This window comes from Thalia democratica, chromosome 5, assembly GCF_965202585.1.
Source record: "Thalia democratica chromosome 5, ktThaDemo2.hap1.1, whole genome shotgun sequence".
Lineage (NCBI taxonomy): Eukaryota > Metazoa > Chordata > Thaliacea > Salpida > Salpidae > Thalia > Thalia democratica.
Genome location: NC_139169.1, coordinates 53,348,541 through 53,415,414, shown reverse-complemented (window position 1 = coordinate 53,415,414; position 66,874 = coordinate 53,348,541). Strand labels below are relative to the sequence as shown.

General features: G+C 25.8%; 2 protein-coding genes across 2 annotated transcripts; one reads left to right on the top strand and one right to left on the bottom strand.

The window, feature by feature from the left end:
* The first annotated feature begins 12,832 nt into the window (after positions 1-12,832).
* Positions 12,833-14,946, top strand: LOC145835693 (CCA tRNA nucleotidyltransferase 1, mitochondrial-like). The gene has a single exon (XM_082943389.1). It carries the CDS (start codon positions 12,903-12,905, stop codon positions 14,187-14,189), a length of 1,287 nt encoding a protein of 428 aa, XP_082799515.1. The 5' UTR covers positions 12,833-12,902; the 3' UTR covers positions 14,190-14,946.
* A 5,640-nt stretch (positions 14,947-20,586) lies between these two features.
* Positions 20,587-61,829, bottom strand: LOC145835348 (nuclear pore complex protein Nup155-like). Its single transcript, XM_082942904.1, has 30 exons — positions 61,656-61,829; positions 60,384-60,497; positions 58,226-58,396; positions 55,373-55,459; positions 54,831-54,979; positions 53,555-53,663; positions 53,300-53,373; positions 52,823-53,015; positions 47,591-47,746; positions 44,404-44,543; positions 44,067-44,207; positions 43,798-43,908; positions 43,329-43,536; positions 43,044-43,106; positions 42,673-42,818; positions 40,411-40,591; positions 39,912-40,045; positions 34,882-34,941; positions 34,507-34,644; positions 34,049-34,184; positions 33,340-33,490; positions 33,102-33,255; positions 32,907-33,011; positions 32,089-32,243; positions 26,025-26,253; positions 25,796-25,916; positions 25,510-25,617; positions 22,785-22,924; positions 22,329-22,441; positions 20,587-21,500 (listed from the first exon to the last, which is right to left on the bottom strand). Exons 1-30 carry the CDS (start codon positions 61,816-61,818, stop codon positions 21,371-21,373), a joined length of 4,080 nt encoding a protein of 1,359 aa, XP_082799030.1. The 5' UTR covers positions 61,819-61,829; the 3' UTR covers positions 20,587-21,370.
* Between the last annotated feature and the right edge of the window lie 5,045 nt (positions 61,830-66,874).

Sequence of the window (66,874 nt, the reverse complement as noted above, 5' to 3'; positions counted from 1 at the left end):
GTGATTTCAATCCAAATTTAATCATTCTATCATTATATGACGTGTAAGATATGTTGCAACGATTACAAATATGACGGGTAAAACTCCTTTGCACAGATTCAATTTTGTTAATATCCTTTTTTAAATGGGGTGACCAAATTTGGGTACTAAACTCAAGTTTAGGGCGAACGTATGTTTTAAATAGTTTTGTCAGAATTGAAGCAGAATTAGTTTTAAAACTTTTCAATATTTGATAACATGTAGTTTTTGCAATCTTATATAAATAGTTGATATGTTCATTCCATTTCAAATCTTTGGAAATATAAATTCCTAAATCTTTAAAAACTTTAATTTCTGGTAACTTGATGTTATTGATTAAGAGGTCAGTTGGAGAAGATTCTTTTTTGTTAATGGTTAGAATTTTACATTTGCTAGGATTTAAGTTTAGTTTTCTTGTTTTTAACCATATGTAAATATTATCTAAAGATAGTTGTAATGAAGTATTTGACTGACTAAAGATTTTGGCATCATCTGCAAATAAGCTTAACTCACTTTCAATATCAATGTTTGAACAAATATCATTAATATAAATTAAAAAGAGAAGGGGACCAACTACACCACCTTGTGGTACTCCACTGTAGATTGTTAAAGAGTCAGAAAGCGTATTATTGATGAGTACTCTTTGTGATCTATTATTTAAAAAGTTATCAAACCAATCAATTAAGCTTTCATGTAGCCCATACTGATTTAAAATTTTTAATAATCTTTTGTGTGATACTGAATCAAAGGCTTTTTGAATATCCGTATAAACTACTTTAGTAAATTCATTTTTCAGATAAGGAACTAACCAAGAATGTAAGCATGTTAACAGTTGAATGGTTGATGAGCGGTTTGGAACAAAACCAAACTGTTTGTTAGTTAATAATTTGTTATCTAAGAGGTGATTGAGAATTTTTACAGATACAATATGTTCATAAATTCTTGAAAAGCCACTTGTTAGAGATATTGGTCTGTAATTTAATGCATCGTGTATATTACCTTTCTTGTGCACAGGAATAATAAAAGATGTTTTCCATTGTTTAGGAACATCAGATAGTTCTAGAGAGCAATTAAATATTAATGAAAGTGGAAATATTATTGATTGGATAACATGCTTGATATAATAGGGTGGAATGTTTTCTGGCGTTCTTATGATTTTATCTTTTAAGTGGTTAATTGAACTTATAATGTCTTCATAGGTTATGAAAAAATTTTGCATCTTACTACAATTCTTTTGGGGTAGCTTAAAAGACTGGTAACTCTCGTCTTTAAGTCTTTAAGTTGTTTAATTTAAAAAAAAAAAAAGATGCACGCACAGTATTTATCCTTAATAAAACAGTAAAACTATGTCTAAGCTTTTTCAATTTGTCTAGATTACATAAACGCACAGCATTTATGCTTAATAAAACAGTTAAACTATGATTGGCTTGTTTTGTTGTTTCTACAAATAAATTCACGCACAATATTTATGCTTAATAAAACAGTTTAACTTTGATCAAGTTGATTTTTCTACTACAGTCTTTGACTAACTTGTTTTATTTTGTCAACAAATAGACGAACGCACTTTTTTTTCTTTTTTAAAAGTGAAACTTTAGTTTACTTTTATTATTTTGTGTACAAAAAAAAAAACTCAACTGTCCTGGACAAGACGTTAAAAGGTATCCGTGGTATGCGACTCGATAACTGAAAGGTTCTTCGTGCACCAGGTCCTAGGACCAATATTTTTGAGCACTTTTTTTTTTGTCGACGTTTGTCTTTTATTTAACAGCGAATCTTTGATTAATTTGTTATTTATTACATTTACATATGCTGGTGTATGTAGTTGCACATACGCTATTTGTTGTTTATTAAGTATGAAAACTTTTATTACTTTTTTTTAACGTTTACCTTAATAAATAATGCTTTTCGGAAACATAAATATAACACAAATAACATTAATGTAAACAAACATATTCGCTTTTTAAGCTGGGTAGTTTTATTTATTTAATAAGTTTTAATAAGATAAGGATAATTGTATTTGTTTAACTTGCCAAAATTTCTTTAGAATATATCTTGTTGACGGAGTAAGTTAATAAATTGATAAGAATTTCAGTTTCTAGCTTTTAATTTAGTCTTGAATCAAGACTCTTGATTCTTTTTTGAGTGTAATTACAGTAAAATTAAAGTGAAGTTTGATACTGGCTGGTTATTTATCTGGAAAATCTTACAAAACCAAATAGTTGTTAAAGTAAAATAGTGAAGTTTAGATGAGATAATATTATAATGTTAAAAATATGATATAATAGCATTTAAATGAAATTTTTATTGTTTTAGAACACAATTATAATATATATATGTATTTCTTATTGAACAACCAAAATAATGGACTTAAAATAACTAGTTCTAGGACCTAAAATTATTTATATATAGTTACATTTAAATAAGCTTGTATTTATTTTAACTAAATTTTTACCATAAGTTCAATTGTCTTCTAAAAATAGTAAAACTATGACTAACTTTGTTAGTTATTTCTACAAGTTGGGCACAGTATTTATACTTAATAAAGTTTCGGTTACTTTTATTTTTTCTTGTATATGCACATCCAAAATTTGTTTTTTTTTACACAAAAAAATTTGATTAACTTGTTTTTTATGACTATAAGTTTAACTTATAAGACGCACAAAACTTGTGCTTAAGTTAACAAAAAAGTATGATGCACAACATTTTTACTTTTTAATAATTTTTTAGGAAGATTGAAAACTCGGTGTTTTTTATTTTGATCTTTTCAAACTAACTTTAAAGTAACGTTTTTCAAATAAAAATTCATAATATATTTAACACCAGTTCCAAACATCTACATATATAGGGTACACGACTACTCAAATTCGGACAAAAAATTTTCATTTTTTTAAAATAAATTTTATTAGTTTATTTTTTATTATTATCACTTTTACCGTCGATCGGTAGCTTTATATTTTTGTTTTTATTAACTTACTTTTTGTTTTTATTTTTTAATAATAACTTTTGATATTTTTATTTTTTTAATTTTTACTATCACTGTTACCCTTAACTCTTACCCTCGATCGGTACCTTTTTTTAAGTAATTAAATTTTTAGTTTTTTTTCTTTTTCGTTTTCTTTTTTACTTCAATTTTTTTCTTTTTATTTTTTTGTGCAAAAATGACCCTCGGTGCAAAACTGTCACTCGTGCATAACTTTCTCTCGTGCATGTTTGTCTTCGTGCAGTTTTGACCCGTTACTATTTTTGTTATGTTTGTTTTAATTTTAAGTGTAGCTTATTTCGTTTGTAGTATTTATATCAATTTAATATCAAAACAGAGGCAAAAATTTGTTCATTTGCTAGAAATTCAGACCTGGTAGTAAATAAAAGTAGAATATCAATTTAAAAATTTTAAAGTTTCTTATGTTGAATATGGTCTGCCTGAGTATAATTAACTTTTTAAGAGTGTGAAGTTAGCTTGAATAAATTTTTAGAAAATGTCCAAACTTTAGATCTAATTATTTTCCTTATCTTAATAGCTAATAAAAGACTTTTTTTTTATTCTAGAGAACGGTCCTTGGTTTTGCACACGAATCGGGGCACACGCTTTTCAACATTATTTGAAGGAACTTTTTCCTAATTTTAAAGATATTCAACGTACTTTTGCTAACAGGTCCAAATTTCAAAAAGTAAATAAAAAACGCAAAATAAAAATTATCTTTTTATAGTTGGTTTGAGATACTTATTTAAAACTAAACATTTGAAAAATTTTTACAGGTATTATCAGAGACGAAGACAAGCTCTTTAAAGCAAAGTTAGAAAACTGTAACAGTAACTACCAGTGACATTTCAACTACGTTTGACATTTTTACTATATCAAAACTTTATCGTCAAATAAATGAAAATTTTAATTTTGTGAAACATTTATTTTATTAAAACCAAATAAGTTCAAAAAAAATTAATAATTAGTTTATATTAGTTTAAGATAAGATATTTATTATATTTATCAGTAGATAAAAATGCAAATTTTTAAAGAAGTGAAACTCTAAAATTTATCAAACTTAAATTATTATTAAGTTTATTGTCCAACGAAGGACCTAGGCATTAAAACCTAAGCCACTTAAACTGAAAGACACTAAAATAAAAATAAAAAAACAAATTACAGTGATTAAATAAACATAAAACTTATACAAGGCACACACTGAATAAACTAAAACTTTCACAAACAAATATTCAACGATTTCAAAATCACCAATCTCCAATTATACGTTCAAAAGCAACAAATCCCTGTAACAAGCAACTCCTGTCAAAATTCTTCAGAACCTGTCTTCATCTTGCAGAACATTGATCTCATCTACTATTTGCCACTCGTTATGTTTTAAAGTTTCACCACGGCAAATTCAGTCAAAAATCTTTTCAAAAATGTGGCAGCAACAGTTCACAAATCTAGCTTAGGAATCAACTGAGTATCCAATAATTTTAAAATCTAAAGCTTAAAGCACATTAACAATAGCCCTTCCAAAATATCAAAGTTGAAAAGTACCTAAAATCTATAAGGGGAAGGTGTAACTTACAGATTAAACTACCAATAAACTAGATACCACACACCAAATCAATGGCTAAAGAGATGAACAAAACTAATCACTTATAAATTTTACTGGTAAATATTTTATTTAAATCAATTTTTTTTAAGTTTAATCGAAAATGTTTAAGATTTTTGCACGATACTAGTTCATTTGGAAGTTTGCTCTGCATTTTTACCGAACGATAGAAAAAAGATTTGTGCCAACCAACATAGTAGAAATGATATTTGCATGTATATTTTCTACTATTACCTCTGAGTGAGTAATTATTTTCATAAGGTTTAAAGAAAGTTTGAGAATCAATAGTAGTTTCATTGTTAATCAGTTTAAAAAAGTAATGAGATCAAATTCAAGTCTTCTGTACTCTAAAGTTTTTATATTAAGCTTTGTTAGTCTGTCTATGTATGACGTATATAAAATGTTGCACCGACTCGTAAACTTTCTTTGTATAGATTCTATTTGGTTGATGTCTTTTATAGAATATGGAGACCATAAAGGTGTGTTGTATTCCATCTTAGGACGGATGTAAACTAGGTACAGTTTTTTAAGAATTACCAAATCCGTAGATATAAAGCTTTTTAGGACTTAAGAGATAAAATTGATGCAGTACGGTAAATATAGTTAATGTGATGGGTTCATTTTAAATTATCTGAAATAAAAATTCCAAGGTCTTTAAATTTTTCAGTTTTAGGTAAGATTGCATTGTTTATTTTAAAATCAAACGTTGGAATAGGTGTACTTTTCCGAATATTCAAAACATGACATTGCTGGGATTTAGGTTTAATCTCCTTTCTTTTAATCAATGGTAGATTTTATCTAAAGATTTTTGTAAAACTAAGTTAGATTGGCTAAATATTTTTGTGTCGTCTGCAAAAAGCTTAATGTTGCTATTAGAATCAACTAAGTATATAACCTAGCGATATAACCTCTAAGGCTATATCGTTTATATAAATAATAAAATCTAATAACTTTTTAAGTTTAAACTACAGACCATTTTATTAAATAAATAATCAACTTGAATTTAATTTTCAAATTTGATTCAAAATTTTTGTCAGAAAAAACCTTGATTAAAGCGGTACAAGTTTAACTAAATAACTATAATACAACAACTAATCTAATATATAAACACAAGTTTATTTAACATAAGTATTTAAAAAATTAACATAAAATGAGTTTTGTTGTTGTTATTTGTTTTTACACCTACTATATTAGGGACTATATCAGTATCAGTATAAGTATACGACTTATGAGCAAAGTGACAGGCCCGAAAAGGGACAATATAACATTTTTTTTTATAAAAATATGTATCATATTTTTTTAAAACAAAACTATAAGAATCTGATATTAAAAACATGCTAAAAAATTACTTTATAAATTAATGTGTACTAATAATTACACCACTGTGTCTAATGTATTTTGTTGCTCTAACTTAGTTTGAATATCTTTTTGTTAAACTACCCCAAGCAAAGTTTTTTTTTTAGGACAATATTTTACATACGTACCTTTGTCAATTACAATGTCAGTTCTATTTTGTAGACACTATTTAAACATCTGACATGTCTCAATCTACATCTAAAATTCTCAGACTTGATAAATTTTGTGAAGTTGAAGGATTAAAAAAAGCGATCAACTGTTTCCATAAAATTAGATTTCGGCCGGTTTCAAAACTTTTATTTAAATTACAACCCGAGCCATTATTCGGCTGGATACGGATACTGGATCCGGTAAACCACTAGTTTGAAATGCTCCGGTCCGCAAAAAGCTGTTTTTTTTTTCGGATCCGGCACGTTGATTGAAAAACGTAAGCATGTTGTGTACGACTCGATAACCAAAAAGTTTGATCTTACACCAGGTATTAAGACCAAGTTTTTTAAGCGTTTTATATCGTTAGGTAAACAATATTAAAAGTATAAGCTTTAGCCGAACTTCTAAGCTAAATAAAAAACTAACAAACAATATTAAATATAAATCTTTATTTATTTCAAAAATAACTATTATTTGTATCGGAAACTTAGCCTCAAAAATACTTTAACTTCAACCTGTTTTGTTTAAAAACAACTTCTACCCATAAATACTTGTTTTGGAAACTTAAGAATATCTTTTAAGCGTAAGTACTACATTGAACGCTTTCATTAAATATTTTTTACAACTTTATCTAAGGCTTGCATCGTTATAGTTATGCGTGCAACAGTTTATAGTTTAAATAATACTATTATAACAAATTTTTATTGTTGAATAAAGAAAATTTTTCATATTGTGCAGATACTTATTAAAAAAATAAAAAAGTATTGAAAGTTTTATCGTTTTATCAAGCACATACATAGTGTGTGCAATAGTTTTATAATATAATTAAACTATTTAACGAAGTTTTAGTTTAAATAAACAAGAAAATTTACGCATGCATACCATTTTAGTGAAAATAAAACAAGTTAATCTAATTTTATTCTTACATTAAGCAAAAAATAGCAATGTCTTTTTTGGTTTTTTTAATATACGTTTTTAATATTGTTAACATCAATGTTTTACTTTTGTTTCTAATATTAAAAAAAATTAAAAAGAGCGTAGCAGTCGCCTCTTAATTGCCATGAAACTTATTTTTATAGAATTATTTTAGTTAAATAATCATATTTAAGAAAATTATTTCGAAATTTCCAGGTTCAGCTTTTGACAAATGTTCAAATATTTTAGAACTAATTTGACTTGATACTATTTTAATACTTCTGCTGTGCTGTCAACTTAGATGATGTTCAGATCATGCTGTATAAAAACGATCGAATATTTTTTTAATTTAATTTTCAGCAAACAAAGCAAACGAAAAAAGAAACGAAATTAAACAAAATTTTTGAGTAGTATCTTTACTTTAAAAATACAATATATTTGTTATACTTAATTAGTTTTGAAAACTATGTTTAAGTTGTTTTTATATTTATTTAAAAAAATGGTCTGTAGTTTAAACTTAAAAAGTTATTTAAACTTAGTTAGTTAAAACTTAAAAATATTGATAAATCTTAGAGTTTAATTTCTTTTGAATAGTTGCATTCTTTATTCTATCTACTGATAATAATAATTAATTTTCTTTTTAAAACAGTTCTAGTACAAGTTTGACTAAACTTTAGTTTAACTAAATATATTACTAAACTTTTTTTTAAATTTTATTTCGTTTTAGTCAAATACAGGTTTCACAAAATTAAAATTTTCATTTATTTGACGATAAAGTTTTGATATAGTAAAAATGCCAAACGTAGTTGAAATGTCACTGGTAGTTACTGTTACAGTTTTCCAACTTTGCTTTAAAGAGCTTGTCTTCGTCTCTTATAATACCTGTAAAAATTTTCTAAATGTTTAGTTTTAAATAAGTATCTCAAACCAACTATAAAAAGATAATTTCTAATTTGCGTACCTTACGCGGGTGCGTACCTTACGCGGGTGTGTACCTCTCAAAGTTCTTACCTTACGACGTCTTTACTTTTTGAAATTTGGACCTGTTAGCAAAAGTATGTTGAATATCTTTAAAATTAGGAAAAAGTTCCTTCAAATAATGTTGAAAAGCGTGTGCCCCGATTCGTGTGCAAAACCCAGTCCTTTGTCTAAAAGCAAAAAAAAATCTTTTGGATTGGGGTTTTGTTTTTTGAGTGGGGCCCCTTAAAAAAATGTTTTTTTTTAAAATTTTTAAATTTTATGAGTTTGAGTAAAAATGAATTTTTTTTCTAAACCTTCTTAATAATATGTGTATAAACAGCTAAAATTTTTTTTTTACTAATTGTCAATATTTTGCACAATTTGGCCTTAATAGAGTTTTTTTATAACTTTTTTTTATTTTATGAGTTTGATGCGCATCTTATCAAGGGATAGTTAGAGGATAAATAAAGTTTGAGTTTGAGTTCATAATTCATAAAATTCATAAAAAAACCTAATTAAGGCCAAGTTGTACAAAATACTGACAGTTATAAAAAAAATTATAGCTGTTTATACACATATTATTAAGAAGGTTAAAAAATAATAATATTGATTTTTTTTTTAAATTCAAACTCAAAAAAAAAAAAAAAGTTGAAAAAAAACTTAAATTTTTTTAAGGGGCCCCACTCAAAAAGCAAAACCCCAATCCAAAGGATTTTTTTTGTCTGGAAAATTAATTTGACTATTTTAGAAAATTGCATAAATCCAGGGAACTTAGAGGAACTGGGAAAACTGTATATACCTATTTTTAAGAAATCTTCTTTAAAATTTCGTATTATTTTTTGTTACACATTTTTGAATAATGTACAGAAGCTTTTGCAATCTTAGAAAAAAAGTTTCTTTGTTGTTCTTAAAGCTATTTTGAAACCATAGTCTAAAAAATTATATTTTTTAAACTATAAAAGAGCTAAAATTTGAACTTTCTAAACATAGACAAATAAAATTTCATCTATCTATTTGTATCAGAAGTTATTTATATTTTAGTTAATCTAAAGTTTAAGATTATATTTAAATTATCTATAAAAGTTAACCTATAGTTTAAGCTTAAGGCATAAACAAGAGCTTATGTCAGTTTTTGTACAAAATAGTTAAGCATACACCTTTCTCTATGCCCTTAAATTGAATTTTTCAATTTAAATATGTCAAACAATAAAGTATAAAAAACCAACTATAAAAATCATTAAGTTGTTACAAAAATCATTACCTGTATGGTATTTAAATGCACATAAACAAGTTTTAAGTTAATACAAAAGTTTTAAACTTCAAAATAACTTATTAATTTTATTATTATTATTTTAGTTTTGCTTAGACAGAATTTTCTAAATATTGCAAGGAACATACCCTAAAGTCTGAGATATTTACCTCAAAAAACATAGAAAGTAGGTTTTTAGTAATTTCTAGATATTTGCTGATTTAGTTTGTGCCTCTTATAAAAAACCTATTGTAGTCTTTGACTTAGACCGGTTGTATCTCAAAAATTATTTTTAATTTTAAAAATTGTTAAAAACAGCTTGTAGCTCATTTAAAACTAAACAAAATAAGATCAAATCTTGAAAAAATAGAATTATCCCATATACCCTTAATTTAAAAAATAAAAATTAAGGGCATAGGGGGATAAGGGGATAAACTCCTTTTATAAAATTTTGATCTTATTTTATATAGTTTTTGCTAAGCTACAAGATGCTTTTTACAGGTTTTAAAAATTCAAAATAGTTTTTGAGATATAGCCGTTCAAAGTCGGAGGCAATAATAGGTTTTTTATAGGAGGCGCAAACTAAAACGGCAAAAATAGACTATTTCACTAAAAATCTACCTTCTACGTTTTTTGAGAAAACTACCTCAAATTTTCAGGAAATGTTCCTTGATATATTTAGAAAATTCTTTAAAAAAGATTTAAAAAAAAATACATTAAAGTTTTGTATAAAAAATAAACAAAAAAACAGTTTTTTTTGTTATAAAATTTTAATATTTTATTAAAAAAAAAATCTTTTCGACAGAATTTTCTAAATATTGCAAGGAACATTTCCTAAAAATTTGAGGTAGTTATCTCAAAAAACGTAGGAGGAATAGATTTTTAGTGATTTATAGTTATTTGCTGTTTTAATTTGCACCTCCCATAAGGATCCTATTGTCGCCTCCAACTTTGACTGGCTATATCTCAAAAATAGTTTTTAATTTATAAAATCTGTAAAAAACATCTTGTAGCTTAGTAAAAACTATATAAAATAAAAACAAATTTCATAAAAAGGTGTTAACTCCCCTATGCCCTTAAGTCAGCTAACACACTAACACTAAAATGTTTAAGGCTAGACAGGGCTTCAACTTTATTTTTTTAAACTTTCTTTAAAGATTTCAAAACAACTTTTAAGATATAAGAGATAAAAGTCAAGTGAAGTCAGTGACCACAATACCTTATTGAAGGCACAAACCAAAAACACAAAAAAGACAATTACTACTTTAAAAATCTATCTTCTCCCTCATTTCTTAACAAATCTTCTTCAAATTTTTACAAAAAGTTCAATACTAAAATTTAAAAATATTTAATGCAGGAGTTTTTTAATGTTGATAAACAAAAATTTTAGATAAAAAAGGAACCAATTTTTATTGTTTTTTTATCTAAAAGTTTTATATTTGAATTTTTTTTAAATTGCAACATTTAAAGTTTACAAAAGTTACAATATCTCTACAGTTAGGAAAGATTTTATATTCTATAAAAACTGACAGGTGGTTTTTTGTTAAAGCTTTCACATAAACAATATAAGAGCTAATGTATTTTTTTAAAGAAAAATGTTTGACCCTCCTGTGCTCTTTGATGCAGGGTTGCTATAAGTTGTGAATATAAGTTAAAAAATACAAGTATTTTGCTGATAGAGCTGTATATATCAAATACATCAATCATACATAGATGGTTCAAGTGATGTAATGGAAGTTAGATGATTGAATTCAGCAAAAAAAAACTGTTGTTTTTACCTGTATAAAAATAGGATTGAAAGCTTTATACAGTTTTAAGTGCTTGATTTTGTATTTTACAATAGGTTTAAGTCAAGAGCTTGACTTGAAAAGTCAGGAAAATTTTAGTAAAAAGTCAAGAAATTTTTCTCAGCTTGATCTGTGGCAACCCTGTTAATGTGTTTGTAGCTGTTATAGGACAATTAAAATTCTGTCAAATAAAGTTTTTACCAATATTTCAAGGAGCCAGCCATATAAATTAAATACTTAAAATTTAAAAGTAAAAAATGTAATAAAAGTTATGTTTTTATACACTTTACTGTTACAACTAAAATAATAGACTATGTTGCTTCGTCTGATTTTAAGCCTGATTGGGTGCCAACAAACAGGGCTTAAGGAAAATTTCAGACAAATTTAAAGCATGTCAGTTTAAAAATGCAAACTTTTTATCATATATTCTGCATAGTTTTTTCTTCATGAACTATATTATACTTTTGCACAAAAGATTAAAAAAAATATTCTTCTAAGGGTAAGATTTAGGGGTAACAGTGATAGTAAGAAAAAGTTCAAAAGCTATGGACCAATTGTAAGGATTAAGGTAATAGCGATCGTAGAAAAAAAAAAAAAACATATTAGTTAGTTAAAAAATAATTAAGAAAAAAAGACCTTTTTTAAGCTATATCTCAAAAATATTTAAAAATTTCAAAAGAAAAAATTAATCTGTAGGTAATCATTTTTTTTTTCAAATATATTATACTTTTTTTATTTGTTGCTTTAAAAATTTTATTTAAAACAATTCAAATTATAGAATTTAGAATTTTACAAATTTGAATAATGTGCATCACTACACCAGTAAGCTTATAAAAAATGCAACCTTTGAGTTTTCAGCTGAAAGTTGTTTTACATTTGGCAGGTATCTTAAAAACACATTGTGTAGAATTTAAGACCATTTGAAGAAATTTTTACAGAGGCTTTATTTATTTTTTTTTCTGTAATTAATAATTTTTTGTTAATCTAAATTTTTTTTCTAAAAAATTTATAATTGCTTCCCTAAAACTTATTTCAAATTGTCTTAAGTTCTGCACAATTTGTTTTTCTGATTAATAACACATGTGAAACTATTTTCAGCTAAAAAATCCAAGGCCCCATTTTTTGGAACCCATACAGTTTACATTAGGATTGTTTTCAGAAAATAAAAGAACAGCCTCTATGAAGGTGTTTCCAATCAGCTAAAATGTTGCATAAGGTGCTTTTGTGATAATTGCCCCATGTAAAACAATTTTCACTTTAAAATTCAAAGGTTGTATTTTTTATAAATGCCCTATGTACTTGGTGTTTTTGAAAAATTAGAAAAGTGCAAGTCAAGAGAATAGTTTTCTATAAAAAATCACTTTTGTTCTTAGGTTGATTAGAAAATGATTTAGAAAAGTTTAGAAAAAATGAATTTATCACAAATATTGATTAATTTTAAGATACATGAAAGCTTAAGTTTGTTCAAGATCTAAATATTAATCTAAATCTTTTAAACCCAGGGTGAAATAACTAAAATAAGACCATCTATATCTCAGTTAAGATATACAAAATTAGGATTTGTAAAATAAAGTATCTGAATTTTTTTGACATTTTAGATAGTTTAGTATCCCACCTTCTCATACTACAATAGTTGTATGACTATTTAGTTTTTCAACAATCAAAAAATAGTTAAATGTTCTAAAAATTATTTTTTTTGTTAGCTTTGCTTGTAAACTTTCATACTTAAAGTTTTATTTTCATTGTAAAAGTTTTTAAATAAACCAAATTTTTTTTTAAACATTTGACTTGAAATTATGTTTCAGAATGTTATACTTTTGTAATAATCTCATTCATAGGTGTATAAACAATCAAATAAAGTTATTAACTTTAGTAAAACTGTCAGGAATGTCAGTTTCAAGTCAAGACAAAATTGATGTAACTGGCAATAGTGAATTGACAAAATGCTTTTCTGAAAGTGGTGTTAAACAGATCATAAGGATCTTTAAAGAAAGCAATTATCCGTTGCGGTTGTGTGGTGGAGCAGTAAGAGATATTTTATCTGGCAAGAAACCAAAAGATTTAGACTTTGCTACTACTGCCACACCTGATCAGATGGAAGCAATGTACAATGCAAATAATGTTAGAATTATTGCTGGTGAGTCTGGTAAGAAACATGGCACAATAACATGCAGAATAAATGAAGAAAATTATGAAGTTACAACACTAAGGATTGACACTGTAAATAATGGGAGGCATGCAACTGTTAACTATACTCAAGATTGGGAGTTAGATGCAGAAAGGAGAGATCTCACTATTAACTCAATGTATGTTGATTTGCAGTCAGGAGATATTTTTGACTTTTTTAATGGTAGAAAACATTTAGAAGAGAAAAAAGTTATATTTGTCAAAGACCCAGCTGTCCGTATAAATGAAGACTATTTGAGAATTTTGAGATACTTTCGTTTCTATGCTAGAATAGCTGATACAAGTAGCAGCCATGATGATGAAACTATTGCAGCTATTAAAAATAATGGAGAAGGTTTAAGAAATATTTCTGGTGAAAGAATTTGGACAGAACTGAAGCTGATTTTAAACAGTTCTACTAAAGCAGACTTAGACAATTACTCTATGGTTAAAAATGTTATTGTTGAAATGGTCAATTGCAGAGTTTTGAGTCATATTGGTTTTCCTGAAAACATAAAAACTGAAAATTTTTGTGACCTTTGTGATAAACTTAAGGTCTATTGGAATCCTCACCCAATGGTCTTTATAGCTTCATTGTTAAATGACGAATCAGAAATTCCTGCCTTAAGGAAAGTACTTAAGTTTTCTAATATTGAAAAAAGTGTTCTTGAGTTTATTTTAAGAAATCGAAACAGTATAAAATTTTCTCCGTGTAGTGATATAACTGAACAATGCAAAGATTTACTTGTTGACACTTTTAGAAAAGATAAACACAGCTTAATGAGTTTTTTTGAATTGATGAAATACTTAGGAAATGTAGAACTTATAGATAAATTCAAGGCTTATGAAATTCCGACTATGCCTTTAAATGGTAAAGATGTTAAAACAATTATTGGTAAAAAAGGCCCCATTATTGGTAAATATCTTAACGATCTTTTTGAAGTTTGGAAGCAAAGTAGATATACCTTAAAAAAAGATGATTTAGTGAAAATATTACAAGAATTTTAGGCAATAGTAGTTACTAATTTGAATACACCATGAAGCTTAGTAAAATAAAATCTTTATAGTAAAATAACTTAGTTGAAAAAAAACATTGCTTTTAATACTTATTTGTTATTTAAAATAGTTCAAAAAATTCATAGTGTAGTTTTTACTTAGCCCAATAATGAGAATGTTTATGTATGAAAGATGTTAACAAATTTAAACTATATTATAAACCAAATAGTTTCCTAATTTCTCTCCATACATATATAATTTTAATTTAGTTTGCATTTACTTATTAACTTCTAAAAATAGTTTTGATGGGGCAATAAGTTAAAACATGTTTGTATATTTAGTATTTATTTGTATTGTGTCTCTTTAAAGTAGTCATAGATCAATTTGTTTACATGTAAACTTCAAAAAGGTATAAACTAAGATTTAAAAGTTAGTTTTGTCTAGTTGAATCAGAGTGAATTATTAACGAAAACTTTGAGGAAGAAAGCTAATAAATTAATAGTAAACAGAGATAAGTTTGCTGTTTTTTATTGCTGTACTTTCAAAATTTAGTAGTAAATTATTATTTATTTATAAAAAAGCTAAAAATACTTTTCTCTTTATATTAAGTTTAGAAAAGTACTTTTGATAGTTTTTATATTCTTCACTTTGTAAAATTCAACTTTTTAGCTATAATTTTTTTGTAACTCATTGTTTTATATTTTATTGTTATTTTATCGACCATTATAATTTGATTTAAAAATTAAGATTCATTTTAGTCTTATTTTGTTTCGAAACTAGTTTTTAACAATTGATCTGAATAAAGAAAACTATTCTAAGAAATAATTAAATGTTTTACTGATTATATATTTTTTCAACTTAAATAAAGTGTTAGCCAGTTTGAATGTTTTGTGTCCGTTTTATATTTTTAAACTTATAAACTAATTATTCTGTATATTTTTTTTTTGCTGTTTTTGCACATAGTTTAAAAAAATTAAAGGTCTAAAAAGTTGTTAAAATGCTTTAACCATTTAAGAAAGTAATTATTGTATAAAAAAAGGAGTATTAAATTAACATTTTAAAACTTTAAATTGATTAAAAAATTACTTAATTTTAAAGATTATAAATGTTTGTTAAAAAGTAAAAAAAACAATAAAACCTAGCTAGCTTCTAGAAAGCTGTATTTCGTTAATGTTCTTTGTATAAAACTGATTTTAATACCTATCTAAATCAGACTACCCAAAGTGGGCGATTTGGTTATCAGGTGGCATTAAGAAGTAACGCGACAACGACAAAAAGTAAATAGATAATTAAATTTACAAGGGACGATGTTTAATAAAGAGGCAATTGTTTTAAATTGTAGCTAGTCAGTGATTATAAAAATGAGTTTGGATAAGAAAGCCGTTATCTAAATTTTATACCAGAATAATTTTCTCTTAAAATATCAACCAGGCATTGTATCATAAGTATCAAAAAGTAACAACAATAGAATAGTTCTAAACTTGTTATTTTTGCAAGAATTTACTTAAAGCCCTATTCTTTTTAATAAAAGCTTACTATTTAATATATAGTCGAAAGCAAAAGTTTAAGTTGACAAAAGAAAGATCCCATGTATTGAAATAGTTTTACTAGTTTAATGAATAGATTAAGACGTGCGGCTATTTTTGGTTGTTTCAGATTTAAAAATTCCATAATATTAACTTAGGTTAGAACGCGATTAAACTAAAAAAAAGTACCTGAACTACCTACTATATAGCAAAACGAATCATTGAATCTCATCAATTGATAGGTTCTAATAAATTGATTGGTTTAACTGAGTGAATATTGTTTTATGGATAAATTCGTGAGTTAATAAAATTGTACTGAAAAATTTAAAAATAATGTTATATTCCTTATAAGATATAGATTATGAAATTGTTTTTTAGAAAACGACTTACACTTTGTAAAGTACACTATGATGAGCGACGTACGGCCATGAACTAGACTTTTCCTATGATGTATTGTTTAAGTTTTAGAACAGCTTTGTGCAAAACAGACAAAATTGAGCTTTTCTATAACAAATATTTTGGAATGAGATTTTAATCTTCAGCACTACGTAGTATACTTATTAAATAACTATTTCATTATTAACTTTCTATATAAATAACTTATTTAAAGATCTATAATGTTTTGCGATTAAGCAATCTAATCTTACAAATAGACGCTTCCTTCAACGGCTAACCGACGACTTTTGATGAGAACGAAACTCGGGTCTAAGTCTACCGGTGACTTGTAGTCTGATGATAAAACCTTTACGTTAAATAATATAATTTAGTGTAACAAGTTTAAATATCAGAAAGGTTAGGTTAACTTTTGTAATATAAAGAAATTAAGTTTAATTGAAATTTTACTTAGTTCTCCTGTTTTTAGACATCGATAAGGATATCTTTTAAGCATTATTTGGCTTACAAAACTTTTCCTTATCATCTGAAAAAGAATCTATGTCACAGTAATATATCTTTACTATAAAAAGGTGAAGATAAATCAACTTTGTGGTACTGTGTTTTTACTATGTATTTTACCAAGTATTTTTGTACTTCATAAAAAAATATTTAAATCAGTATACTAAACTATCATGTAATTTATAATAAGTTAACTATTTTATTAATCTTTGATTTGAAACTGAGTCAAAATTTTAATGGTATGCAAGTATATGATTTTTGATAGATTCATTTTTGTTTGGCAATAATGTAAACAGTCAAAATCTAACTGTATGATGAACGGTTAAGAACAAGCTGAAAATTATTTTGTTTTCGTGTTGATATCTAAAAGGTGATTTAATACTTTTACAGATATAATGAAATATTCTAGAAAAGCTACTAGTTTTTGACATTTAAAATAGTTCAACAGATTGTGTTTGATACATTTTGAGTACTAAATGACAAACTTACCACTTATATTAGTACATCTAATAGTGCTAAAGACAATAGAGATTTAATCATTTTATTTTATAAGCCCATTATTTTGTAGGTTTAGTCGTAGTATTTGCAAAAACTAGTGAGCCAATCTGAATTTTAAAAATCAATTACAGCCGGATGTATGCAAAAAGGCCAGATACGATGTATTATCTTATCATATATTTCGCTTTGTAAACACTAACGAGGAGCTTAAATTTTATAAGTATAGTATTTTTTAGTTCAAGTATTAGCAACTTTAATAAAGCATAATATAAACGTAAAAAAAAACATGTCATAAAGTATAAATTCATTGTAGCTTAGCTTAAAAATAGATTCGAACTTGGTTTAAATGAGAAATATTTATGTAGTCTGACCCCGAAGTAATAAGGGATGTATTTAAACTGATGATTCTAAATTGTTTACCAAACTGAGTTTCAACAAACACATCTTTAAATCCATAAAACCATGCATTAATCAAAAGATACTACGAGTAACAAAAAAATATTAGTGTCACAAACAGTGTTTTAAGAGAAGCAAATAGAAATAAAAATCATTTGTTTCCAAACCCTTTCTGCAATGCAGTAAACAAGTATAATAGGAAAAGAACTCCTAAATCATGTAAGTATTCTTTTTTAATCTAGCACTACTACATAAAATATTTAACAACAACACCATAAAAAATTTTACAGCTGCATACCAAAAAAAAATTGTTCTATAATAATATAATCGAATAATCAAAAAAAAGTTAAAAAAGTTAAAAAGCACCATAAAGTACTAAAACTCTGCAATTGTAAAATAGATATACTTACCTGTTTAATAACTAGTGCCATTTAAAAGATGCACAAAAGCAACTATCTTTAATCAAAATATAACTAGGTAAAATTGTTATATACGTATGTCTTTAATACAAGCCTTGTATTACAAGGTATAACAGGTAAACATAGTATTAAGTCTAGGAAATACACACAAACCAACCAATAGTATAGCCAACAAACCAAAAGTAGATGAAAAAGTTTTAATAAATGATAATAAAATAATCTGGTCAATAATTTACAAAACTTAAGGAAGCGTATCTTTAAAACCACAATCCCGATCAAAACGCAGTCTTTAACGAGTAGCATTGCCGAAGACAATAGAGAAAAGTCTCTAAAGTTGTTAATATACTACGAATTTATATTTTATAAGATTTTCAGTTTTATTATCTTTCCGTAAGTATCTTAACCTTTTAAAGTTTACAAGAGTATTTGTTTACAAAAGAAAAAGACATTTTTTTATAATATTTAAACTAATTTTGTTAAAGTAGTTTTATCTATGTTTTTCACACAATTTGAAAAGCAATAAATTAATTTGATATTAATGCAACTTTTTTAATGGTTTTGTTTTTGACAATTTTTTTTCCAGTCTTTGAAGACATCAAAATTTAATCTAAGCAAAAACCCTACAAATCCATTCGCGTCAACTGACATAGTTTTTGTTGTAAAAGGAACTATTAAGGTCAATTAATACTCTAAAAGAGCTAAAATCTTAGTTTTGTGGCCAAAATTTTCAAGAAATAATTAATCTAAGTTTTTACTCACTTTTAGTTGCGGACCCATCTCGAAAGTAACCAATTTACGGCCCTTGTCTTAGGAATACTTGGCCTGTAATGTATTTTCTAGCTTGTAAAAATTATGTGCAAAAAGGAAAAAAACTTTTTTATAAAAAATATGCTTTTAATTTAATTATGAGTAAGTAATTAAGTTTACTATATAATTGATAAATAGCAGTTTTCTTTGAATGTTCCATTACATTTTTAAATTTGACGACCCGCAAAAATGTTTTTTAAAACATTGCACTCTAGACTTTTTTTAGTAAATTTTGCTTATACAACAAACCTTTAAACTCTTTCTTTTAACAAAATAAGCATTGACTTAAATTTTGTTTCGAACAAGCAGAAGTAATTTTTATTTATTCTTAATACCGTTTCTGTTTTGTAGAATTTAGTATGGTCAGTTCGTCTTATTGATACCGTTCGTATGAAAACAACAATACTTTTCACAATTAATCATCTTAATCTGTTTTTATCTAAAACTGATAAATTCTACAAGGTTGCAAAACTTTTGTGCATAAGATATATGCCCTGGTTGAATACAAAATAAAAAGAGTTTGTTTTATAGCTATCAGAAAAATACGGTTTTGGCGGAATTTATTTTAAACTTATATCCAGTTATTCATGAATATAGACAAATGCTTGCAAATACATCTATCCAAAAAAAGCTACGAAACATAATAACTTTAAAAAAAGGTAGGTGTCAAATTTTGACGAGCGGACAACTTTGCACGGGTTGAATTTTTTATTTATTTTATACGATTGATTATTTATTTTACTACCTTTAACCCTTAACCTCAGTCAGCAACTTAGTTTTTTTTATTAATTTACTTTTTTCTATTTATTGTCCTCTCGTGAAAAAATGACCTTTCGTGCAACTTTGACCCGTTCTCCTTAAAAACGTTGAACTTTTAAAAATTTCAATATACAGAATAGAGGTCAGCACGTTTATTTTTTTATACTTATGCAACAGTTCTCGGTTTTAAAGTACTATAATTAAAGTTTTGCTTAAGAGTCTATTTTATAAAAAGATACCCATTAAGTTTTGAGACTGGACTATATATGAAAACTTAACTGTTAATATCCATAAAGTAAAATAATCAAATAAAAGGTTTTTTAAATAACCATGCGAAAAATTCAAGTGTAAGTTACAGGGTCCTAAATATGAAAATTATTGGTAGATAAAAAGCCTAGTAAAATATAACGAAATACTTAAGTCTTATAAATCAGTCTCATATAAGGTTTAACAAAAAACCAGCCTGAATTTTATATAGAACTTGCATGAAAATACCCTATTAAAATAGATAACAAAAACAAGGTATTAAAATACTGAAGCATATCAATTATTATAAAAGATTCTTCATCAACGGTTCATTCACACTGTGTGATTTGGACAGGCGAGTTGAGGTAATGCTTTTATTTTGTAACATCTGAGATATAAGTATTACTTTAAAATATTCAAAATTGTTTTAAAATTTTAAATATTGTATGCTAATCAAAGATTCGTACGAAACGAATTCGTTAGAACACAACAACAATACTTATGAAAAAATATGTTTTATTACAAATCATATAAAAACTCTATAGAGTTGTGTTATTAGTTAAACACAAATATATCATAAAGAAAGTTGTTAGTTTTTAATGAATTAAGTACTTTTAAAAACTATTGTTGTGACATTGTTTAATATCAGCATTGTGTTAGTAAACTAATGTATTTTAAAAGTGTACATTTAATTGTTTTAGAAACTATTTTTAATTGCTTTATAAAAACAAGTAACTGCAGTTTTAAAGTTTAAGAATAACAAAATAAAAATTATAAGATAATCAAAAAAAAAAAAGTAAAACAAACTTAATTTGAAAAAAACCATATAAATAGGTTTTTTTAAAACAAATAAGTTCTACCTATTACAAATATTATTAATAATTAAAAACTCTGTAGAAATATGTTATGAGTACTAGCTCACTTAATCTCTACACATTAAATTAACTTCAAATAAAGCAACTTTTTATAAAAAAGCACAAACAAAAAACATTTTAGAAAGCGACTGACTACTCTAAACCTAATATCGTTTTTCTAATAAAATCTTAAATTTCAATAGATAAGTTTGTAATTTTTAAATCTGAGAACCTTTCAAGCACTTCTATTGGTAAACTCATACATTTTGCCAATAATGCATTTAGTTTTAATAAAATTAAATTTTAATAAAAAAACCTAAATGTTATTTTGGAATGAATTTACAATTGATAAATCTCTTTAAAAAAGACTGTTTTTAAAATCTATTTTAGAATTTCACAAACTTTTAAGTATTTAAACTTAAGAAACTTACATTTTGATAACATTGCCTAAAAAATGGTTTAGCCTAACGTGTATGAACTCTGATTTATGAAAAAAAAACTAGCTAGTTTTTAATTTTATTTTAATTACTTAATAGCACTTTATTAATAGCACATAGTTATCATAAGCACTAGTTTTTAAATACATTATTTAAGATTTTTCAAAAAAAAACTACAGCTTATAATGGCTAAGCAAAAGTTTAAGTTAGCAAACTAAAATTTAAGCACTCTTTAGAAAGTTTATTTCGCTAAATAAAAATACCTTTATTCCCTATACTTATTAGACTCACTTTAAAACAAGATAAAAAGTAGAAAAAGTTTTTAAATACAAAATACATCTAGACACAAAACAAATATCAAAGTTTTTCTAGTCGCTTCTGATTCATTTGAAGAGACGTAATAAGCTGTTGAGACATGTTTGGTACAGATTGAAGATGGACCAACGATTGAGCGATTATATCCAGGCATTTCGACACAAATATTCGCCTATTGAATTTGTTTTTAAACTTTATAATACAGCTTCATGATAATTAAATTATAACTGCATTAAAAACTAAAGTTATACTCGTAGTCCTTTAGGACTTAAAATTAACAACTTAAAAATCTAATTTGAATAAAAATATTAAAACCTTAAATCTTAATTATAATTTTTGTATCTTCTTTTATTTCAAACTTAGTGAGCAGTAAATGGAATACCCTCGCAGTAATAAAAAAATAAAAACTACAACTAAATGATAAAAAAGATCGACACCAAAAATACATTTCCTTTGTTGGCTTAATAAAAAAAAAGTTGAAAATAGACTTTACCATCTGTTAAACAAAACGATGGATAGAAATTTGTTAACTTATATTCGAAACTGACTTCTAAAATATAACCTTTTGTCCTTACAACACTAAGTGTATAGTTTTAAAAAGTAAAACAACAATTGAACTTTGTTTAATTTAACAGTTAAGAATATTTTCCTTTTCCAAGCGTACATTACTTCATAAAAAGCTAAAAAAAAAGTCTTACTAAAAACTTGTTCATGAACTTTATTCAAATTACTTAAGCAAATATTAGTTCTGTTTTTAGAAATTTTTTATTGTTTTCATTAAAATTTTTTCATACTTGACCAAATATAATCTGATATTAAGATTAAAATTTATTGTAACAGACTTATTTTTTAAACTTCTATTTTTCTATTTAAAAATTTAAAATGAATTTAAGTAATATTTACATAAGTAATATATATTTTAAGCTTAACTAAATTATCTTTCATGTTATATGTATGTTTTAAAATAAACAATAAATTGATATATTAAAGCAATACTAGCTTTGTGTTTCCGTAAAAGTCCAATTCTTTCTCATTATGAAGATATAAGGTTACTATTTCATTTATCACTTGAAGCAAATGATGTTGATCTCCGTGTTGAGCCCAATGGGGGTGCTGTTTAAAAATATCGTTTAATTTATAACTATGCTTGAAAATTAACTACGATTATCTGGTTTTCATACTAAAATTTGGTTTTAATAAAAGTACAAAGTGTAAATAAAGTTTTAGTTATTAACAATCAAGCTGAACTATTATTAGAACAGCTAACTTCATTGCAAAATAACATTCTTCCAAATTATGCACTTTTAAATATACTTTAAAGTCTTGCAATATATGCAACGCGAAATCAATCATGAATAACAGAACAGTAAAAGTAGCTGGTTTTCTGGCATCGTAATATTATTGTCACATTTCATGATGTTTTACAAAAAAAAAACTGAAACAACTACTACAAGACCTTTTTGGTGTGAATTTGCGAGTAAACATCAACAAGTTGTAAATGAGAAATTGAGTTGGTATCTAGCAACGCTTCAGGTATCCAACTCTTGCTCCATTTGTTTATCATTGATATTTTTTCTAAAAATCCAACAATGAACTCTGTTTGAAAAAAATCACTTGTTGATAAAAATATTAATTTTTTTAAATGTTCATGATTAACTAAAATTGTAACTAGTTAGAATGCAGTCAGTGTTTTGTAAAACTATAACAAATATTTTTTATTTTATTTTTATTTACTCAAAGGCCCAATGTCAAAGGATACTTTTATTAGAAAGTTTTTATAAACTATTTAATTTAACAAACTTATTTTTCGCAGTTTACTTGCGGTTTTCATATTTTAAACCTAATATAAAACATAATGTATTAAAAAATAGTTAAAAATTTCATTTTTTATCAATAAAATATTGTTACTGTAGTTATCTATACAATTAATGTTTTATTTTATTTATCTTTTAATACGTAGTACTTATATAAAAACTGGCTAAAAGTAATTATAATTTTATAAAACTTTAATAATACATCGTTGAACTAAACTGAAGCTGTCTATCTTCTAGGCAAAATAAATAGTGTAAGTGACCACAAACTAGTGATGTACCGGACTTACTATCAGGGTCCGGATCCGGCCGGATACTGCCATTTTTGTCTGATATCCGGATCCAGCCGGATCTTGATATGAAAAAAAAGTCCGGATCCGGTTCCGACCGGATCTTGATATGAAAAAAAAAGTCCGGAACCGGTTCCGGCCGGATCCTAACAGAGATCCGGCCGATTCGGATCTAGTTCGTAAAAAAGAGCATACGGAAAAGAATTTTTTAAAAACAAACCCTTTGTAATTTAAAAAGAGTCATATTCGTCAGTTAAAATTAAACACCTACCGTGATTGGCTAATTTTGAACTCGTGACTAACTTACATTTGTTTACATTTAAACTATGAAATAAACATTTTAGAAATGCAACTCTTTACCTATGTTGTAAAATTAAAAACTTTACTACCAAATTGTAAGGCTAGTTTTAAGATTTTTTAAAAACTTAGGATAGTTTTCTTTTAGATTTTGAATGAGTTTGAGCTGATCCAGTTTTCAATATTTTGTGATTTTCTAGTTAATTTTGTTTAAGAACTTGATTTTAATTGATTTTAGATTGGTAAGGCTATAGGGGGGTCCTCCTTAATTTTTACAAGTTGATCTTATTTAATATATTTTAATCTTAGCTACCAGATATTGTTTCTGTGATGTACTTTATCTTTCTATCAATTTTCCTTATACTAAATCTAAAGTTATTCATAGTTTTTTTTATCACAAAGCTTTTATAGAAATGAAATTTTGAAACTACAAATGTAAGCTCTACTTTTTATGTGAAAACTAGTGATGTACCGGACTCACTATCCGGGTCCGGATCCGGCCGGATCTTGATATGAAAAAAAAGTCCGGATCCGGTACATCACTACCACAAACTAACTTGAGTTAGCATGAGTTTACTAATACTTTAGGTTGTAAAAGTAATAGTTTATTTCAAAATTGTAACTTTAGTTTAGTGAGAGTATGGCTGTAAATACATAGTTGCCAACTAAATGTCTACAGAATTACATAGTTTTGAAAAAGTGTAAACATTTTAAAAACCCGAAACATTAAAAACTATACATGCAGGATGGGGGTTTACTTTTTTTCTTTATGCAACACCATTCAGTTTATTAACAATTCTTTCAGATTCTCACTAGCTTATATTTTGATTGTTGTATTCAAACATAGTTTAGAATAGGGTGGGCAACGTATGACCTGCGGGCTGGATCCGAACCGCCAATAAAAATTTCTGACGTATTTTTTAGCTTGAAAAAATTCTTATAAACAAAATCAAATTGAGCTTTTTCTAACAAATATTTCAAAATACGCTCTAAATTTTATTTATAGTACTCATTAGTGCTCATTAAATGATTATATCATAATAATTTTACTTTAAAGAGTTTTAGTAATCTTTTAGTGAAACTTTTAAAATAACGTAGCCTTTGAAAGACTTTTTCTAGTAAATTTGGGCCGTCGACTAGACGATTTTTATTTATAATGTAATAAGCTGTAATATTTTTTTTGTTTCACCAACCTTACTTTAAAACATTACCTGAATTGTTTTTGTTGTACACATAAATTTATTTTAAACACTAGAAATAAAAACTTAAAAAGTTAAGTTAGACATAGACGCAAGCCAGAAAATTGTATTATTTAAGTTAACTAAAAACTACAAACTATTGAAAACTGCATCATTATAATCTAGTTTAACTTTTTTTTAAATAGCCTGAGTTTTTTTATTAAAATACTAAACTAGCTTGATTTAAAAAAAAGCTCAAAAACCTGAATGTAGGACAACCTTGTAAATAAATACTATAAAATATTTTTTTATTCCGGTTGTTATTTTCAGTTGTTTGTTTTTTAATTAGTTAAAGAAACAGCTTACTTTAAAAAAAAGTTTTTAGGGGAATCAGATTAGAATTTGTTTAACGTATCAACACCTTTTAACCAAAAAAAAGTTAACCACTTTTCATTTTATTTATTTTAGTGTTAATGTTAGCTTTTTTAGTAACAATTATTAAGTAAGATTCTAGAAATATTAAAAGTTTACATAAATTAACTTAATTACCTTATTACAAACTATGTTATTCTCAAAAACTATAGCTAAAATATCACAAAACTCACCGAGGGGAAAATAAATTTCATCAGTATAAACTTTACTAAGTTGTATTATCTTCTGTCTAATGATTAATGTTATTTCTTCAGTAGAACTGTTTGATGAATTCAGTATCACTGAAAAAATAAAGGAAAAACTTAAAATTAAGTAGTTTAAAAAACACTAACTTTTGAAAGTTTAAATTTAATATACGGTTTGAATTAATTACTTTAATTATTTATAATGAACTAAACAAATTATCGATAGAAACAATGGAAGCTTATGTTAAGATTAGATATACAAAAGGATTCAAACATTTTTCAATGATGTTTTGCCATAAATTTTCAATTAATATTTGGTCAGTTTCACCAGCAGCCGCAATTATTCTCAATTTTATTTCGTCCAAATTGAACACTTCTGCATATTCTTCATAAAGCTGTTAAAACAAAACTTTTTGTTGTTATGTATAACTATGTAACAATCAAAAGTATAAATAATTGTAACATGTCCAAGTTTTGTTTATATAAAAATGAATTAGACAAACCGTGGTGACGTCATAAAGAGCTTGATTCAATAGCTGACAGGCTTTTGGACTTTTATGCTCACCAATCTGGTCAAGAACCTCTTTCTGAATTTTAGCTACTTCAAGACGATCTTCTACTTCTTTCAACAGCTGCTGATGTGATGTGACAGTAGAAGATGAAATCATGGATTTTGCATGGACAGCTGCCAATGCCAACAATTCAACTCGATCTGACAAATTTCGATCAGAACTGTTGAAAATACAATGTTATTTAATTCAATTATTAATTGAATATTTATAATTTTTCTAAAGAGTTGAAACAAAATATTCAAAATGATATATTGTTATGTATTATTGTAGGAAGGTTTTTTAAACTTTTAAGATACCGTGTTTGCAACACGAAGTATATAAGCAGAAATTACTCATTTTAGTTGCAAAATTTAACTGCTTAGAATATTTTATTTTGCAAATGGTATTTTAAAAAACAATATTATCATTAAGTAAAACCTAATTTTATCTAAAGTATATTTTAGAATTTTATATATGAATCTTTAATAACTTAAAACTTTATTTCTTAAACAGGGTTGCCAAATAAAATTTTGTAAATTTAGCCTGGCTTTTCAACATTTTGACCAATTTAGCTGGAATTTTACCTTCATCTTAGGTACGCGTTTTAAATACGCATATTTATATCAAGTACATATTTTGAGTACACACATTTTGACAAGTACGTACTTCTTATTCAGTACACATTTTTGAACCAAAATAAAAACTGTCCGTCAGGTTTATTTTATAGAGTAGTGATTCTTAGCTACAAACTTTCTATTCAGTAGCTGCTGTGTTAAGAATGTGTACTTCAGCGAAAGATAACTGTAATAATAAGTTATTGGAATGTACATTAATTAATATATACATAATTAAAAAAAATTGCACTGAACTTGGTATACTCTTTACTCTCTGCTTACCTCTTTGCAAATAACCTTTAAGTGTCACAAATGTGAAGTAAACTATTAACAAAGAATTTTTAATTAAAATACTAAAAATTAATCATAAATAATTCTGCATAACGAAAAATGGTATTAAAATTAAAACATTTGTAGTTAACTTCGTTAAAATTTTTTTTTTAATTATATCATGATTTATACTAAAAAATTTAGCCACGATTTTACATAAAGTATTTAAATAAACCTTAAAAAACAAACGAAAAAAAAAAAAAACAAACACATTTAATGAAATAGTAACTATAAATAATAAACAAGAGTAAGGCTCTTTTTGAAATGTTTAAAAAGATTAACTTTAAACTAATGTAGTATTTATGAAGTTCTTATGCATAAAAAATTACACTTTAACTAAGAAACAGTTTAGAGTGTGAATGTCCTAAAAGACTATTTAAATAGTATAAACTGTAAACTTATAAATTGTCCTTGCCACAGATTATCAACACTAAAAAGATTATCAACACTAAAAAGATTACATACAACAACTACTTGTTCAAATAGGGTATTAGTTAAACATGTTTCTAGAAAAATTTGCAATTTTAGTCTGATTTATAAAGGATTTTTTAATTTAGTTTTACCATTTGAAAGCTTTGGAATTTAATGATTTTGTAAGTAAATTTCTAGTAAAATTTTGCAAATTTTGTCTGAACTTGAAGGATTTTTTATTATTTTTTTACCACTTTAAGGCCTTGAAAATTAAGAAATTTTGTAAACTAAAACTGACAAATTCTGACAATTTGACCTCAAAAAAAACTGACTTTTTGCCAATTTAACCTAAAAAAAACAAGTATAATGTTATTATTACATTTATCACGCTATTTGACCTATTTGAAAGCTTTAAATATTAAATGAGTTCCAGGTTTACTAAATAACGAAAAACAAATTTCACAAAAAGTAGTAACCTGTTAACATTTTAAAATAATTAGAGTGTTATAAGTTTACTATTTAATAAAAGCTCAATACAATTATTTCAAATTTATATTATTATGAATAAATCAGTTTTCATAACTTTGAACAAAACATAAGTGAACTTTTATTAAAATCTTATAACTTTATCATTAGAACAAATATTATACCCTAAAAAATTGTTCATTTACAAAGTAAAACTTCTTTAAAAAACTTGGGTGCACGACTGTTAAAATTTTGCGCTTATAACCTTTATAATAATGTCTCATGTTTGTTTATCTGTGTTAAACAATTAACACAGTTCCATGGAATTCTGAAAAAAAAACTGCAAAAAGAAAAGAAGACAAAAATGTATAATTTAGATCAATACACATATTCATCTACTCTATCTTATATCACTTTTGCAGTAGCTTTTAATAGCTTTGTAAAATTGTGTTAATTTTTTAACACGGAGAAACGTGCGTCAGTTGAATAATGAATACTGCTGTGCAAATTGTTGTTATCATAGTATATTCCAACATACTTGTTTCTAAAGGGTCTTTATTAACAAGTTATTAGTTAGTAATTTTCAAATATTCTTTTCTCATGTTTATTTATTGGACCTTTACTACGTTTTTTTTTCATTTAAAAATTAATTTTTGACATTAATAAAAAAATACTAACTTTAAGAAAAATAGTTATTTTATACGATTACAAACTACAGGGTTCGTGCGCGAAATTTTTTTCATTTAGCCTGATTGAGACCAATTTAGCCTGACATTTTTTTAAAATGAGGAAAATCCCCTTTAAAAGTCATTTTATGTATTGGGGGGTCTTGATTAGTAATATTGTAGTCTTCGATTTCAACCAGCTTTATCTCAAAAATATTTTGAGATTTAAAAATCTGCAAAAAGCAACTCATAGCTTAGTTACAACTCATTAAAATAAGACTAAATTGTGAAAAAGGTGATTGACCCCCCTCCTATATCCTTAACATAACAAATTCCGTGATAAGTTTTAAGATAAGAGTTATATCTAATAAAGTTCTAGTTAAAAAATCTAAAATATATTACTACAATTGTTCATTTTAATTACACTAAGTAAAAACATTATAACCAGAAGATTTATAAATAAAGATGAGCATTGTGTGTTTTATTAAAATTTAAAATGAAACGCTAAAATAACACGAGTATTTAAATAAGTAAAAATTGTTTATTATAGTATTTTGACTAGTACTTAAAATTGATACATAATTATAAATCCTAAACTCTAAATAAATACAGTGATTGTTGATGTAGTATCAGATTTAAAAAGCTGACACTTAAATTAAAAAAAAAGCCCTTAATATTTTGTTCTTGTAAAGAAAAATGAATTGCACCTAAAATTTATACTACCACAAAACTTAGTACTTATATCTTAAAGCTAAGTTTTAGTGTTGAGAATATCTCTAACAACTTTAAACAATCAGTAAAAAATATGAATAAACTGCTAACAGTTTTAATCTAAAAAGTATTTGGTATAAAGCCTTTAAATTAGAAATTAAAACAGTTCAACCAACTAAGCTCTGAAAAACATAGCTGATGTAAACAAATTCAAACAAACAGCCAAGTTTGAACTAAACTGTAATGTTTAAACTGTATTTTTTTATGATTTGTCATAACCATGACGTATATAATCTACTCAAAACATATTAATGAAGATTCTTAAAAAAAATTTCAGAGATTCAACAAAAGGTTTTAAGCATTTAAATTTAACAAATACTGACTGATTTTGTCTTTAATAAGTAAGTATTTATTTAGAAATAAATTGACATCTCAATTTGATCTTAAAAAGATTTCCCAATTTTTTCTAATCAAAAATATTGAAGCATTTGAACTGAGAAAAACTGAGATTCTCAAATTTTTAAATTAAAAACTGATTTAGCCTGACGTTTTTCAACTTTTTTCAAAAAAAACTGATTTAGCCTGACTTAGCCTGACGCGCACGAACCCTGAAACTACCTCTTTTACTAAGAATAATTTTAAATATTTTTACCATTATAATTTTTATTAACTGAACATTTTAGTTCATTTTAATTCTTTTACTTTTTAAGCTAATTTTTGAAAGACGACCCTTTAATTTTTTGTAACAATTCAAATTGTAATGTATCCCAAAAAAGTTATGTTGGTTATAATTTTTAGAGATCATAGTTGCTCTACTTCTGATGTCTATACTAAAAACAATACAAGTGTTTTTTTGTTTGAATAGTTCTATACTCACTAACAAAAAAACATTATTATTCTAAAATCAATAGTTTTGGAAAACAGTGCTAAACCAAAAAAAAAAAGAATAAAAACAAATAATCTTTACTTAAAAACAAAACTAATTAAATTTTTAGTTTACGGTTAATTGTATCTTACAGTTAAAATTTTTTTTGGGTTAAGTATCAAAACTAAAATGTTAATTAAAAAGTTTATTTTTTATTTTTTTTTAGCACTGGTTTTCATGATTATCATATATCTTTCTCAATTTTTAAAATAAGCACTGAAGAGGTCTTTGACCGAAGCTTAGTCTGTTTTAAAATATCTTAAAAGAATTTAATTAATATAATTTTTCCTCTAGAAGTTGAGATCTTTTTATTAGTTTTCAAAAAATCAAAACATATAATAAATGGTTTTGTTTATATTGGTAGAAAAAAAAATCTTATTTGAATTAAAATCGTTTGCACTACTGCTTGTTTTCGTTCGGAAAGACTTATAAAAAAGTTTTACTCTTCCAAAATAGTACAAAAGGCAGAGCACTGCGAGAGATGGGTTTATTTAAAAATATAATGAGGCAAATTAAATTAAATATTGTCTAAGTGCGAACCCCCTTTTGATTCTACGTTAATTAGCTCAAAATTTGAGTTTTTACTTAAGAAGTTTCACTATTTAGAACCGTAAACGGACTTAACGGCAAATCTGAACTAAAAACGTTTCTTTAGTTCGTCGTATTAAGTTCCTTTTGTTTAAGCTACTAGATTGTATTTTGCAACTTGTATCGTAGGTTGAGGTGTAAAACAAATTTGTAAACATTCACTTTCAGTCTGTTTGGCATACAAAACAACCTAATCTCGGTTATTAAAATATTTTTGTTGTTCAACTAAGAAAACTTTAAGTCCTTATAATTGTTTACACAAATGTGAAGACTAATTTAATAAGGAGTTACCGAGAAACGAACAAGGTTAAAATACATCTGCTTTATGCGACTAACTTTGAGCTGTATAAATTGTGAGTACTCTTTTTTAACACTTTTTTTTACGTTGTAAAATAACCGTTGAGTGCATACTGCATAAAGTCTTTAACTGTTTACTAATTACAAATTTGCTCATTAAAATAAAAGCTATATTTATAATATTTATCCAACAAACTAGTCTATAGTAATCAAAATGACAAAAGTAGCAAATGCAGAAGATAATAGTACAATTCTATAAATAATTAGTTTCATCATGAATAGAGAAATACTATTGTTTAAATTTAATTATTTAAAACTTTAGTGAGCTTTTTTTGTCAAAAGATTGAATTCAACTAAAAAAAGTTGAAGTATTACTAATTAATGACTTATAATAATAATAACAGCATTAATTAAATTTAATACATTAAATTAAAAACAGAATTTTTACTGAGTGAACACAAAACGATTCAGCTGATATAATAAAACCAAGAAATAATTAATCTACTTTGAAAATACTTGAAATCATTGGTTTAAAAAATGAAAATATCAACAAAAATAAAGTATTATTGTGACTAAAGGAAATCATAACGACCAAAGATTTTCAGTAAATATTGAAACGAAGTAAGTTTCAGCTGTAATCAAAAAAATTCGGAATTTAAAATATTGTAATTTGAACTTTGGAGATTAAACAGTCATAATTTAAACTGTCAAACTCAAATGTTTGGAATTTGAATTGTCAGAATTTAAATCTATGTGTACCTATAAAAACTACTACTAAATGGTATAGTTAATTTCAAACCATAACAATTATTTTAAATACTGAAAAAATAATAATATAGAACTTTTGAGAAACCATGTTTGAGCGATTGATGAGTATCTTAATTTGAAATATAAAATTATATTTTACAATTAATTGTTACTAGAAACGATTTAATTAAATGCTTAAATTGATTAAGTTATGCAAAATTTATAGACTTTTAAAAACTATAAAAAATTTAAGAACTACTAACCCAGGTGTTTCTGCAAGCCTCATTTTGAGTTTAGCTGCTTTCAAGTGCAGCTGGTTTACTTCATAATATTTGCACAGCAAATTTGAAGGTAACAACGAAGTTTCGTTTTCCTGTGATTTGTCTATCAAAAAGTTTTCGATGAATGGAGAATCCACCTTTTAATATTTAATAAGATAAAATTCATGTTATTACAATAGTTACGTTTCGAATAGAACATCACAAATACGTTAAAGTTTTTTTTCTCATAAAAATATTGAGGTTGTTTTTAGGAATATGTAATAATTGATAATTATATATTAGAAGGATTTTAAAACTTGGTTCTTTATTAAAAGATATGTTAATTCTTAATTTATACATAAACACCAAGATTAAAAACAATAAAGATTATGTACTTTTTACCTACTCACGAAAATTAACAACTGATACTCTTTGAAGTTTTTTTTGAAAGTAGATCAGTTTTTAAATTTGTATAAAACAATAAGACGTTAGTTCAAGTTTTTGATACATATATAACAACTTTTTTTTTAATGTATACCTATTTTACCGTTAAAGACCCTCTTCCTCAAAAAGGGTATCAAGTTTTTATACAAAATTATATTTACTACTTTGCGAAATTTAACTGCTTAAAAAATATACTAATTGTTATAGTTAAGTTTGCGTTTTCATTTAGGTTATAGATCCTTCAAATAGGATGACTATAAAATGGTCTATTGTTTATTTAGGTATAAAAATATAAATTTGTTACATTTGTGTGAAAGCAATCACATAAAGTATTTTGCACAAGTATAAGAACTTTATTAATAATTTTAAAAACTCACTCTTACGATTTGATTGTCCATGTTTCTACTTAACATCCAGTTGTACAATGAGATATGTAAAAGTTTATCTTCGGAAGCAAGCGCTTTTTGCAAACACGACTCTGCCTGTTTAGTTTGTTTAAAAAGTTTCACTCAGCGTTTAAACAAAAGTAATACAAAATAATAACAATTATACATTGTTTGTAAGTAACTTACACTTAATTGGGCCTGGTGTGGGTTAAGATGGTTGCTTGTAATAGTTTGTTGCGAGCTAGGAAGATTTGTTGGAATGCTAGGATTCGCAGGCGTGGTACCTGAGAACGATATCAGATAGTCGAGCATTCTCTCTATGCAGGTGTAACATTCTTGCCTGCGATAAAAATGTATGTCAAACTACTGTAATGTTGTCGTATATAATAAAATACATATATATATATATTATTCTTTAGCTTACCTAGCAAGGCAAGCATACTTAAATGCAGGGTCCACGTTATCTAGTTCTTCGACAGTATGGGGAGACATATGGAAATGTAAGGCCAAATTGTTTTCATCTTTCAAGAGAGCAGATTTCATACATAATTCGACTACTCCCTCATAATGTTGTACTGTAATAAAACCAATTTTAAGCAGAAAGTTATAAAAACAAAAACTGTAATTACTAATAAAAACTAATTTTAAAATCTTACTTTAAAATAAGTTGCTAAATGAACCTGTGTAAACTTAATGTTTCAAAATGAAGTACTGAAGTCAAGTAAACGTTTACAACTTACAAAATTTAGTCTCCTCTAAAATTCTTACATGGCTTATACTAAGCTAGGCAACAAACGGCCTGCGGGCCAGAAATGTCTGACTTTCGACGTATTTTTTAGCTTAAAAAAATTTGTGAAATATGATTAAAATTGAGCTTTGTTTAACAAATAATTTTAAATGTGCTCTTGATTTAACTATTTAGTACTCATAGGTGTTTAGAAAATGTTTATTTCATCAAAATTTCGACTTCGTTTTTTAATTTTATTGAATTTATTATTATTTTTAACCTTACTGTGAAAATAAAACTAATTAACAAATGTCATCATTAAATATAAGTTTTAAAAACTTCAGCAGAAAACTTGCAAAAACTTAAAGCTAAACTGTATTTTCAAACTTAAACAAATTATTTAAACCATTTTGCAGTTGCTGGCACACGTTTGGTAAGTCAACAGATTTTGCAATGGTCAATAACAATTTAAGTGCTTCATCAAACAGTTCTTTTCTTTTTTGAAGTGAACTACTTCTTGCTTGCTTTAAAAGTTCGCTTGCCTGATAAAAAAAAACAATTATTTTAATAGATCGGGCTTTATATATACTTGTATAATACTACATTTCTTTAGTTTCAAGTTTGTACGAAATTAGGTTTTTCTGCAAATGTATTGGAACATAATTTTTATGATTATCAAAAAAAAAACGCAACGCAGTTTATTTGTTAAAAACTGATTCAATAAACTTACATTTGCCAATACATAGCTTAAATATGGTTGTACTGAATATAACCGAAGATAATCCGAAAAATAATCAACAATCAGAAAATAACTGTTTATAAAATAAAAGATTGTTTAAATACAAAACACTTTAAATAAATTACTTGTGTACAGGCAAGGTCATCGGGTGAGTAGAAATCAGGACATATTTGTCTTAATTGGGCTGAAAGTGCTCCAACCACTGAATTATTGTTATCATTTAAATGCTGACTGATTAGAGATGATACTAATTGACTGCACACCTATAAAATACTATTTTGTAACATTTTTTTGAAAATTTCTATGTACTTACATTAACTTTATAGTAATATGAAAACATTTTAATTAGTAGACCTAGATATGTAAATACGTGAAAATTAAGTATTGTAAATTACAAAGCTATACAAATAGTTTTACTTTTAAGACAATATAAAAATTGTTTTAATGAAAACATGAATGTTTGTCCAGTAGAAGTTTAAAGAAAATCTTCAAAATCTAACCAGCTTCCCACTTTTGACAAGATCGCTGAATGCTGTAGTTTTAAGTGAATCTTGTGTAGCCTGAAAAGTTTTATTTTAAGAATGACACTTATAAAAAATAATTTAGTTATAGTAAAACTACTCAAAGTTACGTAAAAATATTTAACAACATTAATTTTTCGCTTAAAAAAATTAAGTGCTTATAAGTAAATATAATACTGAAGAGTACTGCCATACTCGATAGAAATATCTTCTAGCAACCTTAAAATAAAAACAAAACAATAAAAACTTTATCAAAATAAAACAGTACTAAAGTATCTAAGTCTGATTAATAATAATTGATTTCTGTAATTTACATGACAGTCTCTTAAGCTTTTTTTAAATTATTCTGACTTCAGCAAGAGTTACTGAGAAAAGACAGTAGCTCAAATATATATATATAGTTCATACGCGCCATTTTAACTGACCTACAAGCTCTGACTGTATCCAGTCTGAATATACTTTTTATTTATCGTTACTTTTGCTAGTGCTTATGGCCGATGGTTGTTACTAATTAAAAGTTGTCTTAGAGAACTAAAAAGTTATACCTTGACACAGTATATTAGTCTATATTAAGATAACTATAGATTTAAGCTTAAATAATTGGGTGGGTGTCACTTTTGCACGGCGACTCTTTTGCACGAGCATCACTTTAGCACAAGGGACACTTTTGTACGGCGTCACTTTTACACAGAGAGTCGCTTTTGCACGAAAACAGTTTTGCACAGGTTGAAAAATTGTTTAGTTTTTTTTTAAACTTTATTGTTTTTTGATATCACTATTACCCTCGGTCTGTAATTTATTTATTGTTTATAATTTATTAATTTTCCTGTTTTTTTTTTTTTAATAATTTTAAGAGGTATACATCAGGGGCGTAGCGTGGGGAGGGACACTGGCGCATGTGTGCCACTAAAAAAAGCGTATTATCTCTATCCTTTAATTCTTTAATTTCCTTGCTTAATTTGTTCTTTTTTCATTTATGTCTATGTAGTATTCGAAAAATTGAACAATTTTTTAATACCAAATATACATAACAGGGTTCCGGTGCGTAGAGACAATTGTGTACCGGTTTTGATGAAAACCTCCATAAAGATTTTTAATTTATAAACTTCATAAGAATTTAGACACAAAAAGCGCACACTAATTGTAGTGCACCGCAGTAGTAAAATAGTTATGATTGATTAATTTAGAAGTAATCTAAAAATGCTAATATTTTGTATACAAACCATTAAGCTAAACCTATCTTATGGTGATAATAATTCGAGAATAAACAAGTTTTGGTAAAGATAGTAATATAACTACTAATAAAGTAAAACTAAACTAATAAAAAAATTGACAATATAATTTAATAAAGTAAATAAAAAAAAGAAAAAAACATTTATATATAGATATAATAACAATAAATAAAATAAAACAAATAATAAATATACAGTTCATACTGTGATTACAGTATTAACTTCACCATACAAAAAGTTTTATAAAAATTTCAATAAACTTTAAATTTTCAGTAAAAGTAGTTTCTTATTAACTTAAATAATGAAGAAATTAAAGACTGTTTTTCTATCAACCATTAACCAATTCATCAATTTTTGTAGAAAATTATTTTAAAGTTTGTTCAGCCATATTATGAAAATATATTAAGCAGCTTATAGAAATAGATCTTTTTCAAATAGTTTTTAATCTAAAACACAAATTTGGTTAATTTTAAAACAAATTAAATATAGTATTAAAAAAAACCTGCTTTCTACAAACTGTTTGTAACATTTAAAAAATGCTATCCCCTACAGATCTAAGGTAAATTGAAATTAAGATAAAGAAAAAGTAATACTTTTTGTAAATTTTTAAAAACTTAGAAAATATAAACCTTTATAAGTTTATCTTTTGAGTATTTTTTTTGTATCAGAAACTTTTATTTAACTTTTTCCACACACTCAGGATAACTCGAATATTATTAAGTTTTTGAAAACTTTAGTATAACTCAGTACAGCTCAGGATAACTAAGAACACTTTATATAAGTTTTTTTTAACTCAGGCTGACTTAAAATAGATTTGTTTAATTATAAAAAAATCAGGATAGTTTAAGGTTTTTAAAAGCTTTCAGGAAAGGTTTTTTAGATTATGAATGAGATCTAGTTAATTTAGTTGCATTTTTTGTTGTTTGTAACCAATTTTGTTAAAGAGCTTAGTTTTTATTTGATCTAAAAAATATAAAATTTCATTAAAGAAATTTGAAATGCTCTTGATGGCTCCAGACATTTTTATACTAACTCATGACAGTTTTTTGACTCAAAGAGTGGCAAGGTAAACTTGATATCTTCAAAATTACTTGATTCTTTATAAATTTTATAAATTGTGTATCATACTATTTAAAGAAAATAAGTAAAAAAATTGTTCGATAAATTTTTAGACTGTTACTAAAACAAATATGCAAAGTGCCAATAGTAATATTGTATGGAACGTTGCAAATCTAAAAAAGTGTCAGATTGGAAAGTTATTTGAAGTTGAAAAGCTCAAATTGAAAAATAGCAGACCAACACCAGATATTTCTACTATACAAGACTGCAGTTCAAGTAGTGCAATTTTTAAAAAATATTGTTTATATTTCAGATTTTCTTCATTTGTTAGGATTTATTTTTACAGTTTTATATTTTAATATAGCTAAAATAGTATAATTAACAAAAAAGCTTTTTAGTTTTCTTCTAAAATCATTTTAAAACGTTCAATTGTAAAACATGGTGTATATGCATTGCACTCCATACTGAAGATTTTACATTTTTGTAAAAAAAAATTACAATAAAGATAATGATAGTATATTAAAAGTTACTTTAGCTTTGATGAATGTTACATATTTCAGATATATATTTTTATTATTAGATATTACCACATGTAGTTTGTTTTACAAATGTTATGCTTTGTCTACTAACATTACTTTCTTATTATATTCAAAAATACCACATATGTTCTTGTGCTAAAACTTTATTTCAACTAACGGCGTTTCACTGCTCTCAAATAAATTTAAGAACAGATCTACGGAGTCTATAAAATATTAACACACATTAGAAAAAAAAGCAGAAAAAGCATGTATAATTATGTATAGTGTTTATGTAGGTAGTAACTATGTGTTAATATGTAAATGTGTGTTAATATTTTATAGACTCCGTAAAAAACATCTGTGGTATTTATTCCGATAAGCTTAGCTTATCAGGACCTCCAGGATTTAACGCCTTTTAACGTTACATCTTATATTCAAAAATATTTAGCTATTTTATACAAAAAAAATCGCTTTCAAATATTAATAACTTTGGTATTGTTTTCAAGTTACTTGTTATAAAATATTTTTTTAAATACAAAAGTTTTTGAAATTTTTAATTTGTCAAAAACATACTTTTTTATGTTTTTTCTTGTTTATTAGATATTAAGTGTTGCTACGTTTAAAACTTGCCGGTCAACAGTTTCCCACTAATTATGTCTTCTGTTTTACATTTGTCGTTTAATATGATATTTTTTGACAAATTTTGATTTGTATTTGATTAAAATTTCAAAATATACAATAAGCTGAATTCATCTTGCTTTAACTTTGTTGTAATTCAATTTAACTTTTTAACATCAAAACCTAATCTACATTAAATAAAAAACAATATTTTCTATTTATAACATTTTACTTTCTTTTACTCAAATCTAATTTTGAGTAATATACATTATGTGCTATGAGGTGCTGTTATCACTGTTGTATTGTATATTAAAGAGATTGATATTTTTTCATTAATGAAAAAGATATTTTCGTTTTATTGAATAAATTTATTTTTATAGATATAAAGTTTACTGTAATTAGTAAAAAATAATGTTTATTTAGTAAGTTTATATTTGAGCAAGTTTAAGTAATTCTAATGAAGTTTTTCTTAAATGGTTAAATTTTGAAATGTATAAGTATTTTTTTAGAACAGTAATTCAAACTTATTTTGTATAATATAACTAATTGAATTATGTTACTTAGAAAAAGATCTTTCTATAGCTAATTACATAAGTCTTAATTTAGGGGATTTTTTGAAAAAAATTTGCGCATCCACTGGTATATATATATTATTTCTATATCATATATAATCCTTATCTTCGGTCAGTAACTTTTTTTTTATTAATTAATTAATCTTTTAACTTACTTTCTTGTTTTTTTTTACAATTTATAATTATTTTTACTCTCGTGCAAAAATGACCCTTCGTGCAAAAGTGACACTCGTGCAAAATTGCCCCGTTCCCTAAATAATTATTAGTAAGATAACAATTATCAGGGTTCTCACCGACTTTTGGCAAATTTTCTCCAGGTTTTCAAAATTTTTTCAAGGTTTTTTAAAGTACTTGTTTTTGGGTCTACTTTTATTTAAACTTAAGTTTAAGGTAAAAAACTGTGTTAAATAGTATAAAAACATTGAAAAGATACTGTAAAGCTACTTCAAATGTGTTTTTTAATAAAAAATTTATGATGATGACAATTTTTTTTTTATCTATACGGTATATTTTTTATATCAAATCAAAATTTTTTTACTTAACATGTAAAAACTGTTTAAATTCCAGGGTTTTAAATGATCTTTGTTCAAAATTCCAGGTTTTTCTAGGCTTTTTCAAAATTTCTCAAATACCAGGTTTTATTTTGCCTAAATTGTTAAAATCCAGGTTTTTCCAGGTAAAGTGGCAACCCTAAATTATTGATAGAACTAATTCTCAACACCTACTATGAGTTTTGGCAACAATAAACTCAAGCTCTTATCAGCTAGTAGCATTTCCTCTGAAATGATTAAAGCATGCAACGCGTGCAAAAAAAGTTGAAAAGGCTTCAGGTGCTAGTAGACGTAATCGAAGAAGTAATTCCGAGCTAATTACAACATCTGACCAACACAATGTGTTATCAGACGACCAAAATGTAGTAGAAGAGGATTATAGTTTATGATTATTATAACTTCTTACACATCTTTATTTATGTATCGTTTTAACATAGGACAATAAACAGAAATTCTTACTTGATCACAGTTAGCTACAATTACGTGAAACTGATGGTATAAGCATAATTTCCACAGTTGAAGTATTTGTATTGTAGCATCACAAATGGAAGAAATTTGATTGATATCAGCTAGTTCACGTTGTGCTAATTCGTCTTTAAAAAGCAAAAAAAAAGTATTTAAGTACAACTTTGAAACTATTTTACAATTTTCAAAAAACTAATAAATTTGGATACATAACTACTAGCAGTAAACTATTATAGAATAAAGTTTTTTTTTTAATATGTATTTAGAACCTCTAACTTTCAATGTTTGTTTTGATTGCTCAATTATTATAAACTAATTAAGCAATTTAAAACTTTATTCTATAATCTTAAACTTTTAAGTAAAAGAGAGGCATCACTACTAGAAGTAACAATAACTATAATTTTAAACTTACGAGATATCAACCATCGTATATTGCTAATCATCAGTGTATGCTTATTTTTATAATATACTATATAACACAAAATTTTCTAACTCATTTGTTTTCTATGATGTTCATGATGATTGTTATTCATCCACGTTTGATGACCTTGAAGTATCTGGTTAGAATCTTTTACAGTTGCATGCTGATTGCAGTGTTTTTTAATAAAATTATCCAGTTTTTGAACTTCTGCCAACACAGCAGTAATTACTTCTAATGATAATCTAGATTTAGCCTGTAAAATTATTTAGTTTGGGTTAATTTTAACATTGTTACCAACTAGACAACATCACTTTTTTTGCAAAAAAACCTCTTTATTAGATAACCTTTTTATAATGCAAAATCAATGGTTTCCCTAAAATGAGCGATATTGCCTAATATTTTAGGAACAACTGATTTATAAGAAAAAAAAATGGTTAGTAATAAGCGTTGTAGAATAAGAGCTGGGTTATTTTTCATATGAACAATTTAGTATTTATATAAAATTCATCAGCTAATTCAAATACTATTATATACCAGTACTTCTGAAAGAGCTTATGTGTGCTTGGAATTTAACGAGTATATTATTCAGTGATAAAATTTTACTCTGCAGAAATTTTTCTATAGTAAATACTATGTTTTCTTAGTAGTCAACAACTAGCATTGGTAAAATACTAATCAGATCGAAGTAGTTGACTATTTTTTAAAATTCAGTTCACAAATTTTTAATTAGGAAGTATGGACAGTTTTTCTAACCTTTAAGAACAATTCGTATCAAATTTTAAAAGTTTTTGAACTAAAAAGCTATTTACAACTGTTTTTTCTTTCTTCTCTTATTTATAGTAAAATCTTTGAATCTAAAACATATAACGCAATACTACCAACTTTTTATTTAATGTAAGTATTTATACTCAAACAAACAATGCTCAAGGCTATAGGGAATATACCTTGTTTTTGTACAAGCTTATCTTATTTCTTGGTTTTATTAGCTTATTTACCAAACACTGTTAAAAGATTAATAAAACTTTAAAATAGAGAAAAATAGATCAAAATTAGAAAATTTAAAAATAAGAAATGAGACTTTTTATAAATTAAGCAATCTGAAGAAACAATCTATTAAAATATATTTTATACAGCTTAGAATCAGTTTACAATATTTCAGTACTCTTTAACTTAAAAAAAATCAGTTAAGTATAAGTAAAATATTTATTTAGAAAGTCTTTTTTTATGGTGCCTTATCAATTCTCTTCTTGAAATATTTTTAGTTTTTTAATGTTTTCTACAAAATTTGCTTTTTACAAGATTTTTGTTTGAAAAGGTATTTATATTCTATTTTATTGTTGCTTCGCACAAGTTTTCTTTCAAGATACTGGCCGATGTCTATCAATATTAAAGCTAAAAAAAATGTTGTACTTTGATTTGTGATAAACTGAACTGTCTTAACTTTAGCTATCGTAATTTTAAAACGTCGGACTTCGAACTTGAATAGTTGTAATTTGAAAACTCATAATCTAAAATTTCAGAGTTAAGAAACTTGAATTTTATATATTTGTACTGACGGAATTTGATATATAAACTTAAATTTTAGAATTTTAGAAAAGTTCAAATGAATTATCGAACTTGAGTTGTCGATTTGAGTTGGTATAACTTTTTTGCCACACACCTAAAAACTGTTTTCCGTATCTTCTATGATTAAGATTTTATAAACCTTTTTTTCACTTATGTCTTTTATTACTTCACTAAATAGCTTAAAAACCATTACTGAGTTTACTCTTTTTAGAGCTATATTCTTAATAAATTGGTTTATATAACTGTCTAAACCATAACTTTCAATAAAATATTACAAGGGATAACAAAAAAAAATCTACTTAATTAGGCGATATACTTGTATACAAAACTTATGACGAGTTATTAAAAGGTTAGTTAAAAAACTATTGAAAAAAACTATCTTAATTTTTTAATCAAAAACTCTTGGCAAGAATATATTCCGTTTGAATTGAAAGTTTTATTTGGTAAACGAAAGATCTCTTGCTAAGTTTTTTTGATTATAGAATTGAGACATTTTTTTCCAATAGTTTTGTAACCAAATTTTTATTTGTCAAGTTATCAAAAGCTGTACGATTCTTTTAAAAAAGGGCAGACTATCTACATATCATTCATTTTAATTTACTTTAGTTAGATTCACGAAACTTTATAATTAGAAAAATTCTAAATAAAATAAATAGCTACATAATTTTGTAAAGTATAAACACGTTTTACACATTTTTAATAAAGCAAAGTTATTTTTGATGTTTTAAAATACACCTCAAAATATAAAAAGTTACAACTAAAACGAACATAAGTTCGAGTTCTGCCCTCCTCTGATATTTTTGCCTCTTCAACAATAGCAGTTTGCCAAACAGGTCTAACAACTCTGCTAAACATCTTATACAGTCCGTGGTGTCTTTCAGATAAAAATCCTTTTGTTTCTAATGTCACAGTATCTAAATAAGTTTTTTTAATAACTCGTTTTAGTAAATAGCTTAAAAATATAAATAACTTAATTATTTGTTTAACTGTTTTTTTCCCAAAATGTTTACAAAAAACAGCTTGTTATAACAAAAGTAAAAATCATTTTAACTTACAAGTAAAAACAAATATATGTAGTACACAGATATGAAAAAACTAGAAATGTGTTTATTATTAATTATAAAGATCATTATACTTACTGAAAGATGTTTGTTGATAATTTTGTTTAGCAGGAGGCATTGGGGTGCTATAAGCGATTGGACCTGATAATTTTTTTTTTAGGTTAACATATCAGTTCTAGAATATATTTTTTATATAGTGCTTGCGTATTTTAAATCTATTTTATTAAGTTCTAATAAAAACTAAATCAAACACAACTTCTACAACTATAAGTTTATAAAAAATATTGTTCAAAATGCTCTTAACATATTTATACTTCTAGTATATTTTATTTAATTCAAAGCAACAATTTAAAAAACATATACCTCCATTATTCATCATTCTTGTTCTGTTAGTTGCAATTGGTGACAGGGGGTATTGATTTCCATTGTTCATGCTGACAACAGTTTTGTTGTCCTGGTAGCTGACACTACAACCGTACCTGATAAAAACTTGATGCGCACGATCTGTCACGTGGTTGCTCTCGCTTTGTGAAATAATAAGAATGATACAGCAGCATATAGCCTCACCGCTCTAAAACAAGTTATAAACTGGTATTTAAAATGGTATTTAAAAAAATAGCATGTTTATCTAATACTAATTTAATATAATCAGATAAATAAAAAGCATTAAGATAATAGTTATTGTTGTTAAATTAGCAAAAAAAAACTTTAAAGGAAGAAAACTAGACAACAATTTATTTTACAAGTTAATTTTATTTAATTAGCAGGTTTAAATTTGCACAGTAAATTCAAATTTTAAACGTTTATTAAGTTCTAATACATAAATTCTTACATGATATGTTTTGAAGAAATGTTTAATATTGTTACTTTCAGGATTACTGTTTTCAAGCAGAATTTGCCGGAGTTGATCGACTGGTCGTAATTTACTAAACATGTGGCAACCCTATTGAATGTTTATAAGTCGACTTCAAAACAACACTACTTGCCACGTAAAAAGTTAAAATTCTCAAAAAGAATTTAATTATATTGAACATAAGAAAAACTATTTCAATTTATTAAACAAATTTGATTTTTTGACATAAGACAAGTAAAGCACTCAACCTGTGACGTTATAACTACAAATTCTTCGGGTTTTTGAACGTGCTGAGTAACTTGAATTGGTGGATCTGGAGGAAGTTCAGACAACGCATTGATAGGTAAAGTAGCCATTAAAAGATTCGGTGGTTCACATAAAGGCAAGGTCTGAATTGAATATTTAGTCAACTAGTAATCTTTTTTAGATAAAATGAATTAATATAAAAACAATTATTGGTCTAGTTATTGTTATTGTACCTTAAGTTTTTGAATGTCTCTTAAATAACAAAAAACAATGAAAAAGATACATAACAATTTAAAATTAAACTTTTAATATTTGAACCAAGATAAATAGAAAAAATACTTGTGAAACAGCCCAGCTTCTTCCCTCTATGTTAAACTGTGTTATATTTTCTTTCAATCTGTTTTCATCGTGGTGAATATGGTCGTTACAAATCCATACAGTAGCATTGTCTCCATTTGATGAAGACATAAGTAGCGTCCCTGTAGCGAAATCGCGTATTTAGTTTAATATGTTCAAAAGGCAACAAAAACCAAATATATGTAGTAAAAAAGTATATTTTATTTAAAACAATAACTTTTTTTTTCACATAAGTATACATCTTTAACTTTTGTAAATAAAAAATAAGTTACTTAATAAAAAATAAACAAATACGTATAGAGAATGATAAATATTCGCTGCTTTCTATATGAAACTAACAATAACTTCTTAAAAGCACGCAGATATTATTTTTTTTTCAACTTAAGTTACTCTACAAAAAATTACAAATAAGTTAAATTACAATGGAATATACCTCTTTTATAACTTATTATTCATGTTTAAACAACTTAAAAAAATTATAAAGAGGTATAGTATACACATAAACTTCTTACATTAAGTACTAAACTTAGTGCTTAATTATAAAGAACTTGATTATTTACTTAAATAAAAAACACTCTTATTATTGAATTCTGCAAGATAAACTTTTGTGTATATATCACAGTTTCACTATGGAAGTGTCCTTGCCACAGACAGGGTTGCCAAATGTTTTTGGAAATTTTTTTCCAGGTTTTCAAAATTCCTCTAGGTTTTTAAAATTACACGTTTTAGGGTCTATTTTTAGTTAAAAACTAAGTTTAAGGTAAAAAACTGTGTTAAATAGTATAAGGACATGGAAATTTATCTTAAAGATTCTTTAAATGTGTTTTTAAGAAAAAAATGTTTCATGATGACAAAAAACTTTTATCTATATGATAGATTTTTTGAGTCAAATCGAAATTTTACTACTTAAAACATGTCTTACATGTGACACTTAGTCTGACATAAGAATTTGTAATTGATTTTTACCATTTGAAGGCTTTGGAATATAAATAATTTTGTTAATTTGAACTGCCAATATCTAACTTTTTCTTAAATTATATTAAAATTTCCTGACTTTTCTTCAAAAACCCCCATTTTTTCCTGACTTTTGTCATTTTTTTAGCTTTTCCTGACTTCAATATGTACACAGAATTTGTTGTCTCAAATTATTAGTATCTCACAACTATTTAAAACAATAATGATTTTTTTCATCTTATTGTTAGTTTGCTATTTTAAATACCAATTTTTTATTGCATAAAGTTTTAGTATAGCTTTTGTTGTGTAGAGTTCATTTAGTTTATTCTCCATTTTGCTTTAGTTTTTGTTACTAAAACCATTTATTTCATTTGCAACAAAAATATAAGATAAATCTTTTAATCATGCGTACGCAGAAAAAACCCAGACTACAATATCCTTCCCTAACTTTTTCTAAACTTTATTGTTCCAAAAAATATTTCTACATACCCCTTAAGGTATGTCCCTACAATAAAATGGTATAGTACAAGTTTTCGATATACCTTATTATTTCTATAAATACATATATATATAAAGAAGGAAACTTAGTTGCCAAAAAGATTTTATGCTTTGTTTACTTCAAATTGCAAAAAAAAAGAGTTTCATGTTAAACAGTTTTCAGCTATCTAAACAAAAAGTTTACAGTCAAAACGATTAGTAAACAATAATAAAAATAACAGAAAACTACACAAGTGACTCTAAAAATGTTGTATTTTAAAAGGAATATTTTAATTTGTTGACAACAAGAGGTAAATGCTATTCTTTTTTTAGACAGCCCCTTTGATTTGAAGCATACACAACGGTAAACATTAATAACCATTGACTAACACCAGTCTCAATGCATAAGAATTTTAGAAACTTAGGTAAACAAAATTTTTATCCTAATAATTCCTTATGTATACAGTTGTTGTAACACTATAATGAAACTAACATTTCATTTTAATATTTTAAAGCTCGTGAATAAATATGGAATTTTTTGTAACAATAAAAGCAATTTTCATTATTCTCAAAAGAAACTTTTCCAAAACAAATTTTATAACTCTCAAAACAATTTTCTTAAAACAATAAATAATATTGTTTACTTAAAGGAGTTATATTTGTTTCAGTGTTTATAAAACGGAATTTTACTTGCATTTACTTGCAGTATTGGTTAGTGTTTGATAAAGCTCGAAATGTTGTATTATAAAATGTTTAAATTTAAATTTGAAATGCTTCGTTTTCTTTAGTTTAACATACTTCTTCTTACTTGTGTTCAACTGTAGTTTTAGTTAGTGTGTCGTGTGATTGTTTTATATTTGTAAATAAACTTTTGTTGACTGTTAAGTATCTTAGATGTATTTATCTTATCTAACCATATCTATCTCCATTTAATTACCCTTAGCAATTTAGATTAGTTACATTAGACATCACGTCGGTATCTCTTATTATGATAACACTACCTTAAGATATTCTACAAAATATGAACGTAAAAGTTTTAAATAACGATAAATCCATCTACAAAAAGCAAAAACTTATGTCCTATAAAAAATTATTTATTTCTATAATATTACTGATGTGAAGAAAAAACTAATTAAAAACACTACTGACCTAATTTACAATCTAATAAATAAAACAATTATTAAACTTAGCAATTTAATTATACTGTTATTATTAAGATAAAGTAAAAAAATATTTTTTTAGCATCAAAAAAATACTTAAATTGTAAACTAGTCGAAATATTTCCCGATTGAAAAATACATAGAATAACTGATCTTAAGAACAATACAAAAGTATATTAAAGATAAATAAAAAAAATTGAGAATTTAAATGCAAAACAAAATACATAAGTTGGTTATGTAAAGTGATAGTGTGTTTTTACGACAAATATCAGCTTTTTAAAAAAGTTTAACTAGTTTAAAAGTTTAAATTAAGTCATACTAAAACAAAACTAGCAGATAAGCTCCACCTTTAAAAATGAAAAGGCTTACTTCAAAGCCTAGCAATGGGAATAAGTAAATTTTTAAATGCCACTGGTGATTAAAAAACTAGTTTAAGTAGTTAAAAATTTTACATTAAATTCATAAACTTTTATCTTTTACAATGCTTATAAATTCTTTTCTATTTTCGTTTTATCACCAAGCACTTTAATTTTTTTTTAAATCCACTTCTTTAAAATAAAAACATATACTTAACAAACCGTTCTGATAATTAGCTGCATGTACAGAGGCAGGTCTTTTCACAGATGAAGAAGTAAAACCAGGAGGAAGTCTAACGTGTACCAGATACAATCCATCAGGTCTGCATTTCGACTGTTGAACTGATTGTGAAGACACTACAAAGTACAATCTAATTCCTGTATCCAAATAAAAACATAAAATTAACTTGAGATCAAAAATGTGTACTGTTATGAAAAACTTAAATCTTCAATAAAATTAGTAAAAATCATATAAATATTACTCTAGCAAATTTATTTGATAAATCTAAAAACTTTCTAGAATTTATTCTAACAAATCCTGACATTTTGTCAATAATGACTTAATTTTGGTGAAAATAAGGCTACATTATCAACTTATTATAAAAAAAGAATAACAACTTAATAATCTACGTAAATAAAATATTTTTCTAACTTATTCTAATAATTCACAAGTATTTAATTACAATTTTTTGAACAACGCAAAAAAAAAACTGCTGGCGCGTATGAAAAACTGCTGGTGCGATAAATAAATATCAAAAATTTAGTCTTTAATATGTGTAGAAACTAGAGTTTATGAATTTTATACATTTTTTTTTTTGCTTTTGGTTAAAACAGGCATTTGGTGGTCGCAGGCCAAATTTCAAAATTAAAATATACGCGGGTCACAGTCATAGTTTCAGAAGATTTTGCTCTACATTTTAATGACAGAATATCTAGGGAGAGCTTCAATTTTTTTTGCGGGCCGCAGGTAGTACCTTTTACGGGCCGCAGTTTTTCGATCCCTGGGCTACAAGAATTATAAAAAAATTATTATCCAGAATAATATCCTTTAGATCTACTATAATAAGTATTTATCATGCAGAATAAATACAGTTACCTCTCGCGAATCTACGCACTTTTTGTTCACAGCAAAAGTGCGTAACTAAATGAAAGGTAGTAAATATACCTACTTTATTGGCTGTTTTCTTATAATGCATTTGATTAAATACAGTTTAAAGACTTTCCACTTTATTTGTTTACTAATAAATTTTTATTCAAGTTGTACATAAAAGTGAAAACTCTTAATAAAAAATCTTAATGTAAGTAAAAAGTATTTGTTTTCTACATTTTTCATTGCCCACCTAAGATTGAACTTGTCTTGCATAATATTATAGAAAGATCTTTCTCTAATACAGAGTTTCCTAAACTTTTTTTCAAAAGGCCCTCCTTAAAGAAATAAAAAAGCTTTGACCCCTCCAACAAGATCTTCAAAAAACTACTTTAAAAACGCTCAAGACGTTTTTTTTTGCTTTTCATAATCAACTCCAGAACATCTAGTGTAAATTTCAAATTATGACCTCATGACCCCCTAAATTTCTGTAATGACTCAGTTTGGGAAATCCTGCTATAATACCATGCAAGACAAGTTCTATCTTTAGTGGGCAAGGAACAAATTAGCTAAAAATTAAAATGTTTTTTGAGTTGAAAAAAAACTTCATATGATAAGTATTTAGTTTAGCGGAAATGAACATTGCATTTTGTTTAATTGATGTTAAGGGGGACTAAGAAACATAAAATGTAAAGACCAAATACATTCTTATGGAAATCACAAACTAAACATGCAAAATATACTTCTATAAAAATAATAACAAATTTAAACAGTATTCATTTCTTTATTACACTTAACACATGTTTCTGTGTGTTAACGGGTTAACATACTTTAACGGAGCTCTGTATAAAAATAAATACTGTAAAGAAAGAATACTGTTTAAATTTGTTATCATTTTTAAAATGTATATTTTTCATGTTTAGTTTGTGTATTATATTAAGTAAAGTAAACAAAAATTAAATCACAAATTATAATATAATTCAACTCACATGAAGTTCAAGAAATACTGAATCAAAATATTTAACCGTTGCTAAACATTTAAATAAAAAACCACGATTACATGAATAAATCGTAAAAAAATGCATTTTACTTTACTTTATCTAATTTAGACTTAATAATTAAAAATATTATAACAGTCGGACTTAACATTAGGTATTGTATATATTATTAACCATTAAATCTACAATGATCTTAAATCATTCATGTTCATTTTTAATAAACATATTATGGTTGCCACTGATCAAGCTGAGAAAAAATTCCTGACTTTTCCTGACTTTTTACCAAAATTTTCCTGACTTTTCTAAATCAGTTTTACTTATATAAATTGTTCACTTAGTTTAATTAAATACTACCCAAACTATTTAATACAAAATCCTTAAATTAAAAACCATTTAAGATAATATACTTTAGTAACTGTAAAAAAAAGACATAAAAAAGTAAACTATATATCTGTTGTATAAAATATTTTCTCTTATCATTTAGTATAAAATCTATAACAAATAAATATACTCTTATTTACTTTAAAAACTTAAGTTACTCTACAAAAAAAACAAACAATAAGTAAACTTAATCTTGGCATATACCTCTCTTATAACTTATTGTATAAATTTAACAACTTTGAAAAAATTATAAAGAGGTATAGTATACACATTAACTTGTTACATAAAATACTAAACTAACTGCTTAGTTATAAAGAACTCAATTATTTAAACAAAAAACACTTTGATTCTAAAATTATGCTAGATAAACTTTTGTGTATATATCACAGTTTCACTATGGAAGTGTCCTTGCTACAGATCATCAATACTAAAAAGCTTACAAAATCTGCTTGTTCAAGTAGGGTACTTGTTCAATATGTTAATAGAAAATTTTTGCAGTTTTATAAAGGATATTTTAACTAATTTATACCAGGTGAAGGCATTGGATATAAAATTAAATATTTTTGTAAATTTCTAGGAAAATTTTGAAATTTTTTTCTGACTTTAAAGGACTTTTAATTAATTTTTACCATTTGAAGGCTTTGGAAAACAAGGAATTTTGTAAATTTAAACTAGTGATGTACCGGACCCGGACTTTTTTTTCAAATTAGAATCCGGCCGGAACCGGATCCGGACTTTTTTTTCAAATTAGAGTCCGGCCGGAACCGGATCCAGACTTTTTTTTTCAAATTAGAATCCGGCCGGATCCGGATATCAGACAAAAATGGCAATATCCGGCCGGACCCGGATAGTGAGTCCGGTACATCACTAGTATTAACTAGCCTGAGTCAGAATGAGGTTTTTAAAAAGTGAAAAAAAAGAACTTTAATCTAATAATAAGTAGAACAGCTAGCCACAAGGTTTACAAATTTAGGTGTTATTTACAATTAAATATCTGAAATCAAGTTCTTGAACAAAATACACTAGAAAATTAAAAAATGTTGAAGACTGGATCAGCTCAAACCCATTCAAAATCTAAAAGAAAACTAGCCTGAGTTTTTATAAAAAACTAAACTAGCCTGAGGCAGTCCAAGATTTTCTAAAATTCCCAAAAATATTCAAACTAGTAGGGTTGCCACTGTTTACGTCATTAAAACTATCTAGAGTGAGTATAAACAAGCCTGAGTCAGAATGAGGTTTTTAAAAACTGAAAAAAGTACTTTAATCTAATAATCAGTAGAACAGCTAGCTAAGGTTGACAATTTGGTAGTAAAGTTGTGGACTGATTGTGGTACACTTAACTTATTAGTACTACCCATCATATTGAAATCCTACTTTATTTAATTAATATCTAACAAATACTAAATTCTAACTGAGACTACTTTCTATAATCAGACACGACAGTTTTGAGTGATTAATCTTTTATATAAAACATTACAAGAAATACTAGCATATACAAAATTATTAATTACTTGGTAACACTTTAAAAACTGAAAGCTCTTTAAATCGATATCAAAAGACTTAAAACAATTAACTCAAAATTAAATAAAACTTTTAGTAGACAGGAAACTGTAAAATTTTTAAAAAACTATTAAACTATAAACCTGGCTTAAATATTAAGACAATTAAACATCAGTTAAAATATTCACTTTTAAAACAAAACACTACTTACAATAAGCATTCACAAAAAAGTTCAAGATATTTTGTTGCTTCAAGCTGCTCACCAAACTAACTAACTGCTTACATATAAACTGCCTGTCATGTTCTGATGTTTTGTTGCATCAGTATTTAGTTTGAAACATTTCGTCATATGATTCTCATTGGCTCGTACATTCAACCGTATTAACTCTAAATATTCTCTGAGCTCAACTTTAAACAATAAATAATGCAAGTATTCATTCAAAATTTTCAATTTTACAACATATGTAAAAAGTTGCATTTCTGAAATGTTTATTTCATAGTTTAAATGTAAACAAATGTAAATAAGTCAAAAGTACAAAATGAGCCAATCACGGTAGGTGTTTAGTTTTAACTGACGAAAATGACTCTTAATAATTTACTTAGGGTTTGATTTTGAAAAAATACTTTTCAGTATGCTCTTTTTTACTAACTAGATCCGGGTCCGGCCGGATCTTTGTTAGGATCCGGCCGGATCAGGACTTTTTTTTTTCAAATTAGAATCCGGCCGGAACCAGATCCGGACTTGTTTTTTAAATTAGAATCCGGCCGGAACCGGATCCGGACTTTTTTTTTCAAATTAGAATCTGGCCGGATCCGGATATCAGACAAAAATGGCAATATCCGGCCGGACCCGGACCCGGATAGTGAGTCCGGTACATCACTAATTTAAACTGACAAAATCTGACTTTTTAAAAATATGTTATCAAATTTCCTGACTTTTCCTGACATTTTTTCAAAACCCCCTATTTTTCCCTGACTTTTGTCATTTAAAAATTTTTTTCCGACTTTTCCTAACCGAGTGGCAACCCTACATATATATATACCTTTTTTAGCTTCTATTCTTTCCTTAAAGTATTTATTTTTTACAGAGCTCCGTTGAAGTGTGCCCCGTTAACACACAGAAAAATGTTTTAGTGTAATAAAGAAAGAATAGTGTTTAAATTTGTTATTACTATATATTCCAGAGACCTTGTTTCGCTAGGATATTTATCAGCAAACGTCTTAATTTATATTTTAAACAGTTATTTTTTAAATATTTATTTAAATAAAATGACCATGAAATCTTCTTTAAAAAATAAATTTCATTATTGTTGCCAAAAAAAATCCCGTAAAAGCCTAAAAAGATTTTTCAATTTTTTTTTGAGAACTCTAAGACGCGTAACTAGACGAGAAAGCGTAACCATCCGAGAGCGTAGAATTGCGAGAGGTGTCTGTAACTATAAAAAAATTAAGTAAACTTATCCAAAGCCAAGAATTATAATAACTAGCCAGACTGTGTTATGGCCACTAAATTCAAAGATTTTGTCTGCTGAAGAGTGATAGGGCATATGGTAACTAGTTCACTTAAATTTGATTGTTCGACGGAAGTAGTTAGTATTTGCCTTGCACGCTTTTGTATTAAAGATAAACTAATTAAAGCAACTCTTGCCGTTGTAGTACCATCAACACCCAAGTCAAACACCTGTTATAAAAAAAATTGTAATTTAAAAATTAGTTGAAATTTAAAAAACATCATAAACAAAATTTGAAAATATGATATCAACTCAACTGTCGAAATGACAATGAAATATTATAAGATATAGTTATTGAAATATGTATAAAAATATATAAGTTTTAAGTTGTAATTTATTTCCTAAATCTAATATAAATATTAATACTTTAATAATTTTTCTTTAAGCTTGCTTCATAAAATAACATTATAAAAATTTACTCAAAGCTTGTTCAAAAACCAAACATTAAACTCACTCCTATACTTCCTTTCTCAGATCTTGTATACAAAATGTTTCTTGTTTCATCAACAACTATTTGTGCTATTGAATCTGCAAAATTTTATGTTTGCAACTTATTTCAAATATTTTTTACCGAAATTATATTGTTTATAACTTATTTTAACTAGAAGAAATACTGAAAATAAGAAATTTTTCCAGAATAATAAGTTACATTTACTTTTGTTTTATTTAATAATTTGAAAAACAACTTGATACGAAAAATAAAATAAACCATTTTCGTTAATCCATAGTTGCGACACAGCAGAAGGTATCAAAAATGAAAAACGACTTCTCGAGTGGTTAATTTTACAGCAGTTTCCTCCAAACCATGAACTACCTGCCTAAAAATTTAATAAAATGAGATTCAAACAAAATAATGTTTACTAGATGATTTCTTAGAATCATATGTTTGTGTTAACAGTTATCACAGACCACACATAAATATATGTTTAAAACAGGACAGCTACACATAAAAAAAAAACACTTAAAGCATTTCTCCTGATAAAATGAATTTAAATACTAAAAACTTAAAAGGTAAATGCTTTAATATAAAACTTAAAACTTAATGTGCTTTAATCCCTTAAAGTTGTAAATTAAAGAAAATTTTGCTTCAAAAAAAAAAAAACTAAAATTTTTGTTGCCTATAACAAATTTATAGTAAAAAGCTATTTACAAATGTTGTATTTTATAATGTTATACTCGCTATGTCAAGTTCAACGCGACCTGGGTCTTATGTAAATTATTCTATTTTTTTCATTCTTTTTAAACTAAGTCTTTTCTTTAACAACATCAGTTTTTTGTAAGTGAATTTTAATTTCAAGTTAAATATTTAGATTTCATTTTAGCTTTCAGATTTCTTAACACTTTTCCCTTAATTTTTTTGCAAAGGTTTTATTCAGTTTAAAGTAAATTCAAAGGTATTATTTGCATAATTAAAGCATAACTTTTATAATTTTATTATATGCATTGTTTTATTTTTAATAGAAAAGTTTTCACTATTTTTTTGTGCCTAGTTTTTAGAAAGTAGCAATTAGTAAGTAAATATTAAATTATTAGTAGTAGTGTAAGTCATAAATATAAGGACTTGTCTGCTGCATACCCTAAACAGATACCTCATAGACCAGGGTTTCCAAAAGTGGGTAATATCTAATAAAGAATTAGCAATTACTTTTTTTAATTTCTGCCGGTTCGATAATTATGAAAATTATTTTGGTAAACTTTACCCTACACAGTCATTCCGCTTGCAGCAGAAACGTATAGTAAAATATTCAGGAAATAATCTCGTCTAAGATAGTCCATAAAAGAAAACTTAATAGTGGTTTCACATTGACTAGAAAAGTTTTTCACCCTTATTATATATAAAAAAATTATAAAACTAAGTTCAAAGTATATACTGGATACAGCTAGATTTTGTTGTGAAAAAAAAAATCGGACCCAGTAGATTACTAGGTCTAATAACTTTGATTACAATTTTAAAATTACAAATTGTTGCAAATTTTTTAACCAACGTGGTATTGAATTTCATACAAGCACCCATCTTTACCTCCACTGAATATTCTGCCTGTGTTGGTTGTGCCAACAGTTGTTGTGAAGTATGTAGAATCAGTAGGTAAAGAGAAGAGTGGTTCATTCAATAAATACATATCACTATTAATATCTGTTAAAAATTAACAAAATCATGTTATACAAAATATAAGGGGAAGGTATAAGATATATAATTTGAGACGCAAAACTAAATGTAAAAAAGTCAGTTTATTTAATATTAATAAATTATAATGCAAAAAATGACCTTAGAAATAAATACATAATCAAGGTTACATGACCATTATAGATATAACAATTAATTTTTACTAAAACTTAGGTTCTAGAAAGTACAATACTACTCTTACTTTCATAAAAAACTGTTAATAATTAATTAGTTACTATATTCTGTTAACTTTGTTTTAATAATTATAAAACTAAACACAAAAAAATATCGTTTACAGACATTGATCTAAAAATGAAGTTAAAAGTAAAAGCCAGTAAACTTTATAGACAAAAAAGTAAAAACCATTGGATTGAAAAGATACACCAAGTATAGCAACATCTAACGGAGTGGTGAGAACCAATAAGTATTTGACATGTGCCTTGAATATTCCTGTTTATTTTTTAATACATAAAACAAATATAAATTAAAATTAAATTCTATAATTTATAGTAGAAAAATCAAATTATTTATATTTGCAACCTCTACAATGTCAGGGATATCAAAGGTTTTTATAAATTTCTTCAATTTTTTCTGAATTTTCTAAAGGTTTTAAAAAACAAGTTTTTTGGTTTATTTTTAGTAAAAAATTAAACTTAAGGTAAAAAATTACAGTATTGAAAAGGTACTGTAAAGCCACTTAAATATGTTGAGTGAAAAAATTACAAATTTTTCTTTAATACAATAAAAAATACAAAAAAAAATTATCTTTATAATAGATTTTTTGAATATAATCAAAATTTTGTCATTTAATACATAAAAAAAAAATTCCAGGACTTGTTTTGCTTAAATTTTCAACTTCTAGGTTTTTTAAGGACTCTAGGTTTTTTAGCAACCCTGAAAATACACATTTTTTTTTACTTCAGAATTAAGAAAGCCTTAATATGAATATTTTTTAATATCATACAAAAGTATTAAATTATTTAATAGTATTGGTTGAAATTTACAATTGTGGATAGATATTTAAATAAGGCCATAGGGAGATAATGATTTTTATTCAAAGTTAATCTTAACTTTTACATATATAACTAAGCTACCGTTTTGAATTTATTTTACTGTTTTTTAAACTCATAACAATTTTTGAGATATATACAATCAAAAATAGAAAATTAAATAAGTTCATTATGGAAGGCTCAAACTAAAAAGGAAAATAAAATAAATCACTTAAATTATACCTACAGTTTTTGAGCAATCGTTTTAAAACTTATCAATCTTTTTTTTATAAACTATAAACAACTTTTAGGGAACAAATATAACAACTTCTAAAAGAAATTATATGAAGAAAATATTTACTATTTTTTTCGGTCATAAAATGACTTAAACTTTTTTTTTATTCGCTTCAACAAGTTGTTTCTAATACTGACAAGAACATTTCTTAAAAACTTAAAGTTTTTTTTTTTATGTAACAGAAAATAAGCTATGAAAATTCTCTCCATGCGTTTTTACAGATTTAAGATTCTACAATACAGGATTTTATAGAGAGTATTTAAATTCCAAGTTTAACATTAACTGATATTTCAATTAATAGAAAGTGCACGAAGACTTATTTTTTCAACTTTTTTTTTATAGTATGTAACTGTAAACCATTGATAAATTTTAAAAAAAGTAAAAAATCAATAGGTCTAAAAGTTGTTGTATGACTTTTAAAGAAATTATAAAATTTATTAAGTGTTTTGAGATAATATTTAGTTCACTAAAGATTTAATTAATGCTTGTGTTGCAAAAATTCCGAAAAGTATTGAACGTCTTTTCTGCAATGAAAACAAAAATTTCATACTTCATATTGTATTTCAAAGCCTCACAAAACAAAAACACAATCTATGTTTCAATATGCCCTTCTTCAACAGTAATTACTCATTTAATGAGTCATATCAAACTCTCTACTACTGCACGCAACTTCTTCTTTGACAATAGTTTTAACCAAAGACAAAACAGTTGTGTGTTAAGAGCAACAGGCGCTTGTTTCCAACATGGACTAAAAACTGAACTCCATTGAGTAGAGATCAGCTGATGATGGAAGCCACAATTCCACGCTCCGAAACCGGAGAAAATTGCCTTTGAACCAAGCTTAGGTTTTAATGGAGGTGTGAGAGGGAGCTATGTCCTGTTTGAGGATGAAGTTAATGAAATGTTCTTTTATATTAGGCAAGGCAGGAGCAAAAATTTGATCAAGTACTGTACGTTAAATATATGAGTTGACTTTGACACACTATTTTACAAATATCAGAAAATATTAAGTTTTTGACACTGCAGCCCAAGCTGTTACAGATACACTGACTTTTGGCGGCATTCATTCTCTGAATGTTAGTCCAGCACTCTTTTGCTTTGTTAGTTGAACTTTACCTTCAGTCTTTTATATGAAAAAACTATTTCACATTTCTGCTTGCCGGATTTCAGAAATTTAAAAAATAAGCAGCTCTCTCAGCTCTATTTTCTTTAAAAAACTGTAAAATGCTTAAGCTTATTCAATTTAAATGGAGTAAATTGAATAAGTTAGTTTTTACTATTTTCCTAATTAGTTTTTAGGTACTTCGTTACCCTCTCTCAAAAGGCGTTGATGTTACTTCTTGTCAGCAAGGGTGTCCTCTTTTCAAACGTTCTATTTCCTCACCAAAATATAACCTATGGATTTCGATACTTTTATCTTTGATATTGGCGTTCTCGCACTATAAACTCCAAAAATGACTTAACAATTAGTTATTTGATTAACAAATTGTAATAAAATTAGTAAACGTAGTGACGTGAAACACATTTAGTATACAACAATAAATTTTGTATCATGAGTCTTAAATTAAGTAATAAAATTTATATTTTAAAACAATTCCGGTAAAATTTTTCCTACCCTTTATATAACTATGCACCGTTTTACATTACAGTTTATGAAAATACACAGCGTTTCATTGTACTATAAAGGGCAATGTACACTAATAACTAACTTTAGAGCTCTCTCTCTGCAGACATAATTACCTTTAGAAAGTTTTTCAGTTATTGATTAATTCAATTTTGTCTATGAATAACTAAAAAACATACAGCAATTTCAACTGTTGTGCTTAAACTTTATGTATAAAATATATATAGCAAAAATTTTAAAGCAGTGATTTTTAAAAATATTCTTGATTTATTTTTACAAAATATAATAGTACTAGACAAAAAACTAACCAGGCTTAGGCTTTACAAGGGCAACAGATATAATTGTTTCTTTTAAACCATCAAAATAAGCAAGATCATCAGCTTGTTGTTTATACTTCCATAAAAAAATATCGGAATCAACAGTAAGCCAGGCTCTATTGATTTCAGGAAACAGTCCAATAACACAGTTGCACTGCATATCTGTCATGAAAACAAAGCTGTGACACAAAAAATTCAACTAATGCCATAACTTTACTATTTTATGCTATAAATAAAAAATAATAAAAAACTTAAATGTCCTTTGATTATAACATTATAAAAAATATACAACAATTTTAAAATATTGTGCATCAAACTTACATGGTTTTCGAATTGAATTATGTTACCATTATATTTTTTAACTAATTTTAACTATAACTTAGTATTTTAATACTATTTTTATTTTGTTAATTGTGTAACGTTCAGAAGTCAAAACCTGTGCAACTTAAACAGAAGACTGGATCAAAAAGAAATATTAGATAATTGTAAAAGGACTAGAGAGGTATGGTAATGTTTTCAGAAGTTTATTTCATTTAAAGATCTTAAACTGGGTGGCAGTTGCTTTTTAACTTATTTAAAATTAAATCTTGATTATGAGATGTTATGGTACAAAGTCGGAGACTTTGATAGGTTCTATATGAAAGGATCAATTAATAAAGCGAAAAAAAATACTTCATTAAAATTATACCTTCTACCTACAGAGTTGCCAAATGTTTTTGGCAAATTTTCTCAAGGTTTTTAAAATTACACGTTTTAGGTTATATTTTTAGTATAAAATTATTTTTAGTATAAAATTAAGTTTAAGGTTAAAAACTGTGTTAAATAGTATTAAAACATTGAAAAGATATCTTAACACTTCTTTAAAAGCTTTTTTAATTAAAAAAAAATCCTGAGGACAAAAATTTTATCTATACTATAGGTTTTTTGTTTCAAATCGAAATTTTCTACTTAACATGTATAAGTTGTTTAAATTCCAGGTTTTCCTAGATTTTTTTAGTGATAGTTGTTCAAAATTCATGTTTTTTTTTCAAAATTTTACAAATTCCAGGTTTTTAGTAGCAACCTTGCTTCTTTATACTTTTTGCAATTGTTCTCACAATAGGATTGCTTATTGCAAAGTTTTGGTTAGTTTGAGAAAGTTTAAGTATAATTTTTTTTTTCAAAAGTATTACAATAGTTTTTTTTTATATCACAAGAAACACTTCCTAAAATTTGAGTTTAGATGCTTAATAAAGAAGATTGACGTTAAGTAAATTTGGAATAAAAAACGTTTATATATGTTTACATGTAAGGTGTAATATAAAAAAAAATAATATTTCATTTTAAATAGTCATTTAAAACTTATTGCAACAAGAAAAAGAAGTTTCAATATTTTTAAAAATTTCGATATTTTTTATTAAATAAACCATAAAACTTAATTTGTAACAGTAAATTTTTGTATAACATAAAGCTATGTTGCTAAATATAAGCATCGAATTAAAAGTTAGGAATCTTAAAAAGACATCAACAAATAAGATTTATTGTATGTAAAGAGTTTTCAATAAATTAGTAATAAAAACAATTGTCACTCCTTGAAGCAAAAAAGCCAGCCTAAGTGACCAAAAACTAACCTGAGTTACATCAAACTACTATTAAGTGGCCTTAATGTATAGCCAAACTGAATAAAAATAAACTTACAAAATCCAAAAATAATTACTGCAAAAATTAAGCTTATAGGCCTAAAGAAATACAAATAATAACAAAAGCACCTTATAAAAACATATTAAAAATAATATGTTACAAAAAAAAATCCTGAGATTTTATCAAAGTATCTAAACTAGTCCGAGTTTTACTGAAAAAAATCAAACAAGCCTCAGTCAGCCTTAATTTTCAAAAATCTTAAATTAGTCTTGGTTATCCTAAGTGTGTGTCATCCCTGTAAAAAACCTTAATCAACTTTTTTTTTTTAATGATGAAGCGAACTTTAGTACAAAATGGGAGTGTAGCTTGCAAGCTACTTATGACATTAAATTTTATTTTTTAAAGTGATATAAAAACAAATTACATATCAGATAAAAACAGTTCAAAATTATTTAATCATTTTAATTTAACAAATAAAATATTATTTTTATAAACAAGTAAGTATTTTGTAATCAAAATAACAACCAACGGTTAAATTGCTCCATAAGTTCAGCAGGCAAAGGAACCCTTTTCACATTTGTCACTAGAGGTAACTGATGAACAGGATAATCATCAACTTGCATACCACTACAAACTGCTGAGACTGTTTTATTTTTAGGTAAAATTAATTTTTGTTTTATTTAAGAACAATACTAGCTTAACTTTTTGTAATTAATTCATAAACTGTATAAATTATGATAGCATTATTTGAGCTTAGTAGATAAAACAACTTTAACTTGATAAAGGAATATTGAAAAGTTTTTGAAGAAATTTAGTTTTTCAGAATCTAACTGAAATGTTTATATAATGAAGTCAAGAGTATTGTAGCTACAGTGAAAAACTTTTAAACTTTTATCCATACTAAAAACATGCATTAAAAGAAAAATATGTAATAAAATAAAACTGCATTCTATCTCAAAACTAAATGTCAATTATTTTTGATTGTTACATATTTATTGTTCTCATTAGCATTAAATTTTAAGTAATGTATCATTTTAGAACAAATGTTAAAGACACTAAAAAATGTCATAGTATGTCAATTGATAAAGTTTACAATAAGCCTATATTCACTCACTGTTGAACAAATAGTAATTTGAGTTTTTAAAAGACTGTTCATTTAGAATAGTGTGCCATGAATCATAAATTGATTGATTTTATAAGTTAAAAATAAACAATTATAAAAAAGTATTTTTTTGAAATTGCTAAACTAAATAGAGTTTAGAAAAACTAACTAGTCCTTTTAATTCTGACTTAAATTGGTAAAAAAGAAAACTGTCATCTCAATCAATTCATTTATTATTTTAAGAATTCAACAAATTTAAATATAGATATAAAAACATACCTAACTTATTTTTAATCATTCAAAAAATTAAAATAATCGCTATAAACAATTATACATATTTTAAAATAGTTCAGTAATAGGCAAAAAAAAATTTTTTAAGAAACTTGTAGTTTTAATGATTTTTTTTGAAATTATCAAGGGAAATTTAGTAATTTTTCATAAAGTTGAAAATACCCATGAAAATCCAGTATGTAGGAACTTTATGAAAACCAAAAAAAGTAAAAGTTATTCTGAGGTTTACAACAAACAAAAATTAACTACCAAAAGTCAGCCTGAGGTTTTAAAAAACTTCAAAATAGTCTTAGGGAGTAGCAACCATGTTATTCAGTTATTATAGAATAAAACAATTACTAAACCATAAAGAAATGTATAGGAATTATTTACTAGGAGAAAAAAAAATCAACTTAGAGGCAAACTTACATGATGAGTTAACCCCGAGCTTCTGAGCAAGATCTACAATTTCTCTGTCACCCTGCAAGCATTTGTCAATGGTTGAGACTGCCTGATGGATGCTGCCATTCACCGGAGATTGTGCTTGTTGGGGACTAGATATAGGGTTTGTTCCTAGTTCTTGTAAAATCATTCTTAAATAATAAAGCTGTTTAGAAATATAAATTAGTTATTTTTTAAATACTACTTTTTTAGGGTTGCCACTTGTTTTTTCAAAAATGTTTCCAGATTTTTCAAATTTCTTCCAGGTTGTTCAGATTTTCTTCCAGGTTTTTGAACACACATCTTTTTTTGAAAAATTTTAGTAGTAAGTTAATATTTATTTCAAAAAACTGCTGTTTAAAAGATACAAGTTACTTAAGAGTTACTGTAAGTATTGCAATTTATTTAGTTATATTGGAACCTGTACCAAATTCTTCTAAGATGGTTGTTCCAAAGCCGTTATGTTGGTTTAATACAAATAGCTAAAAGTCTACTTAAATTTTTTCTTAGTTTGAACGTGTTATCTTTTATTAATTCTTCTTAAACTGTTTTATTAAATGATTATTTGATATTCTAAAAGTTGCAAAGTTGCAATAATTTTATTTTTTTAAACAAGAACTAAGTCCTAGAAGTAAGTGCTAGAACTGAAATAAAGTTTAACAAGTATGCAGAACTAAGATTTGTTATAACTTACTATTTTTCTAAAAACTATTTTATAATTTTTTTGTAATTGATAAACTTTAAATACTTTACTTAACTATAAAACTATATACAAAAAATTTTATTATATAAAAAAAATAACAAACTTTCCAAATTTTATAAAATAAATATAAATTATAATAAATACTATTGTCTAACAAAACTTGTTAAGTATTTTAAATCATTTACTGTCCTTCAAAAAGCTGACAGTCTCTTTAAATATTTTATTCCTTTAATAACAAAAAAATATAAATAAAACTATTTCTTATTTTTATCTATGACTTAAAAAGTTTGTTATTTTATTTACAGTGTCTTGATATTACTAATAAAATTTATGAAAAAGTAATCAACAGAATGTAAGTTGTAGGTAAAGATAACATAAAATAAAAAACAACACTTATCCTTAAAAAAATTTAAATCCTTAAATCTAAAAGAAATTTTTAAAAACAATTTATATCCTAGAGAAGGATATTTAGGAATGTTTGGAATAAAAAGATACTTTACTATTAAAATTTAAATCAGAAACTAGTTATAAAAAGTAAACATTGTTAACAAATAAAACTTTACAATAAAAATATAAAAAATAGTAATAAAGTTAATTCTGGAACTACATCTGGAAGGTCTTGACTTAAGGCTCACTGCAATAAAACTGACTTCTTCTCAAAATACTCATTCTTACATACTCATTATACTATTGTAACTTGTTTTAAATTAAACAATTCAAAGTTCTCGACTTAAATGTCTTTAAGGAGATTTTTATCTAATATTTATTTAAACAGTTTATTACTAACAAAACAATGTTTCACTCCTATATTTGTGTATAGGAGATCCTCAGTTGTTGATATATTTGATTGTATTTGAATAAGATTTGTCTACAACAATAGAGGATCTCCTATATGCAAATATAGAAATAAAACATTATTTTGTTAGTAATAAACTGTTAGAATAAATTATAGGTACTCATTATACTCATTACTTAAGAACGCTTTGAGTTAACTTCAATTTTTCTTTAAAAAATTTGTAATATTTTTGTTACAAGTAACAAAGTTATGCTTTTATTTTTTTCCTAATGACTTCCACTCACTAACAATATCAACAAAAAGTTAATGTTAAAACACTATTGTTTCCATAACAACGAAGTTAGACAAAATTACAGATTTATAAGTTATAAAAACTATAGGTATTTTAATTTTATCTTTTTTATAAAAATTAAGAAAAACTCAAACTTAAAAAATTCCAGGTTTTTTTGCCAAAATTGTCAAATTCCAGGTTTTTCCAGGTAAAGTGGCAACCCTGCTTATTTTACAAACTAATGATAGTTATTCAGATTTATGTTTTTTTTAAATGTACAAGATGAACTTTCAGTTTAATAATTTTGTGAAAATGTAAGATAAACTGAAATGTTGAAAACAACTTCATTAAAGGCCATAGGTGGGGATAAGCCATGTTTTTCACAAGTTAATCTTTTTTTATAGAGTTTTTTCTAAGCTTGAAGATGCTTTTTATTGTTTTAAAAAATTCAAAATATTTTTAAGATACGATCAGTTAAAGTCGGGCCGCTTATAGGTTCCCTATGGGAAAGGAAAACTAAAACAGCAAAAAAAGACAATTTTATTTAAAATCTATCTTCTCCTACATTTTTCAAGCGATCCTCTTCATACTTTCAGTCTTATCTTTATAAAATAACAAAGAACGTTACTTTGGACTTTAACAGACATTTTTTTAATTCTTGTGATTTTTTTTTTAATTATTAAAACTCATAAGCAACCTTTTTTCTTTTACTATAAGGAACATTTGCTGAAAATTTCAAGAAGATTGCTTGAATGAGGAGACAGATTTTCAGTGAATTTTAAAATTTCTAAGAAAATTGACCCAAAAAAATTTGCAGTCCATTTGTTTGTATTGGAAACTTTTTACAAAAAATAAAATGATTTACACATCAGTTAAAATTAAAATTAACATACAATCAGAATAATTCCAAAGTTTTAACACTATAATATCAAGTACTATACGTAAATTGGCCTGATGATGTAGGGACCTAATGGGTTTTAAAAACTCTCAGAAACCCATTGCCAACACATATTCAAAAAATACTGTTAGACTTAACATAAGTTTATATTAGAACTTTTATAGCACAAATTAAAGAAATAAAGTCCAGAAAAATAACCTCTTTATCTATTAGTTGAAGTATTTCTAAACAACTTTAGCTATGTTACTAGATTTTTCTGTTTAAATGCACTTTTTAGTTCTCTTTTTATTTTTTCATTTAGTTAAATTGAAATTGCCAGTAAATAAAATGGTTTTTATTTTAGTAGCCTTTTAAACATACTCCTCCCCATTTCAGGCTGGTCTGTATTTTTATAAGTACTGGTCAAGAATGCATGGCATCAATTTTACACAGGTTTCATTTTTGGTCGAGTCGTCATTTCCTCGTACAGACATTTATTTCGCACGGCATAATATTTACAACATTATCCCATCTAAATCTTATCAGAAAAAATAAATCTTAGTTAAAACTATTTTAATAAATCTAAGTTACAAAAGTTAGAAATAAAGTAAATTCAAATTATAATACTAAACATTAGAGTTTGCTGTATCCGTTAAGTCTGAGTGTATATGACTATGACTCGAATAACTCGATTACCAAACTTTTTCGTGCTTCAGGTCCTATAACCAAACTTTTTGAGCTTTTTTTTGTTGTTAAATAAAAAAATTCAATTAAAATAACCTAAGAAGTAATAAGATTGGTAACAGGTCACTTTTGCACGAGCGTCACTTTTGCACGAGCGTCACTTTTGCAGGAAGGGTCACTTATGCACGCAGGGTCATTTTTGCACGGCTTCACTTGTGCACGGCGACATTGTTTCTTGATGACATTTTTTTACGGCAGCATTGTTGCACAACGTCACATTTTTACGATAACTTTTTTTTGCAGCGACATTTTGGCACAATGATTTTTTGCACGGAACATCACTTTTGCATGCAAGCCAATTAAAAGTCTTTTAGCTAGTACCAAATCTGTAATATAAAAAACTTAAAATCAAAATTTTATAACATACTTATCTTAATGGCAAAAAATGAATGATTTAAAATCTTAAACAGTAAAAGTAAATGTTAGAAGCAAACTAATGAAAAGATAAAATAAAATAAGTTATAAAAGATTCATACCAGGGACAAAAGATTTAATTTCTTTAGAATCTAAGATAAAAAATGTTTAAAGTGTAAGTAAAATGTTCTAGTTTATTTTGAATTTAGAAATATTAATTTACAACTATGCCTTTTTTAATATTATATACGACTACAAGTTTATTGTCCATATGGTGGACATACGTATCAAAATCTAGACCACTTGAACTGAAAGACACAAACAAAAAAAAAATTAACACAAAAAGTTATTTATCAAAACAATAATAAAAACATCACTTAATAAAAAATTATAAGGTAACATAAAGCAAAATTTTATTCACAAATTTATACTTATTTACGCTTTGATTTAGAACGATCAACATCAAATTTTTAAATGCATTGACTAGCAGCAAAATAAAAACTTAACGCCCCAAGACATTAACAATAGACTAGGAAGATAGTAATCATTAAACACATTAAAAAGGGACTCATCATTAATAGAGTAAAGGACTATAAACTAAGCTAAATCTTAAAATTAAATCAACGGTTGATAAAAATTACTTATTAGTTTTACTAAAAAAAATTGAACTTAAATACAACATTTTTAACTTTAATCGAAATTCTTTAAATTTTTTGAAGGGAATTAATTCATTTGGAAGGTTGTGTTATATATGAACTGACCGATAAGAAAAAGAATTATGCCAAGTCTCATTATGAATTAACGTTTGTACATGACTTTTTTGCTATTTTCTCTCAGTAAGAAATTAGTTCTACAAGGTTCAAAAATTGATTGTATATTAATTGTAGTTTCACCGTTAACTAGTTAAAATATAGTAATGAAGTCAAACTCAAGTTTCATATATTCTAATGGTTTAAAATTAGGTTTACTTAGTCTATCAAGGTAAGACATATCAGAAATATTGAAGCGGTTGAAGACAAGTATGGTATATTTTCTTTGAACAGATTCTATATGGTTAATATCTTTTTTTAATTATGTAGACCAGATTGGTGTGTTATATTTTAACTTAAGACGAACTTGAATGAAAAAAAACTTATTAAGTATGTTTATATCCGGAGACTTAAAGCTCTTTAAATCTTGAAAAGATGTAGTTGATGCAATTCGGTAAACGTAATTAGTATGCTATTTCCATAAAAAAATTTAGCAAAAAAAATTCAAAAATCTTTAAACACTATAGTAGAAGATAAGTTTATATTGTTCATTTTAAAGTCAAAAGTAGAGATAGTAGTGTTTTTTCAAATTTTTAGAACTTGACATATACTAGGTATTTAGTTTAATTTACTTTACTTTAGCCAAACATAAATTTTATCTAAGGAATATTGTCAAGTTGTGTTCGATTGGTAAATTTTTTTTGTCATCTGCG

Excerpts from the sequence above, each read along its gene's own strand:
- LOC145835348 (XM_082942904.1), bottom strand. The coding sequence starts at position 61,818 with ATGATTTTACAAGAACTAGGAACAAACCCTATATCTAGTCCCCAACAA. Across the intron at positions 43,537-43,797 it reads ATTTCTTCAAAACATATCAT|AGCGGTGAGGCTATATGCTG; the intron begins GTAAGAATTTAT and ends AACTTGTTTTAG. Across the intron at positions 42,819-43,043 it reads TTATCAACAAACATCTTTCA|ATACTGTGACATTAGAAACA; the intron begins GTAAGTATAATG and ends AAACTTATTTAG.
- LOC145835693 (XM_082943389.1), top strand. The coding sequence starts at position 12,903 with ATGTCAGTTTCAAGTCAAGACAAAATTGATGTAACTGGCAATAGTGAA.